Here is a 72089-nt window from a genome sequence, read left to right on the forward strand (position 1 = left end):
GATGTCTTCCTTGACTGCATACCGCAACTGTGTCTCAGCTGGAAGCTTTCTTTGAAGTCTGTCCTGTTTGTGTCCCTTGAGTTTTGCCTTAAAAAGGGTAGATTAAAATAATTATTTCAAGCTATCTTACATGAAAAAGTATAAAACTTATGCATAAAACTGCATAGTTACCCACCTACAGTAACATCACAACACACCATTGGATATAACGATATCAATGACGATAATTCAGGGAATCCTGTTTCTTTAGAGAAAAGTATTATGTTTCCTATTTTTACTCAGAATAGGGTGTTGTGAGCATTACTGAGTACATGTTTTGACTGTTTAATTCACACTGGAAACTCCACATATGTTTATCTGTGTTCTTCAATCTTGGGTATTTTTTTTATAAGGAAATTATATGTATAATGCAATGCTAATCGACATTGCCTTTATCACTGTATATAATACTATCATTCTGTAATATGAAACCATGTCTGGTCACAAAAAGAAGTTAATTCAAACACTCAACTATGTTATTAAGTTAATTTGGGCAAAAAGCATGTCAATAAATGATATCTTTGTTGGACATCAGGTTTGTAAACAGGCTCATACACATGCAAAACTGTATCACACACATGCTACTGTAGTACATTTATTCAGAACGGTTTTTTCTTGTGTGCACAGTACAGCTCTAACCAAACCAGGTCCAGACTGTAGAAGGAGCTCCTCATCAAGGTTATTATAGTTTTTATTTTTTTTATTCATTTTATTTTAATATCGTTTTCAAATTTGCTATGAAATTTAGTTTAGTTTTTATTTGTTTCATTAATATTTTTGTTAGTTTTTTTTTTGTGCGCACATTTTTATTTAGTTTTATATAGTTAGTATCAGTTTTAATTAAAGTATAGCAGAATCAACAGATCACTTCCAGAGTGAAGGCCAAAGAAAGACTTCGCATAATTTAACCTTAGTGAGGCAAACGTTTATAGCGACAAAATTATCCCATGCTGAGATTGATAGATGGTAAAAGTAGCCTATACAAATATACACCAAAGGATGCAAGCCTTTTTACTAAATAAATCTACACAAGTTGCACTTAATGTCATATCTAATGGTGTGTTGAGATATTTAATATGAAAATAAACGTAGCCTAATTTGGTTATATGTCTTTTTTCTTATTTAACCATAATCGTGATATTAACTGTCGTGCCTTGCGCACTTTTCCGTGAACATCCGCGCATAAATCATAACTGGGACTAATGAAATTCAATAATAACGGCAATCGTAGGCCTATTTAAAGGCTCACATTTGAATATGTTATTTTCTTTATTTATGAAGAATTATAAGCGTGTGATGTGATTTAGCCTTTGCATATTTATTTGTTCAAAAGTTTGGCAGTGATCACAAGATGTTCTGGCACGTTTTGTATTGTTTACAGAAAGGTGCACTCATTTTTTTCTTCTTCTGTTAATTATCATGTTGCGTATCTGTTTTTCTTCAAAACACCAACTTGCCTAATGATGGTTTGATTGCTTGTGTTATATGAGAAAATTAATAAGTTTGCCTACCTGATGTTGTAGATTAATGCGGGTGCGGTTCGGCTCGGGACTCGCGGTCTTTATGTCAAACGGTTCTGGTACAGAAATAAATTAGAGCTGGTGTCGGGTAACGGGTCGGTGTTCTGTTAAGTTCTGCTGGTGCACGTTTACCAAACCGGACCCGTGCAGGACTCTGCTGTAAACCGCTTGCGTCTCTCCGTCAGAGATGCGCCATTCACATGTATTTCCCAAACCGCACACAGCCAAGGGGTGAGAACGTAATGATTACGAAAACGATCATTTATTTTTGTTAATTATTATTTTATTTCAGTTAGTTAATCAATAACTGTTGTTAGTTTCGTTTCGTTTATTAAATATTTTGACATTTTTATTTTATTTCAGTTTATGAAATTGTTTTTTCATCAGTCGTTTTTGTTTTAGTTTTATTTTTTGTTTACGAAAATAACCTTGCTCCTCATTTAGCGATAAAATCCTCAATTTCAAGTCCACCTTCAACAACTATATGTTAACAACTAGACTTTATCGTTATTATCGCGGGAAGACAAATTTTTATCATGGGGAGAATTTTTAACGGTATATCGCAAACCATAAGATATCGCCCATCCCTAGTAGCCAGTTGAAACATCACAGGGGATTTATCATTAACACTTGTTTCTTTGGATAACGTTATATGAAGCACCATTACTTCGAACGAATTATACTTGAAACCCAACCTCTGAGAGATACTGAAAATATTGCTATAAATTGTAGCAACACCTCCCCCTTTACCTTTTGGACACGGTTCATGTTTGTAACAGTAATCTTGGGGTGTAGACTCGTTTAAAGTAATGTAATCATCTTGTTTTAGCCAGGTTTCTGTCAGACAAAGCACATCTAGTTTATGGTCAGTGAACATATCATTTACAAAAAGTGCTTTTGAAGAAAGGGATCTAATATTTAATAAGCCAAGCTATATCATGTGTTTATCTGTATTATATAGTTTTTATTTGTTGAACATCAATTAAATTGTTACTATTACTTTGGTTTGGATGTTTTCTGTATTTTCTAGTTCGGGGAACAGACACAGTCTCTATAGAGTGATATCTAGGTGAAAGAGTCTCTATGTGCTGAGAGTTAACTGACTTTGGTGACGTGAGGCGGCTAGCAGACGATCGGTTTAGCCAGTCTGTCTGCTTCCTGACCTGGGCTCCAGTTAGTCAAGTACAAACTCTAAGACTATGTGCCATATTTCTAGAGAGAAGAGCGGCACCACCCCAGGAGGGATGAACACCATCTCTTTTCAACAGGTCAGGTCTGCCCCAAAAATTCTTCCAATTGTCTATAAAGCCTATGTTATTTTGCGGGCACCACTTAGACATCCAGCCATTAAGTGACGACAGTCTGCTATGAATCTCATCACCACGGTAAGCAGGGAGCGGACCAGAGCATATTACAGTGTCTGACATCGTACTTGCAAGTTCACACACCTCTTTAACATTATTTTTGGTGATCTCCGACTGGCGAAGTCGAACATCATTAGCGCCGACGTGGATAACAATCTTACTGAATTTACGTTTAGCATTAGTCAGCACTTTTAAATTTGCCAAGATGTCAGGTTCTCTAGCTCCTGGTAAACAATGGACTATGGTGGCTGGTGTCTCTATTTTCACGTTCCGTACAAGAGAATCGCCAATAACTAGAGCACTTTCATCAGGTTTCTCAGCGGGTGCATGACTGAGTGGGGAGAACCTGTTTGATGTTCTGATCGGAACGGAAGAGTGGTGATTTGACCCGCGACTATGCCGCCTCACTGTCACCCAGTTGCCCTGCTGCACGGGCTCAACCGAAACCGAACAATGTACAGGACTCCCTGAGCTAGTCGCATCCAAAGCAGTATCTACAGCCCTCACATTCTTACTATCCTCAACTAAAGTTTGGATGCGTGTCTCTAGCTCTAAAACCTTCTCTGTCAGCCTAACTATTTCCCTGCATTTATCACATGTGAATCCCTCGCTGCTGACAGAGACAGATAAACTATACATGTGGCAAACAGCAGTAGCAGGAGAAGAAGCCATTACTCACCGTGATTGATGAATGATACCAACTTACCAACTTAACTTACCACTTACCACTGTTGTTTGATGAGCTATATGTATATTATATGTTAATATACATATATTAATATTTATATGTATATTAACATAGTCACTTCGTGCGGCTGCACTGTCTGTAGTTGCGCCACTGACCCGTGATATAGGATTTTGGCCATATTGCCCATCTAAGTCATTCATCACACACACTATCAACAGGCACGTCATGTAGGCTACACTTCTTGCACTTCGTTTGGGCACCACAAGGTGTCACTGTGGCCTCAAAGCTTACCCCTGCCTACTCTGGCTCGATTGCTATTCCTGAGGTAAAACACACCCTCCTCATTACCCTACGGACCAAGAAATGTAGAAATAAATAAATGTGGAAATTTATTTATTATTTATTTCTAATTATGGCAGGATTGGCATTCCATAGAGTTGATGGTCTTTACACTCGTCGGTCTTCACACGACGGCTGCCGTGTGCCTTTTTTATACCCATCTGACAAAGGAGCTGATTTTAAATTCCGCTGATTGACTGTTTCTCTCAAAGTGTAATTCTTTACACTGTCTTTTGCTGACACTGGAACACGCTTTACTGTTTATCACAACAAAGGGGCAAGCGCATGACACTGACAAGGTACACGATACAGTATGATACCAAACTTCAGCACTCCTCACACATTATATGAGGATTGAACCATCATCAATAAATAACCAACTTCATCTGATCAGATTTTTCTCTTGCAAGTTTTGCACTAATAAATGTGTTTTAGAAACACACAGTTACTGCAGCCAGAGAAAAACTGATGTTAAAAAGTCAAGGGTCAAGAGCCCTGCAAGAAAAGGAAACACTTTTCTCCAGTGACTTCAAACTTTATTAATTTCAATAAAACATCAACATCTAAACCTCTGTTAATTCTCAATGAGAAGTTTTGTATGAAAGAAATGAAGTCAAACTGGTTTATAATGAGTGAAGATGAGTGTTTAATGTTCTGTTTAATGTTTAATGATTTAAAGGGTTTGTGTTGTCTGTGTTTTGTGGTTTAACATTGTGCTGAAGAGTAGAGTCTGTGCTTCAGTCCAGGAGAAGACCAAGAAACATTGGTGTTATGCTGCATGTTGCTTTATTTAAAGGCAGTAACTGTGTAGTTGCTGATGCAGTGATAGCAAGCAAGCAAATGTTTATTTATAATAATGGACAATTTTCAATCTGGTTTCCGAGCGCATCACAGCACAGAGACAACGCTTATTAAGATAATAAATGATATTCGCTTCAATTCTGATTCAGGCAAAATATCAGTGCTGGTACTACTAGATCTTAGTGCTGCGTTTGACACTGTTGATCATAACATACTTCTAGAGAGACTGGAAAACTGGATCGGGCTTTCTGGGATGGTACTCAAATGGTTCAGGTCATGCTTAGAAGGGAGAGGTTATTATGTGAGTATAGGAGAGCATAAGTCTAAGTGGACGTCCATGATATGCGGAGTCCCACAAGGCTCAATTCTTGCACCGCTCTTGTTTAGCCTGTATATGCTCCCACTAAGTCAAATAATGAGAAAGAACCAAATTGCCTATCACAGCTATGCTGATGATACCCAGATTTGCCTAGCCTTATATCCAAATGACTACAGCCCCATTGACTCCCTCTGCCAATGCATTGATGAAATAAACTGTTGGATGTCCCAGAACTTTCTTCAGTTAAATAAGGAGAAAACTGAAGTCATTGCATTTGGAAACAAAGATGAAGTTCTCAAGATGAATGCATACCTTGACTCTAGGGGTCAATCAACTAAAACCAAGTCAAAAATCTTGGGGTGATTCTGGAGACAGACCTTAGTTTTAGTAGTCATGTCAAAGCAGTAATTAAATCAGCATACTATCATCTCAAAAACATTGCAAGAATTAGATGTTTTGTTTCCAGTCAAGACTTGGAGAAACTTGTTCATGCCTTTATCACCAGCAGGGTGGATTATTGTAATGGTCTCCTCACCGGCCTTCCAAAGAAGACCATTAGACAGCTGCAGCTCATCCAGAACGCTGCTGCCAGGATTCTGACTAGAACCAGAAAATTTGAGCATATTACACCAGTCCTCAGGTCCTTACACTGGCTTCCAGTTACATTTAGGATTGATTTTAAAGTACTTTTACTCGTTTATAAATCTCTAAATGGCCTAGGACCTAAATACATTGGAGATATGCTCACTGAATATAAACCTAACAGACCACTCAGATCATTAGGATCGAGTCAGTTAGAAATACCAAGGGTTCACACAAAACAAGGGGAGTCTGCTTTTAGCTATTATGCCTCCCGCAGTTGGAACCAGCTTCCAGAAGAGATCAGATGTGCTAAAACATTAGCCACTTTTAAATCCAGACTCAAAACTCATCTGTTTAGCTGTGCATTTGTTGAATGAGCACTGTGCTACGTCCCAACTGATTGCACTATTGTTTAAAAAAAAAAAAAAAATTATATCTTGTTTTTATTATTATAATTTTTTTATTCCTTGTTTTTATTGTTGTGACTTTTTTTATATGACTATTTCATTTCCTTTTATGTAAAGCACTTTGAATTACCACTGTGTATGAAATGTGCTATATAAATAAACTTGCCTTACCTTGCCTTATATAGCACTTTTCCAAACAAGTTAATGCAGTTCAAAGTAGAAGGAATCAAAATTAAAAACAATAAAATGCATCAAATACAAAATAGAAATAAACCCATTAAAACACAAGAACAGAATTTAAAATATATATAATTAAAGGGAAAAAATAAATAAACATAATATATACAATATACTAAGATTACAGGAAGGCCAGACTGAAAAAAAGTTTTTAATTTAGACTTAAAACTATTAATACTTTCAGCACTTCTTATGACGGTTGGTCCAGAGGCGGAGAGAATAACGGCTAAAAGCAGCGTCACCAAATTTTTTAGTTCTACTATGAAGAATTTTCACAATTAATGATCCAGGAAATACCTGTAGTAACAGTGTTTTTATTAGGATATAATAAAATTAGGATATAAATTAGGATATTTTACCTGAATTTTACAGTTTTTGTTTGGCAGCCACTTCTGCCAGTCATTGACTGCTTTTATATATTAGAAAGAAAAAAAAAATCTTATTTCCATTAATGGTAAATGTTAGGTACCCTATGCTGCCCTGCAGTTCACCATTTTTGGAAATTTTATTTTATTTTATTTATTTATTTATTTTTTAGGTTTTTGAGGCAAATATTGTACTTTTTACTCCAGGATATTTATTTGATAACTATGGAAGCCCGTTTCTGCCACTAAATAAAAAATTAAAACGGTAATTGTGACTTTTTAGCTCACAATTCTGACTTTATAAATCGTAATTGTGAGTTTATATCACACAATTCTGTGAAAAAAAAGTCAGGTTATTGTGTGCAATAACCTTTTTTTAATTTTGTATTCAGTGGCGGAAACGGGCTTCCATAGATAACTCGGTAGTTACTTTGCAAATTCAGAATATTAATATCCACCAGTGATTATAAGTAATTAAGATGAGCCCCACCTTTACCTACCAGAACCGGTAATAGTCTGTTCTTCAGGCTTCTGATTGGCCAACATGGCTTTACAGTTAGGGTTATATCGCCACCTGCTGGTTTGGCATGCTCTTGACAGCACTTCATTGCACGTTTTTGCGTTTTCACGTGGACAGAGATTTTTTTGTCCAAAGAAGGGAGAAGTCCCGTGTACGTGTAGACTAACTAGGACAAAGGCTGCGGCTGAAGTCAGTTGTAGTTCTTGTGTTTCACTTTTCTTCAGTGATTCTGGTTGTTAACAGCAGCTGTTCATCACTAACGTAATGCACAATCATCATTTTATTAGTCACTTAATTATCTGATTAACTTCAACTCTGCTCAGTGTTACTCTAACACTCTGTAGTGTGGGATGAAATGTACTCTGAACAGATTTGATTTATTTTGCTGTGCAGGGATGGTCTTTTAATATACAATAATATACAAATATGACAAATTAATAAATACATTATTTTTAGGGTTTTTTTAAATGATAAATTATTAAGCCCTTTACACAATCTGACATGGCTGCGGTTGGAACTGAAAGCCAGAACAGATCAGTTGCCCCCTGCTGTCTGGCTGCAGTATAGATGTAAACCCTGTAAACAAATGGGACATGGGCCAAAAAAAAAATCATTTCAGGTAGCTCTTCTCACATTGATGTATGTCCAAGTGTTCATTTTTCTAATGGGTTTGCTTTTAATTAGTTATTTGATGTGATAAACAGGGTGTGGCGTCATGATTGTGTGAGCGGGGCTTTAATCCAGTGACTCCGCCCCACGATCTCTACTGTACAGAATCAGCACAAGATGACAGCGGCCAGACCTGGACATTTTGGCTTCATTTTTCTACAGTGGAAGGAGGTGGAGACACGTCTAACATCTTTTTATTTTTATTTTTTTTACAGTCTGACACAAAGTATTTGAGCAGTGTTATAGTTTCATTTTATAGTTATGAAATAAGCTCATAATACTAAAAAAGTATAAATATTGTTTTTTATTTATTTACTTTTTTTATATTAAATTAAGGCAGTCGGTTTCCTCCGTAACTGGTTTTTACAGTGTACTGTAATAGGTAACACTTTAGGTTCGGGAACACTATTCACTAAAACCATTCACTTGCTTAGTAGCATGCATATTACTAGCATATTGGCTGTTTATTAGTACTTATAAAGCATATCAATGCGTTATTCTGCTTTCCCATGTTCTAGGTCCCATAACAACAACTACCTTATTTACTATCAATAAGCAGTTTATTGAGGGACAGCTCTTAGTACTCTTCATAATGAATATGTGTTCCCTAGTCTAAATTAGTGGGCCATTCTACAGAACTGGTGCAAACTGCTGTTCCAAAACCAAAAAACACATTTAAAAAGCATTGAAGAATTCAAATTTTAGATGTTTACTAAGATCCTTCTATTATCTATTGAAACCCACAATAACATTTCAAATATCAGTAAGCTTAACATTATTTCAAAATCATTATTTATAGGCCTACTTTTATTGGGAGGTGGCTGCAATTTTTGGCTGCATTTTATTCCATTGTTGTTAAAAAAAAATAAAAAAAATAAAAAATTATATAAGTGAAGTTCAAAAAAAAAAAAAAAGTTTATAGATTCTTTGTAAATTATGAAACTTTGTGTGAAAAAAAAAGTGTCCTGCATGACTTTCATGTCACTACCGGAACAATGCAGTTTTAGTCTATTGGCTGAGACTGACGGAGACTGATTTTAACTACACTCCTACATTCATGATCAGGAAATATTCCTGGTTCACTCTCTCTCATAGCTACATGGTGAGTAGATGTGCCCATCATATTGAGGTAAATAAGTTCAAGTCTGAAAATCTGTGTGTAACTTTAAGGAACGTCACTACCGGACACCTTCTTTTGTCCTGCCATTAAGCACACTTTTTTGGGAGTTACTCCATAAAATGTAGTTTTTATGTGACATGAACACATATAGTGACATGGAAATGCAGGCTGGCCATCACCTGCATCATTTCCACACCATACAAACAAATCATTTCATCAGCATCGGCAGCTGAGCCACCACGATGTTTAGAGCTTGATTCATGCTTTGAATATAAGAATTGAAAAACCTTTTATTATTATTACTGTCTTATACATTTCATAACTTGAGAGTGCTAAAGGTTTGCTCTCCGAGGAGGCAGTCTCTGAACTATTTCAGATAGAAATAATTCGCTGTAATTATTAATTAAATTAATAATTTAATTCGCTGCAATTTTATCCGTGGTGAATGAAAATATCCAGTTCGTTGAAAGCGCAATTTAATCGTATGATCCTGCTAAATTACAAAACAAGACCCGTCTATGTAGAGCATAACTCTGTTCACGCTTACCTATTTTAAGCATGTGCTCATTAATATTAAGCACCTGTGTGGGCGTTCTAATAAGGTCACGTAGCAGCTCGAGCACGACCAAATTAATATTCATGAGCTACGACTTCTCCATAGTGCGGTTCGCAAGTTCGCGTTCCTCGCGACGCCCGAGGTCTCGCAGAGTCTCGCGAGAGGCGCTCACTTGTACGGCCGCCATATTGTGTGACACTATTTTGATTCTTATCTGTTGGAAGTGAGAAAGGAAGAGAGAAAATAAGGGGGAGCAGAGGGGGAAACGCAGAAGAGCTGTCAGAAGAGAGCGAAGCAGCGGCGGCGGCGCGGGATTCGCGAGCGGAGTTGGGCCTGGTTCTGTCCGCAGATCCGCGGCGCGAGCGGCCCGGGAGCGGCGCTGACACGGTGAGAAAAGCGCTTCAGATCAGGCCTTCCGAGAGAGCGCCGCCGAGCAGCGCGGCTGGACTGGGCTTTTGGCGTTTCTGCTCGTTTATGATCGCCAGAGCGCGCCCGCCGTCGCCTCGCTGGCGGAGAACGCGATGAAAAAGCAGTAACGCGTCTCCAGCGCGTCGCGCTCCCGCATCCGGTGACTCCGGTCGCGTCGGTTCGCTCGCGCTGTCGCGATCTTTCTTCTGCCCAGTTTGTTGACGCTAAACGTCTAGTCGACGCGGCCGGTGCCGTTCTCGAGCTCTCCGTGAGTTTGGGGTAAAACCGCTCCGGAGGCTGAGGTTGGGGTTTTTCCAGTTCCTCTGACCGCTCTGAACGCTCGCGCGGTCGGGTCAGTCGCTGGCGTTGGGTGTTGTTTTTGATCTGACAGTTGGTTCATAAAGGAAATAAAAGTATGGTGGTTATCAGGCCTCCGAAGCTCCGCCAATCATGAATAGCTGAAGAAGAATGTCTGAACAGAGATCCCAGGATATAAAGCTGTAAGGGTCAGGCGCGTTCACGAGTCCAGAAACCTGTAACGTTATACAAATACATCTGATTTATTATTGGCAGATGAAAACAAATCTAGAGACTTTAATCAGAACCGTTGTTTCACACACCTAAGCTGCTTTTATAATAATGCAGTAATCACATGTCACGAGTGCGTCGTGGATCTGATGGAGGAGTACTTTCTGTTTCTGTGTCTGGTATGCAGTTGTTTTCAGAATTGCATGTAATAACTGGATGGCCTGCTAGATTTGCCCAAATGTGCATTCACAACAGAGCACACAGCCGTGATATCGTATCCCATAATGCAGTTTACCATACATTTCAAGCAACATAAACAATCAGACAAATCTCATTGTTTGAGCGCAGCAGACCAACACTTAAATCTCACACCCTTCAGAACCGCAGTAAGTATATACTGATCAGAAAGCTAGTATTGCAGGGTGAACGTGTGTACGGGCAACACAAACAAATCTAAATCCTGCACTCAAAATGTGGCGTTGTGTGATTTAACCTGAAAAAGCCTTCAAAATGAAACAAAACGGCAGTATTAGGAGTGAAAGCGGTCCTGTGTTTCGCACACAGGCATGAATGCAGTGTTTAGTGTTTGCTCTGTTTCAGGAAGTGTTTGCCGTTTGCTTTCTGTCTGTAATCTGCATTATAGACTAGGGATGGCTCCATACCGTAATTTTGGCTTCGTACGATACCAGAATGTAATGCCTCGGTATCGATACAGGTGACAAATAACCAGCCTCAAAAGATAAGTGAATTGAACACTCACTATAATAATAATAATAATAAAAACAGATTCTTATTTTAATACCTTTGTATCAAACTGTAACAAAATCCTCCCGGGAACATATACGTTACAGTTTGACTGAGTTTGAAGAAGCAAAAAACACAACTGAAGTAACGCAATTAATGCAAGCAGTGTTGCTTTATTGTAAAGTGTTATTCTTACAGTCAAAGTAATATTCAAAATCAGGTTATTATTTCTCGCTCTCAGATTGATTTCAGAGGACCAAAGAAAAATCATTAAATATAAATCTCTCTCTCTCGGCTGCCTCGTATTAGAAACATTCTCTTCATATTATTGATACTAAAATGAATTAATTTCACCTTTATCGCGTTGTTCTGTTGTCACATTCACCGGTTGCGCAGCTATTTGGGAAGCACTGCCACCTACAGGTGCACTTCACAACAGCAGCGTATGAAATGCAGAATTGAGCAAAATTATGATATCGTACCGTTTGAACTATAATATATACTGGTATTTTTCCAGTGTACCGCTCATGCCTATTATAGATACACACTGCTCTCTTCTTTTTATGTTGATTAGGGATGTAACGGTATGAAAATTTCTTATCAGGATTATAGTGACCAAAATTATCCCAGTTCTCAGTATTATCACGGTATTGTTCAAATGTGCTGGAGATGTTCAAAAAGAACCGACACACAAATCCCTTCAAGTTTTATATTAAAAATAAACAAACAACAAATAAACTGACTTTTTGTTTGCATAATCGCTAAAACAATAACATTACCAATGCTGTTCGTATTTTAAATGACAGCTTGACTGACAGCAGGTTACTAGCATGCGAGTGTACCGCTGCCGTTACACAGATTGGAGCAGGCAGGACGATGTGGAATATAACTCTGTGTTCGTCTGAAAGAGGAACGGCCTGTCATTGTTTATATCTTTCAGATAGCTCAAACAATAATATTTAGATAGATACACTATCAAAATTAAGTAATCAGATGTAAAATAATACTGCATAGTCTTCACTATATGAATTAACTATAGATTTATGCTTATTAAAAACACTGAAGTAATACTTCTGACATACTTTTGTGTGCATTTGTCCGTTCAGTCACGTTAAGACGCCATTCACGCTCCATTCTGTCTCGGAGGGAGTTTCGGTTCCTTGCCGCTGTCGCCTCTGGCTTGCTCAGACACTTCATTTCTAGCGATTATCGCTGATTTGATTGCACAGATACTATTTAAACTAAACTGAGCTAGACAATGACATCTCTGAATTCAATAATGAAATGCCTTTCACTGAAAATTGAGTGTTTAGTCTTATCATTATACATTACTGACACTCTGTCCTCCAATTTGATACTGTTAAGTGCTTTGACACAATCTGTATTGTTAAAGCGCTATATAAATAAAGGTGACTTGACCTGATGCAAATGGAAACTGGTGCGCTGTCTGAGAAGAGCTTCGGTGTGTGCCGACAGAACGATACGCCAGTAACGAAATCTTGCACCTCAACGATTAAAAACGGCGAGACGTGCAAACGATAAAACTTTGGTGAAAATGCAGCACTGGCCCAATGGGGACAGGTCCTTATTGACGAGCACTGAATAATACTACTACTACTAAAGTAAAATAACTTAAGAAATAAAATTACTATTGTAATATTTTTCTGTAAACGTGGAAGATTACAATGCAAATTTTTATGGGTGTCTAAATTTCTTCATTTTCATGTTTCAACATGTACCGTTTGTTGTGAGGGAGCCTCTGAAGGTTGTGTTTTGTTGACGAGTGCTTCTCGTTAGACGTTTGTGAATGTGCTTGTGTTGAAGATGCTGCTCCATCTCTGCATTCAGAGACTCTTGCTGCCAAGAAATACTTGTGACTTCCTGACATTTACAGATGAAACTGAGGAAAACGCACCTGTCAGAGCACCTGATGTTCTTATGAGTTTGTTTAAAGGTGCTGTATGTAGGATTTTGACTCTACTAAAGCATAAAAATACCGTAATATGTTTGCAGATATTTAAGAAACATGCTAAGTTAACATACTTGTTTATCTGAAAAACAATGCTACAGTCAGTTATTCTCCTTTGATAATATCTGTGTTTGTTCTGGTTTGTGAAACCCGTTCCTGTTGGTGTCGTTGGTGCCGTTCCAGCGTGTGCGTCCAGTCTGAGGAGGAGGGGCCGGGTGAAAAAAACCCTCTCCAATATTTTGAATTTGGACTGCAATACCTAGTTCAACCGCTAGGTGTCCATCCTACATACAGCACCTTTAAAGCGCTTAATGTAAAGCGTGTCTCATGTCACTCAAATGACATAGTCCTGAACAGTATTGTCTTATCCTGTGTTATTGAAAATGTTGGTATACCTTAGAAGGTCCATATACCAGCCAGCTCTAGTCTCAGCTCTAATAAAAACAGAACTGTTACAAATACACTGTACACGTGAAGTGAGCGAAACGGCATTATTAGCGTGCCAGCAGGGCTCGCAAAATCGCTGGCCCGATGTCCCGGGGCTATTGTGTTTTCCAGTCGGGCTAAATGTATCACGCCCTGCCCGACGCCTAACTTAAATACAGGGCTCCCGCGGGTCCTCCAGCTAATGTTCAGTGCATCTTACGTTCAGATCAATGCGAATATGACCCATGTTTTTATGCAGCAAACTAGGGCTGTGCAATTAATCGTATTTGATTATCATGCGCATCTCGTCAGTAAAGCCGGTTTCGTGATTGGCAGTAAATCGCCATCACCTGCTTTCAGATGGAGCAGCAGTTAATACACCGAGCCGTAGTTCAGCCCAGCTTCGTCTTCGATTACGAGCGTGATATTGCCTAGCTTGTCAGTGAGCTACGGCTCGGTGTATTAACTGCCGCTCCATAATAATCGAATACGATTAATTGCACAGCCCTACAGCAAACACAGAGTTGTAAATGTGAAAGTTAATGTGCCTTCTAAAAATCTAAACAATTAAGACAGTAATATTTATGTTTTATATTAATATAATATGTTTGACTTGTCCCTTTTCATAGAAATGGTTTAAAAGCGGAAATACCATTTTTATATATTTTTTTTTCCTGTGTGAAAACTTGTATCTAAACTGTAAATCATGTCATTTTATGGCTTAAAATGTTACCATAGACATTGTCCAACCCCACTCATACAGTGTTCATTTTACTTGTGCAGCTCTTAAAAAGGTTCATAAATTACCTTAAATGATTTTTAAAAATTCTGCAGATACCCTGTAAATAGTAAAATACAATTCTTTCATTGATGTTTGTTGATTGACATTTACACTTATCTGATGTTCTACATTTAAAAAAAAAAAGTTAAAAAATTTGTTTCTTTGGGCTAGTTAAATTAATTTCTGGGCTAGTTTCTAGCTATTTGTTTGAAAAACATAGATACTGTAGAACAGTAGATACATTTAGTAGACTATAAATGAGCAAACACTATAGCATGAGAATTATACGTGAGAATAGGGATGCACTGATATTTTTCAACTCATCTTGGCCGATACCGATATATTTCCTATTGTTTGGAAACAACACCAAGTCTCTCCTGTGCAGAAATAAGCAAAGTATTTTTAATTTTGGTTAGTTTTTAACAAGAACTTATTTGTTAGAATTAAATAAACAATAATAAAGTTATTTTATAATGTCAGTACATTGAAGATTTGAAAATAACTATAAATAAACGTACCTATTAAGCTCACCAAAATCTACATTGAGACATTTTTAATGCACAAGATATTGGTTTCAGTACAAACAGTTATGTTAAAATAAAATATTAATCTCTCACACAAAAATATTTAATTTTAAATGACAAAAGCATTTCAATTAAGATATACATCATTAAATTCAAAGAGTCTGGCTGTGCTTAATGGGTTCATTTCTGTCTTCTTTAAGCACATTAAGCTCACATCATATTTTATTAAAAAATCTTGTTTATTTCAAGGACAATTTTTTAAAGGTACAAAGTCAATCACAAAAAACAAACAAACAAAAACACAACACTAAACTCAAGCAACATTATGAAGCAACTCAATATGAAACCTCTATTTAAATGGATGTCATCTTATTTCTAGTCTCTTGAATACACTGCATGATTTTCCTCAGATTTACAGTCTGGAGAAGCCAAAGATCAGAGCCAGTCTGCAGATCTGAGTCGACACTTGAGAGAATCCATAGAAAACTGATTAACTTAAAGTGACAACCATCAGATTATATGTAAAGTCTGTTTATGAAGTATTTACAGACGTTCAGTGTGGAAGAGCTTAAAGAGAGACACTGAGCTTAATTGGAGCAGCAACAATTTAATACATTTCATGTAATATTTATTAAAATGGGATTTGTGCGAAATAAATAGTCTAAGTCATGTATTAAGTTCATACATATTGTTAATAATAGTTGTTCATATTAAAATATCTATGAAATTATACTTTTTCTTATTGATGTCGTGCTGTAGCTGTGATTTTCATAGTCGTGCACCCTTTAAGCTCCGCTTAAAATAATATGAAATCTTTCAAAATTACAGCACTGTAAAACCACAGACCAGCAATAATCTGTCAATTTATAATATTATGGATGTAAAAGTACAAGCCAGTAATGCCTGTGAAGTAGGGGTGTTCGATTTGACGATTTTTGATCTGCTTTTGAAGAAATCTCGTAGTATCGCGCTACAGCACACATTCTGTCCGCTGCAGTTCTGGCACCGCCGACTCCGAATACTGTACAACACCACATACAGCGGTAGAGTTACTCTGACGGGACACTGACCTTGTTCGCGATTGAAAAAGTACATTATTTGCATTCAAACCTTGCTGGTTAAATGTTTCATTAAAACCCCGCTCACTAAAACCCTGTCAAACAGCGCCTGATTACTGAACTAAGTTATCTTTTGCGCTAATACTGTCAAAACACACAAGGTTTGCATATAGACTCAGTTGGAAAGTAAACAGAAATGGATGCGTGTCTGTATATTAGATGCATGCAGCTCTTAAAGGGACAGCATTAAACATGCAGCGGACTGTCATTAAAGGGATAGTTCACCCTAAAATTTAATTTGTCATTATTTATTCACTCACATGTTGTCCCAAACCTGTATTAATTAATTTCTTGTGTATGTGAGAATGCAGGATGACACCGAGATTCTTTTACTCTGGTGTTTTATGGTATTGGCGGTATTTCATCTGTGCCGAAAGGATGCATGCGAATGCATTTCTTCCATCGGTTCACAAGAAAATGAGTGCATGAGAAGCATCCCTTCAGAATGCAGTCAGTGGACATGACCGAAAATCTCTGCAAAAACACATGCGCTCGCGTTACAAAAAGCTGCATTTTTGAATAACATGTCTCTAGATCTCGCGCCTCGTGTTTCTGTGTGAATGATTTATTCAAACGTCCTGCTGGCGTCAGAGTTTCTGCTTCGTTTCCTAGTTTCTTCACTGTTTTTGTGCACCTGTTGAATGTGAGAGCTGCTGCTTCATTGCAGTGTTTAACTTTTTTCTAAGCAGCAGCACAAAAGCGTGTTGTGTTAATCATACCGTAGCACAGCAAGTCTCTGAGTGATATATTGGCTGATATTTGGCATTTTTTGATTCCTGGCATCGGCCAACAAGTGCTCTAGAAAGGCAAGCGCTGTAACTGTTGGCATTTGTAAATGCTGACATAATTTTAATTTTCAGGTAAACTATTCCTTTAATCATGGCAAACTTAACTGTGATCATGATTGTTTTCTAAGTAGAGAAGAGATAGAGAGGGAAGGTCTTTGAAAGCGAACTGTAATCAGCAAAGACGCTGAAGCCTTTCGTCTTCAAACAGAGCAATTCACAACACATGCTGGAGAAGGAACCTGAAAGTGGTTTAAAGCAAAAGGAAGTGTCTTGTTCTAATGCTATAACATTTCGAGTCACTTTCTTATGTTTATGTCTTTGACGTACTTGCATAGCTTTGTCAAGCCGCGCTCGCAAGAGTTATCAGTGAAGGAGCAGCCACAGCTCGTGTTTCTTGTCCATTACCTACTAGAGCAGAAAACATCTCCAACGTTGTGATTTGATCCATTGTTTTGGCAGAAATGTTTTACCAATGGATGGGTAAAAAATACTGATTTCTCAATTTTAATCAATTCTCATTTTATGAAACAATATTGATTCTTAAATCCCAAGAATTGATTAGTCTAGCCTGTTTTCAGGTAACGAAGGAAACGTTGTAGTGCACCTCCCATCCAATCGCAGCAAGCTTTATAAAAATATAATTAAAATTATTATAAATACATAATTATTATATATTAGTGCAAATTTATTATCTAATATGGTGGGAATCGAAAATCAATTCCAATTCCAGAATTGGATACTTAAGGTTAGGAATCGGATACTTGTCAAATTAATATTTTGGTTCCGCCTATCATTTCCTATGCTTCTTCATCTACGAGGACCCAACCTAGCGATCTGCCAGGACCTTGCTCGCTAATTTAAGCTAGGACTGGTCCAAATACCATTTTTTGAGCTTCGAAGCTTCGGTAGTAATCAACACCGAATATTTGCAGCTTCGGAGGGAGCAAACACGCAGGTCTGTTAAGAGCAATACTTTTAATAAGGCAGCCTAACATTTTTCTAACAAACAAATCACTCCCAAATCAGAAATTAGCAGCACATGTAATCACTGACACCGTAAAGGGTAGGCTATTTAAATAAAAGAAGAACGAAAAAGTTCAACGAACTGTAATAAATAAAGAACATGGTAGCATACTTTCAATAACGGCAACACGCATTTTAATTAATGAACAGTTTAAATAAAATAAAATGATGACTGCCGTATTCACAAGTATTTTCCAAGCAAATTAAGTGCACGTTTTTATCATGTCTAAAATTACTGATTAACATGGCGGATAAAAGCAACTCGTATATTTAACACCAACAATATACTATAGGCGTGCTACTTACAGAATTCAGGGGATTTTTCAAACTTGATACTGTTGTGGTAGGCCAGTTTCAAATCATATTTGGCACACCAGCTTCGTCTTGTCCTCACTCAATTTAAAGTGCTTCCACACAGCTGAGGTCTTCGGCATTTTTGCCTTCTCTTCCAGATGAACTGAATCATGACATTCATGACGTTCACTCACGGGCGATTCATGTTCAAGCTTGAAAGAGAACCATTTCGTGGGGGATGCCAGGTGTTCGAGGGGGAAAAAAAGAAAGAAAAGAATATTCAAATCTAAAAATTGAAAATCGAATGCCAACCTACCGAATGAATATTAGATTAATCGAATATTCTGGTCCAGCCCTAATTTAAGCGCTCCAAAGTTTGGCTACATTTTCGATCAGAAGCCAAAAAAGCTAAGTATAATATCTGTGATAGCTAAGCATGTTGTAAGAGAGATGTCACCACCAACATGACAAAGCATTTTAATCAAAACAATGGATCAAATCACAACGTTGGAGATGTTTTCTGCTCTAGTAGGTAATGGACAAGAAACACGAGCTGTGGCTGCTCCTTCACTGATAACTCATGCAAGCTCTTGCGAGCGCGGCTAGACAAAGCTATGTAAATCTAAGTACATGTCAACAAAGATATAAACATAAGAAAGTGACGATTGTTAAAGATCGTGAACACGATTCAAACACTAACGTGATTCTATTCCTAAATTGCAGTGATTTGTTTCATTCCTCAACCTTTTAGCTGTGCGATCAATGTTGTGATCACTTGGTTCGTGCGTGCAGCGTGTGATCGCCAGTGTCGGGGGAACGCATTACAAGTAACGCGAGTTACGTAATCAGATTACTTTTTCCAAGTAACTAGTAAAGTAATGCATTACTTTTTAATTTAAAAGAAAATATCTGAGTTAGAGAAATCTGTTGGGAGAAATCGGAAGTGTGCGCTGTGTGAACATGTTACTGTAGTTCCAGACTAAATGTGATTGTGCATTAATTCATCTCATTTGCAAAAAAACAGATTTAGTATTCAACAAAATGAATTAAAACAGTGAAATGCAAACTCAGAATATGACGCAAATGTGTTAAATAACACACGTATCTAATCTCATTTTATTAACCAGTCTTTGCTGCTGATCTTTGATCCAGTTCAACCATACTAATAAGCAAACATGACTTTAGATGAACTAACAATTGTGCTTCATTGTTTTGTTATTGCTGAAGAGTGTTGAACCTTCTTCTCCTGCGCTCTACTGTACAGATGTCAATACTTTTCCTTCAGCCTGAGGTTTATTCATTACACTTTTTGGTGTGAAAGGGCTTTTACATTTGCTATAAATACAACTTCTTATATTAAAAATAAACAATCAAGCCCTGCTCAGATTTAAAAAGTTACACAAAAGTAACTCAAAAGTAATGCAACGCATTATTTCCATAAAAAGTAAGTAACGTAATTAGTTACTTTTTTAGGGAGTAACGCAATATTGCAATGCATTACTTTTAAAAGTAAGTTTCCCAACACTGATGATCACACCAGTCAGTGTGATTTGAACATTAAAAACTGCGTTTGCGCTGCCGTTGACCTGAAGAGCAGCTGTCATCTGTCACGAATGAAACCGCTTCAGTCTTTTCAACCACACAGTATCACCATTATTCTGTTACAAACATTCAAATCACAGAAGAACTTGGATAAAAGTTTATAGTTCAGATATAAACTCTGATGTGTACAGTAGCGATTCAAATAGAGTAAATCACCTTTTGAAAGTAATTTGAGACTTCAAATGAAGATTTATCCATTACATTGTTACGCCAGTAGGTGGTGAAAGCGGCTGTTAAAGTGTATTTGTCTTTGAATCATACAAGAGATTCGTTCAAGAACGCTGATTCATCCAGTAATGACACAAGTACATCTTGAGTGAGTCATTGAATCATTCATTCATAAATTACATGTGATTTTGCTTAGTTAGTGTTTTTTCTTCAGAATCATGAGAACCACAACTTCCTGAAAAATAAAAAACAAAAAAACCCCTCTATTTATCCAGAATCATGCAGTTCTATTTTGCACACAAACAGCTCTTAAAGAGTCCAGTTTTTATGTAGCCTGTTGATTTTTGTTCATGGTATTCAGCTCCAATAAATGGTTTGCAAAAAAGAGACGCAGGATAAATGTCTGATATCATTATTTAATCGCATTGGAATTGAAACTGGGAATCGGAATTGATCAAATTCAAAAGATCCCCAACCCTAGTAATCTCACTAGTGCTTAATAACACATTGTTTTAATAAACTATTGTTATTATTTGAGAAGTACATTCTACTAGGGTTGTCACGATACCATAAAAATGTCTTACGATACTATACCAGCTGAAGTATCACGATACCGTGCAGTATTGTGTTAATTTAACATTTAATTCTGCAAAATGAATCAAAATTGCATAAATAAATAGATGTAAATGAAAATAGACAAGATTTTCCTCTGATTACTTCATTAATGTGAATGAAACAAAACTCATTGTAGCACTGCACAGAAGCTGCATGAAGTGACATTTAGATGCGGCATTTATACATTTAGACTGTATTTATAATTGCATAGATACAGTAATGTTATGAGATTAATGTTTTAAATATGAAACTCTGAATATAGAAATATGTTGGAAAAGAATGTAATATGCCTACTTTTAGATGGGAAACTTAAAACCGCCAGCAGGTGGCAGTCAATCAAACGACTCTTTCAAAACGGCTGAATCCTTCAGGAGCGAATCAAATGACTGTTTTATGAATGGCTCAGTGAATCAGTGAAACGAATCAGCAGTCCTTCCTGTTGCAAAGTGGTTATGACTCTTTCCCTGTGTGAACTCCAGAGATGGAGCGACGTGTTGAAGATGAGCGGAGATGCTGTGAGTTTATTCAGCGTTTATCACCAGTGCTGCTCACTCTGATACAATCAGGAAAATCAGCAACAGTGTGTTTTATATCTTTCTAAATGCTCTGTTTTGTGGAGACTAGCGTTGTCACCGTACCAACATTTCAGTAGTTGGTACCAATACCAGTAAAGTCAGCGTTCTCTGTGCTGAATTTGGTGCCAGCTAGTTTACTTTATTTGTTTGAAAATAAAAATAAATGAAATTTTACACAAATGTTAACTATCAAAAATATATATCTGTCATAATGATGGTTGATAGCTGCACACATGCCGTTATTAGTGTACAGCCAGAATGATGTTCAAACTGATGTTTCAAGATAACGGTTGCTTTAAGTGTGTAAATTAATATTTAGTGTTTTCAGTGTCGTTTTAATTTGTGTTTGGAAAGTGCAGAGTTCTTGTGTGCGCAGCGGTGCCTAGCGTCCGAGCAGCACTAATATCAAATCAAAATAATGACCCCAAGAATCAAACTGAATCGAGTGCCGCTCCGGCTTACGCTGAACGAGAGAAGGCGACAGCTGCATTTTAAGAAACATTACTGTTTTTAGGTCTGATGTACTGAAAAACAGCTGATTTACTATTATTAGACCTTGCAGTGTTTGGCAGCATAAATGAGCTTGACATAAACAAACAAAACAGGCTAAAACAGAGCAGAAAGTTCAGCTTTGTAATACCTGCTCACAGCTGATCCTGAACAAAAAGCGGCTGGATGTGTGTGTGTGTGTAAGAGAGCAGATTACACACACACAGCGCTTCGGACTGAGAGCTGCTCATCTTCACTGCGGTGGGCTCGTGTCTCAGCAGGGGTTTGTCTAATAATGATCGCAGCACAGGTCTTGGCATTCAGCGGCTCATGAAATCGGGGTCTGACTCTGGATTGAACAGGTTTTTGATCTTAAATAGTATAAACTCTCCTGAGAGGACCTTTTCCCCTCAAAGACCACATGCACCCAAAGTTTAGGAAGACAAAGATCTCTGCGGCCACAATGAAAATATATCCTTTTTTTTTTCTTTTTTTTTTATAATAATAATAAAAAATATATATACCTATTTATCTATTAGTTATCAAATTATTTATACTTCAACCTGCTTTTAAATGGTATGACAGTGTAAAAGGTACGATCACCTAGTAGTTCTCAGCTCTAAACTCATGTTGTTGATCTTATGGCAGCTTTCTTAAAAAAACAGCCTACTCGGGCTGAACTTTAATGCCAAATTATACAAAATTTAAGGATTATAAGCAAAAAATTGTGTTTTTTAATGCATGAAATACAAGTGTAATTACTGTAGTGACTGTAGCCACACAATGTAACAAACTTGATACAATGTAACACACATGCTTTTCTGAGTGTGTGTGTGTGTGAGGTATAGAGACGGCTAGAAAAGTTGTGCGTCTCACGTTAACGTGTGTAAATATAATGTATTAAACCATTCTCTTATTCTGAAATAGTGTTCTAAAAGATGACGGACATAAAATACGCCCTTTAGGAACCATCTAAAATATATTACAATACTAACGCCATAAATGCAACATTGTCATAATTCATTGGCTTGGCATAATTGTGTGATATTTTTGATTGCGAACAGCTCGAGCCTGTAGCGCTCACGCTGATTTAAATCATAGCCGTTTGAAGTGTTCTATTCACATTAAGCTGTATCACGAGTGTAAGAGCGTCCCCGGCTCGAGCCCTGAGCAGCCTTCGGTCGCTGGTGAGCGCTCGGTCTGACCCGCGGGAGCTTCACACTTCTTTAGGGCTGCGGGTGGAGCAGAATGCCAGTGTGTGGATGGCCTCTGAAGTCTCGATGTAAATCAGCTATAACCTTAAAACCGCTCCCCTCTCATCTCTCATCTCGGACCTGTGCACATTTTGGTAGCGGATACGCATTTTGACCTCAAAGTGCACTGGTGTGATTTGTCACTCTAAAGTGCACAAGCCTGGTGAAGCCTCTTCCTCGCGCAGCAGCAAAAGAAGAAGAGTTGGAGTGATTGGAGCGCTGGGTTTATTCCCCAAATAGCAAGCGGGGAGGATTGACAAGTGCCTATCATTAAAGAGACAGCAACACAAACTCTGGCCCGATCCCCTTTCCTCTTTAAGCGAGAACAGACACTTTCAGTTTGCGTTTCTTTTTCTCTTTGCTCGTGTGTCCACGTTTTCTTTTCCCTGCTGAGTTGGGCTGCTTTTAAACTGCTGCTAAAATGTGGGTTAAAGGCTTGAAATATTGAATATAAATTAAATTTCACTGAAATGCTTGTATTGAAATATTTAGCATTCTACCATAAACCTCTGCTGGATGTTCAGTATCGAGATCATTCAAATGAAGTTCGCAATGCATTGAGCAATCAATGTTTTTATCTGTTCCTCGACCCCAGGATTTAAAATGGTAGATTTGATAAATATGCAGGAGACTGTTGCATGCCTTTGGATGTCAGAATCAGAATACGAATCATTTTTATAGAACACTGCTGTTAAAGACGCCATTTGAAGATGTTTAAACGGACAGACTATGGATGAAACCTGCTTTAATTACTATACTTTTAAAGCATAAGTTCATGGGGGACATATTGGATTAGCCCCACAGCTACAGCATGAAATACTATTTAAACCTGTTTAAACATTTCTGTCTAATTTTCTCACGAATTCAAGTTTATATCTCCTAGTTTGGATTTTATAAGTTGATTTAACTCAACAGTAGCGAGTTTGTCAATTCTGAGGGAAAAAAGCCAGAAGTGTGGGATAAAAACTCCCGATTCTGAGCCGAGGGGAAAAGAGAGAGTCGATTTTTGGTTGATTTTTCTAATCTGAACTTTGAAATATAAACTCAAAGATTTACCTTTTTTTTTTTTTAAATTCTTTAATTCCATGACTTACATAGACTGCTACTTAAAATGTTTTTAAGCCACAGGTTAATGCTGTCTTGAAGGGACATGACTTCATTTATGATACGAGCAGCTGTATTTCACAGTAGTTTTTATTTTATCTTTGTTATTAAAAATAAGAAATTTACAGTGAAGCAAAGACACTAATTACATCAACAGTTCTTTTAAGTTTTGCTGGTACAGTAGATCTATTTAACAATAGCGTTGAAGTAAGAAATACTACAGAAATTGAATGATTAAATGTAAAAAATACAACTGGGTAACACTTTATTAAAAGAACAGTTAATATAGCACTTAAATCATTTGCAAACTAGTAGGCCAGTTCATAAACACATTTTCATTAAGAAATGTTTAAACACATTTAGCATGAATATTAATTCATAGTTTATAAAATATGCTCTCTATGTTGTTAATACATGTTGTTCTTCGTTCATAAGTCACAGTTGTTAACATTATTACTGTTTAATTAGCCCATAGGCCTATGTACAGAGTTAAATAACTTAACCAAACCTAGGTCAGGGGAAATACTAAATTAAAGGCATAGTATTAAGTGTTTCTGAAATGTTTACAAATACAATAAACTCACTTCACACACAAACATTACTATGATTTAAAAACCGCCAGCTGACGCACGGCTCTGGTTAATGGACACACTTTGACGGTCATGTGACTAACTAAACTGTGTTTTGTTCACACTAGAAAACAGATTTCTTTTTCTTCTTAAATTTGCGTTTTCAAACGGCGATGTGTTTTCTGGTCATACTGCGGCTGATGTGGCTCGTTCACACTGAGTGTCACAGTAGCGCTCACATTCACGACACTTCAGCAGTAGGCTGGATGTTTCTCTGTTGGTTATATACATTTGTCACAGACAACAGTGTAAAACAGAGCGGAGCGAGAAGTGAGAGCCAGTCAAAGTGTTGATTGCGGTCTTCAGTGTTTGGATATTTAGCGTTCAGATTGAGACGCGTTACCAGAAATCTGAAGGTGACCTGTTTTTGTTTTTCCAAAAAAAGAAAATGTGCAAGTTGCGGCAGATGATCACTTTAGTGGGTGGTTTATATGTATTTAATTTCTCAGTGAACATCATGAATCACTCTTAAAGCCCTGATTAATGTCTACCTTTATTTTTAAGTCCAAACCCTTTTGTTGCGTATCAGCAGTTCGTTTGGTGAAACTCCGGCTTTGCCAGCAGGACGGATGAACTGGCCGCCTGTGTCTCAAACAACCAAACATTAGAGGCACTATATAAAAGCTGCTTTGCTTGTGTTTTGCAGTTCTTTAGCCTTGGGGTAGAAACTGTCCCTTGTCTCCTCCCTCGTTCTTTTTCCAAAACAGATTGCACAACAGATGTATACAATAACTAAGCCAGTGAAAGAGTCTCTGGGCTAATAGCTGAAATTGTTTTAACCCTTTAAGCAGTGTAAGAGTTTTTTTGTGTGTGTGTGTACGTGTTCTCACAGAAAACCCTGTCTTTCCAAAGTTACTTTTTTTACTGCATAGGAGGTTAATGATAGTTTTTCAATAGAACCTAGTATTTAGGCACACATTTACATTCACTTAGTAAGCTTATTAAAGACAAATAAACAATCAGTGACAAAATCATAACAAGGGAACTCGTTACAAGCAAGATGACAAATACATACATCAGAGTAAAGACACAAATGAAATAAAGAGTGGCTCAGGTTTTTCAGGAAGACACACGAGAGCTGATTCGATATTAGCAGACAGAAACGAGCGATCGTCACAATGCTACTACTGTATTTCACTAATAAGTGCAGTTGTTAATATTACATAATTTGTCTTGTGGAAATATCTCACAGTAAAGCACTGACTTCGAGTTGAGAGACAGATGCACATTTATATCTATTAAAAACAATAACATTGGCAGGACAAAAAAAAGCAAATGTTTTGACTGTGGTTGTTCATTACAGTTCTTCTGAAGTGTTATACATTTCATCATGCTAATCAAAGGTAAAACCATGCATGGTGCCTCCACGGTAAAAAAAAAAACCTGTGAAACTGTAGTATTAAAAAATTCTAAACGCATTTATTAGAAATATAAATGCACAAATGCCCTAGCTTCAAAGCAAGAATGACTGCTATTATATTCCATCAACTTTCATCAAAACTGGCCATTCTGACTGAAATCAGACTGAAATCAGACTGAAATCAGACTGAAAGTGGACATCCATGTTTCAAAACCGTTTTAAATGAGCAACATTTCTATCATTTCAGTTGATCTCCGCTCAGATATATATATATGTATGTATATGTGTATGTATGTTTAATAATTGTATTTCCATACTTTATTAACAATCAATGTATCATTTCTAAATTGTTATTTACAAAAAAGTTATTTAGGAGTTGTCAGTGGTTCATAAAATCATTTAGAAAGTGTTAGTAAATGATTAATTAAATATTTATATTTTTTATAAATCTTATAGACGCATGATAATAGTTGCTCAGTGTGTTGTTGAATGCTTTATTAACACATATTCCAGCTGTAATTCATGATTAAGTCAGGTAGTTATAAAACACTTAGTAGTTGCCAGCCATCTGTTTTTGAGGACTATTTATACCGTATAAAGCATTTAGAAAGCAGATTTAAAGACTCATCATCTCCCAGACACAACACAGAGGGATTCAGAACACAGACATTTATTTCAAAATACAAAAAATGAAACCATACAACTGTACACTTGATAAAAAATGAAAAATAAACCTCTGCAATTTCATAGAAAAAAATATAGAATAAAAATTCAAGTGTACAGTTTCATTTTTTGTATTTTGAAATACATTTCTGAGTTCTGTATCCCTCTGTTGTGTCTGGGAGATAACTGAGCCTTTAAATCTGCTCTGTAATAGATATGCCTAATAAATAAAGAACAAGGCATTTATAGCTGTATTTATAAACTGCTTACTAATGACTATTAATGCTGGGACAATGCTTTGTAAAAGATGAACTGACTATTTACTAATGCTTACCTAATGATTCCCAGCGTGCAGCTATTATAGTGTTACACACACTCTAATGAACGATTCCACTCAATACTTCCATTCAAAACTCTTTCAAATGAAATCCTTCACAGCTGTGAAATGAAATGTCTCTTCTGAAAACTGGAGGGAAACGGCTTAATGCCAGCGCAGCGCAGCGCAGCGACGCTAAATCTTCACGCGGCGCTCAGAATCAGCCCATGCGCGTTCACACTCAGTTTGGCAGGAGCTGTTGGGGGAGTGAATGGCCTTTTTTCTAAAAACAAAACAAAACCTTTTTTTAGTAGCTTTGAGCAGTAATCATGCTGCATTTGCGTTACGTCCTGACGATGTGGAGTTCAGACTGCAGGTATCTGACAGGAGAGGGCGATATTTCAGCACAGACACTCAGACCACTGTCTGCTTGTTTCAGTGCTGCCTAAAGCGGGCTTCGTTCAGACCCCTCGTGAACACATCCCCTTAAACCTCTTGCTCTTTGCAGTTTTAACAACATCGTGATTTTAAGGAACTCTGTGTAACTGTAATCATGTATTTGCTAGCCTTGCAGGAGAGTTTGGCAGGTTTTATTTAGACTTTACTTGCAGAAGTTCGCTGAAACAACTGGTGGAGGTCCAAAGCGAGCCGTTCTGTAGTTTCAGTGTCACTTGCGTGCTTCACAGGTGCAAAACTGGCTTTGCTTGTTCCACTAACTTTGTTTTTAAGTGAAGGTTTGTCATTCCAGTGCATTTGGATGTTGCCCCGTTACCACTACTCTGTGAAAGATCTTTTGTAATCCATTATATGTGTTGGAACATTTTTCCTGAGGTTACTATTAATTGTATAAAGCTAAAATTATTACAGCCCAGTCTTGAAATGGCCATAATTATGTGCTGAAAGCTTTATGTTGATGTATTAGGAAAATACTCAGAAATGTGCCATTATAATTTTCATTGAGCAGTAGTCTACACAATAATGCAAGACAGTTTGATTTCAGTCTTGTGGGTTTTTTAGTATTAACATTAGGCTAATAAATATATGAAGTGCACCGAGTATAACTGGTGTGCTGATGACGGAGATGTTTGAAGTGTTCCTCTGATTGCATTAGATGCTCGTCCCATGTGTTGTATAATGAGCGAGTGTCGCGCTGGCAGCGTCGATGCAGCATCGTGTTAGACAACTTCTTCTTGCTGTGCAAAATATTGACTTTTACTGTCTATTAAAATGTTGGAAATTATGTGAAGATGAAAATAGTGTAATTGGTGCACATTGCATTCCCAAATTCACATGAATCTCAAACCACACGCAGAGATAGTTTGCTGCACTTAGTGTGAACTGAACCGCTCTGAGAAGCTAAAAAAACACTTTTTTTCGATATCAATTTTATGAAATCAGTTTTAACAAGATTACATTCTCAAAAAAACTTTGGTTTTATTTTTTCAGCTTGTTGACATTTATACAGACTCAAAGCCTCATCTCCTGAGCCACTGCACAAAGGAACAAAATATATCCAACACAATAAATCAGTGCAAATAATTTTAATAAAGTTCAAATAGTTTTAGGCTACATTTACACTAGTGCATGTTAATTTTAAAACGCATAGCTCAGACAGAATCATCATTTCTATTCATTTATTCTAGGTTGTTAAAGACTTCAAGAAATTGAAAATCTTTATCCACTTTCATAAGTGGGTGTTTTATTTTCTTTCACCATATGTTTTATTGTTATTAAATTCTGGTGTAGTATGTCTAATTATTTGAATGCATAAAAACTTAGTTTATTCAAATTTATTCTTAAAATAGCCTTATGAAATGTTTTATTTTTCATCAGAAATTCTGTGTTCTGGTTTTCAAATGAAGGCATAAAACATTAATATCATTTATCTTTAAATTATTGAAAATCAAAGTTTATTTATTTATTTTGGCAAACAAAGGGGGTTTACTATAAAAATTAAAACATGGAAGAAATGTTGCGTGATCATTACTTAAAAAAAATAAAGTTTTAATAATTTTAATAGCAGCCTAGTAGTAGCAGTATGTATATTCTGCTGAACAATATTAATATATTTCTGCCGCAGTGTCTTCCAAGTTAAACCAAACTTTTATTTTGACGGGTTGCCGTTAATACCTTTACAGTTCTGTGTGTATATGATATGACGCTAGTTTTACTGAAATCAAACGGTCAAATGCTCATGAAGTGACTCTCAGAGCAGTTCTGGAGGTGTTGTTCATGTGTTTAAGTCCTCATTTAGTGAGACGGCAGACGCTGCTCTCACGCTTGCCCCGCCATACTGTGTCTGAATAATGAACTGTGTACCATTTTAAAACTTTTTTTTGTGAATATGCATTTGTGTATACAACTTTGAGTAGCCTAATTTTTAATTGTCAATTCGTGAGAAAGCACAAAGTCCCGTGAACAGCAATATAAATTAAAAACATGTTTAATGTACGTTAGGGCTGCACGATATTGGAAAAAACTCACATTGCGATATTTTGTATTTCTGCGATATATATTGCGATATGAAAAAAAAAAAAAAAAAACTCCAGATGACTTGAAAAGCTCTATTTGGAAAAAAAATATTGTAGTTGAGTAAATCAGCATAGAAAAATGAACAAATTACAAACATAGATAAATATAATAGAACAAAGATATAAAATAAATAAACAGTGCTTTATATTTTGAATGAGAGAGACCGCGATCTAACAAACTGCTCCATATAACAAAGCACTGTAAGCAATAACGATTAAAACATCTAATTGCCAGATTCCCAGTGTCCTACCTATAATTATTTTTTTCTGTACAAATACAAATCTTTAAAGCCAGTTTTCTAAGTTTCGCACTAGTGAGTTTCACACTCTGGAGCAGCAGAGCTCGCGGCAGTCCACCTGTCACTCAAGTGGCCACGCCCTTAATTATGCAGAACTTTAAGGCTTAATATAATTTAAACGGATGAGTTATAAAAAAAAATTCACCCCCCTCACAGTTGTCACGAAGGGCAAAATTAGCTATATAGACCAAAATAATTTTTTGTACCAGGCTGTAAACATGTTTTTTTCTGCTGTAAAGTTGGGCATTTTAACATGGGGAGTCTATGTGATTGACTCCCTTTTGGAGCCAGCCTCCAGCGGCCAGTCGATGAACTGCAGTTTTAGTCACTTCCGTGTTGGTTTCACTAGAGGCAGCGGGAGGTTGCCGCTTGGGCGCGACACGGCAAATCCGTGCGAGTAAATCCCTCATTCTTTTTATGACTTGCTGACACAAAGTTCAAAGGATTTGCAACGGTCGCTTTTTCGCGTGATGCGATAGCTGTCGCGAAAACGATCAGTATAAATATAACGGTCAGTATACTAAAAATCGCACATCCTGCGATGTGACTATCGCGGATGTGCATATCGCGATATCGATGCTGAAACGATATATCGTGCAGCCCTAATGTACGTTCTTAGAGACATATGTAATATGTAAAATGTGGCTGTTTTTAAGTAGAGTTGGTGGTAAGAGTTGGCAAACACATTAGTAGCTCTTGTTAATCCAACTTTTCTTTTCTCCTCTTCTCTCTTGATTGCAGAAGATGCTAAGATAGTGCGTGTGAGCGAGTGCTGTGGTCAAGTCCGTTCTGTTTTGGCAGTAGACGAATGGCACAGGGAAACCAGCAGATTGACAACCAGGTTCTGCACCACCTGCGGCAAAAGTTTCCAGAGGTTCCCGAGGACGTGGTGTCCGAGTGTGTCCTGCAGGTGAGGTACACACGCTGCACTTGGGAATTTGTTAAAGGGGTCATCGGATGCCCATTTTCCACAAGTTGATATGATTCTTTAGGGTCTTAATGAAAAGTCTATAACACACTTTGGTTTCTACCAAAATTTCTCAATGGTAGTGTAAAACAACACCCTTTTTACCCTGTCAAAATCAGCTCTGTTCACAGCGAGCCATTCTAGTCATGTTGCTTTAAATGCTAATGAGCTCTGCTGACCCGCCCCTCTCTTCTGTGGGATGAGGAGCCGTTCTCATGAGACTAAACTTCAGCCACAAAACTGGCTAACTAGCACATTATTAGGAAAAGGCGGTTTACAACGATTCATAAAAAAACCCTTATACTCACTTCTTCTGTAGATGAAGCTAGATCACGAATGATTCGCGCGAACATAGACGCATTTAGGTAGATCGGGATCGGCGCATGCCCTTCAAAACGAAAGTAACGTTAACACAAACTAAAATAACATGAATCTCAGCGAATACTCGCCTCAAATACATGAGAAATATATGTATAGAAAGCTTGAAATGTCTACTTTTGAAATGAAGTAAGTCACATCCAAACAAATATTCTCTGTTAAAGTAATCCGTATGAAACAACGTGATGTCCGGTTTTCCCGTCTAAACTCATTTTATCTGATGCGGTCACGCCACTCGCGCCGATCATGCTTTTCAGATTCAAACATCCACGTGAGGCATGCGCACATGTAAACGCCCACATCGCCTCCACGTAAATTCTTCTCAGCTCTTTTCAACGTAGTGATAATAATAATAGTAATAAATGTTTTTTGAGCAGCAAATATTAGAATGATTTCTGAAGGATCATGTGACTGGAGTAATGATGCTAAACAGTCAGCTTTGATTGTTCCTAATAAACTGTTTAACTGCACTCGCAAGTGAATCTCAAGTTAGCTAAATATATTCTTAATAAACTACAAACAAAAAATATATAAATGTATTTTGTCCTCAAATTCTTTCTTGTAACTCTTCCCTCTCAGTCACACACCTGACTAAATGGCTCATTAAGCGGGCCTTTGTCTTCTCCGGTGCGAGTCACAGCATTATCCAGGATAGCTCTCGCCCTCTCGCATAGACACTTTTTACTGAAAAATTTAAATCAATATATTGTTTTCTGTGAGCAAGTAAACAAGATGATTTTCACATCATTTTGAAGCAAAAACTCTAGACTACAAGATGCAGTTCTCAAAAGTCTTGTGAACAAATCTTCTTATTTCAGTGACTTCAGAATTTTACTGTACATAAATGCTGCTAACACATTATTGTAGCCCAGTTTGTGCTGAATACAGTGTTATTAGACTTCAGCCATTTATATGTTTATAAGCAACTGAAAAAGCACAAATGTCAGGGCATGTCAAAACTTCTCCAGGCCCCCAAAACATCCTCAGACCCCAGAGGGTTAAAATAGGGATTTTAAAAAACCACTGGGTGGATTTTTATCATTATCGAATGGATGTGTACACACACTTCCAACGCACATTTGTTCAAACAACTTGTAAAGTGAATTTTGCATCCGATGACCCCTTTAGAAATTCTATTCAGCTATTAAGTTAATTGATATCAAAAGTGACATACAGTTAGGTCCATATATATTTGGACACTGACACAATTTTCATAATTTCGGCTCTGTATGCCACCAGAATAGAATTAAAACAAAACAATCAAGATGAAATTGAAGTGCAGACTTTAAGCTTTTAATTCAAGGGCTTGAACAAAAATATTACATAAAATGCGTAGGAATTACAACCATTTTATACACAGTGTAAATGTAAAGTAATTCGACAAATAAATGTAATCATAGATAAAATATTCATTTTTTTATATTTTGTTGAGAATCCTTTGCAGGCAATGACTGCCTTAAGTCTGGAACTCATGGACATCACCAAATCTCTCTAGATGGATTTGTTTTGTTTTTGAAGCCTAACAATTGTCTGTTTCACTTGTATGGAGAGATTCCTGCATGATGTGGTTCACAGCAACAGCTTCCAAATGCAAATGGAACACTTAGAATCAACTCCAGGACTTTTACCTGCTTTATTTATGTAGAAATAATGAAGGAACAACCTGTCTGTCCATGAAACAGCATTTGAGTCCAATTGTCCAATTATGGACTTATGGTCCCTTGAAAAAGGGGGGAGGTACATATTAAAGAACTGTAATTCCTTATCCTTTCCTCCAATTTTGATGTGAATACCCTCAAATTAAAGCTCAGAGTGTGCACTTTAAGTCCATATTCATTATATAACTGTAACTTGAAAATATTTTGGTCGGCAGCTAAAATAAAAAATTGGGCCTGTGTCCAAATATATATGAACCTAACTGTATATAAAAGTGGTACAAACATACAGTATTTATCTCGATCTGAAGCTGACAGACTTATCTCTCTCTACTCTCCCCAGAATAAGAACAATTTTGCTGCGTGTTTTGAGTACCTGACCAAGGTGAGTCCTGGTTTCTTGTATAGCGAAGGCAGCCAGAGTTCGACAGATCTTCGCAATCACATGACCCAGCTCAACCTTGGCGTCTCTCAGAATACCCATGGTGCCGTGCAGCGAGATGTAGTGAGGATGAATGGCAGCAGGACTGTCACCCCCAGTGTGAGCGATGGGCCATTGACTGTGCCATCCTCCCTTTCCGAGTTCTACCAGCCCGAAACGCCGTCTGTGCCGACACACACGCCCACGAGCCTCGGCGCCTTCGCCACCATGGAGTCCACGCGTAAGCCACAGCCTCCTCAGCACCTGGGCCTTTACCAGGTCGGGGGCAAAGGTCACGGACCGCCTCCCACCCCACGCTTCAACCCAATTACGGTGACGCTTGCGCCCAACACCGGCCGCAACACGCCGACCTCCCTGCACATCCACGGAGGGCCTCAGTCGGGCCTGAACAGCCCGAACTCCATCTACATCCGGCCGTACGTGACTCAGCCGGGCTCCACGCGACAGGTGCAGGGCCGGGCTCAGTACAGCCCCACCTCGCAGCCCGCGCAGCAGATCTATCAGATCAGCCACCCCGCAGCCTCCCAGAGCTGGAGTGGTGGCCAGCATCAGACCTCGCACGTGTACATGCCCATCAGCTCGCCCACCAACACCCAGGCGCCCTCCATTCCCTCGGCTGTGGCCTCACAGGCCGCCTCCTCGCCTCGCCGTCCTCCAGCTCGTCCACCTTTAGCCAGTACAACATCCAGAACATCTCGACCGGGCCGCGGAAGAATCAGATCGAGATAAAGCTGGAGTCTCCGCAGAGGGTGTCCGGAGGTTCGACAGCGACGCTCCTGCGCTCTGGCTCTGCGCCGCGAGCCGTCTGTAGCTCCACGTCTTCGTCCTGTCCGGCGTCGTCTTCGCTGGCTGCGTCCGCGGGTCCCTCCACTCCCATCTCGATCGGCGGCGCCGGGCTGAGTCGCAGCCAGCCCACGGTGTACATCTCCCCGTCCCCGCCCGCTGCGGACGATTGTGCCCTCGTTCCCAACGCCCCTCGCTCGCAGCCCAAGTTCTACATCTCTGCGAATGCGTCGGCCGACGACGGAGGGGCGAGGAACCCGCCGACAGTCTATATCTCGGCCAATCCCGCACTGCAGGGCCCCGCAGGTCTGCGAGCTTTGGGGAGCCAGGTGAGCATGGGCCCTGCGTACATACACCACCACCCGCCCAAATCCCGGCCCTCTGTGGGAGCCGGAGGCACGGCCACATCTCCTCGCGTGGTGGTGACGCAGCCCAACACCAAATACACCTTCAAAATCACTGTCTCCCCCAACAAACCTCCGGCTGTGTCTCCTGGGGTGGTGTCGCCCACGTTCGAGCCGACTAACCTGCTCAGTCTGCCAGGGGATCACCATTATGCAGAACCGGAACCGCTGTACCAGTCCGACCCGCTCTCACCTCAACGAGACAAAAGCTCGGAGCCGCGCAGACTCAGCATGGGTGCAGACGACGCTGCTTACACGCAAGGTATGTTCATCAGTGAGGGCGAGCAGTTTCTCCAGCTCTGGTGCTTTGTTGATTGTGTTTTACAATGCCTTCTGTTCGGATTTAAAGGAGTAGTTCACTCCAGAATGAAAATTTCCTGATAATTTATTCACCCCCATGTCAAGATGTTAATGTCTGTCTTTCATCAGTCGCGAAGAAATTGAGGTTTCAGGAAATTGAGGAAAACATTCCAGGATTTTTCTCCATATAGTGGACTTCAATGGTGGCCAATGGGTTGAAGGTCCAAACTGCAGCTTCAAAGGGCACTAAACGATCCCAGCTGAGGAATAAGAGTCTTATCTAGCCAAACGATCACTAATTTTCCCCTCAAAAAATTACAATTTATTTGTTTTTAACCACAAATGCTCGTCTTGCACTAGCTTGACCTCATGTGTTACGTTGTCACGTTGGAAAGGTCATGCGTGACGTAGGCAGAAGTACTGACCCATTGTTTACAAAGCAAACGTGCAAAGTCAAACACCCTTTACAAAAAAAGGTAAAACAACGATGTCGGGTGATGAGATGGAGTTTTTCGCCCCAAACCCTACCGTTTTGACTTTTCCAATGTGATTTCGTAATGTGCATCACAGAGCTAGTGCAAGATGATCATTTGTGGTAAAGTACTTTTTTAGAAAATGAGTAATTGTTTGGCTGCATTAGACCCATATTCCTCGACTGGGATCCTGTAGAGCCCTGAAGCTGCAGTTTGGACCTTCAACCCATTGGCAACCTTTGGAGTCCACTATATGGAGAAAAATCCTGGAATGTTTTCCTCAAAAAACTTAATTTCTTTGTGACTGAAGAAAGAAAGACATGAACATCATGGACAATGTGGGAGCGAATAAACTATTGGGAAACTTTCATTCTGGAAGTGAACTAATCCTTTAATACATTATTTGATGATCCTTTTGTAGGGTATTTTTACATTTTAAGATTTATATTTAAGATTTCAAAACTAGAACTGTCCTCACCACCACCCTAGCTACTTCAGATATTTACCTTTGATTGATCAGACATTAAAGCTATATTTACCTTCGGTTGCTAGACATTAAAGGTAATAAATACCTAAAATAGACGCATGGTCCATCTGATCTGCTCATAGTGTTAATTAGAAAAAAAATGTAATTGTATTAAATTCTGGTACTGCAAATAATCTTTCTTCTGCTTTCACCTCTTTCTCTGTAGCCTATATTAGCCAATATTGAGACTAATGCCAGAGATGTTCACAACCACTTGTGTCCTGTATAGAAAGCATCCTACCTAGTGTGAGGCATGCTATATGTTTTATGTGTGTTGTAAAACCGAGAACCCAGACATGCTCAGAAAAACTGCAGTCGTAAACGGAGTGCTGTGTTGTTAACTTGCAGCTGGAGATGAAAGTCAAGCTCCTAATATGTGCGTGTGTGAGAAATGTAATGAACAGTGTTGTGTTTGCCTTATATAGCCCATATATAAGGCAAACACCTAAAGACCGTTTCACACTTAGCGCGATACGAAAAAGCGAGGCGAAGGAACGCTAGGTGGCGCCCACCAGCAATGCATTTCCCTCACACTGTAAAAAAAAAAATTTTGGAGTTTGCTCAACTTATTTTTGTGGGAGATTTCTCAAATTTTTGTTGCATAAACTTAGAACGACAAGTTGAGAAAACTCAAAAATATGCTGAAGCTGGTTGCCTTAATTTTAGTTGGCTCAACTTTTTTTTTTTTACAGTGCAGATATGTATCTCATATATGGATTTAATAAGGCTGCATGATAAATCGAAATCGCGATTAGACAGAAGCTGCGATTGTCATGTGTATCTCTCAGTGAAGCAGGGTTCTGTGATCAGTAGTAAATCTCCATCTGAAGGCCAGAGAAACTCCAAATACGCCCCGCAGAAGAAACCCAGGGGATGCCTATAGCGCCAGCTGAATAAACAGATTTAACTGCTTTCATTGATTCAACGTGACTAACACACAACTACCACAATATATAGTTTATCTGAGTTCTTATTATTAATTTTCATTATAATAAAGTATTTAATAATGCAATACCTTTATCACTGCTTAGAATACTATGAAATATGTTGCGTGCCTTATTCTGTGTAAGAAGCCACATCATCTCACAGAAGGATTTATTTCAAACAATGAAGTGAGTTTGGAGTAAAAACATGTTATTAAATGTGGTATTTTCACGTGCTTTCAGATGGAGCAGCATTTACTACACAGAGCAGTTCACTGAGAAGCTACGCAAACAGCTGTCATTATCGCGAACAATATGTTCGGTTTCATAATTGCGCAATAATATCGTCAGCGTTTTTTTTTGCGTAACCTGTCAGTGACCTCCGGCTCTGTGTAGTAAATGCTGCTCCATCTGAAAGCACCTGATGGAGATTTACTACTAATCACAGAACCGGCTTCACTGACGAGATGCGCATGACAAAATTAAGATGAATAAAGTTTGGTTTGTGGTTTTGGTTTAGATCTATGGAGTGAATGCGCTCTGACTCGTATAACACACTCGCACACGTGGAAGAAAACCGATTCTCCAGATCACATAATTAATAGAAAGCTAAACGGAAATCCTCACTTTTTCACGCTGCGAATGATCGTGCCTGGTGTGAATAGCCCCACAGGGATCTGTTGTTTTGATTCAAAAGTGTCATTGCACCGAATTTTCAGTGTGAAAAGGCCTTAACTTTAACAGTTGCCCAGTTACACTTCATTTTCATTTATTTCTTAAGCTCCTAGCAGACACTTCAGATGACATTTAGCTTCCAGTTTTCATATCGGTCTGTTGAATAACCGAGTTTAGAGTTGTTAGTCATATTTTTAGGCTCATAATTCCTGCGTGAGCAGAGAAACTCTGTGTTTACTACTTTAAAGACCCCTCAATGCTTATATATGTTCTGGCATCACTAGATCATTACACACTGTTGAAGCTGTTAACGGTCGGTGTGTGTGTGTGTGTGAATGTGTGTACAGTCCTCTTCTGATGAGATTAGTGTTATAGGGAGGTGGGGTAATGCAATCATTGCCAGAACTTCTAGGTCATTTTAGTAGTTTCTCTCTTTCTGGACTGCATGTGAATTTTACAGCGTATTTACCTCCTGTAAAACTAGCCCCAGGTAATAATAGTCCCATGCTAGTAAAAAAAGAGTCCGAGCGCTTTATTAGAAAGATTATATAATTATGAGGTTTGCGTGTTTCTGAACAAATTTATTTTCTGTTATGATTACATACTCGCTTATGTCAGTAGTGCTGCTGAAATGCAAACATGTTTAATATTTCCTGTGTAATTATTTAGCACCTAAATACATTTGCATTGCATACTTTGCTTATCAAATATGAGTGTATTGTTTATGCCATTTGGAATGCAGTATATATTGCGTCTCAGACGACTGAATGCTCGCTGAAGAGTCTTCATGCATGCGGATGTCCTTACAAAATACTTGTTTTATGAAAAATAGGTAAAAAGTTGTTTTGATTGTAAACAGATGGGACAGAACATCAGATATGTCAAAATAGATCAGTGCATTAGTGTGAATGCAGCCTGTAGTCGTTTGACACGTTTTCTTTGAAGTCAGAAATCCTGTTGGAAACCCACTCAGGAACTGCAAGTGGCTCATGGTAACCAGCATTGTTTTAATTTGTTACTGTAGGTACAGTAATGCAGCTAATGGCAAACAGTGATTTAGTGCTAGTTAATGTTATGGCAGCGCTAGCAGGTAAAAGCAGTCCTCCACAGTCCATCTCTCATTCACCACCTCATTATACAGGCCAGTCCGGTTCTGACCGGTGAATTCAAGTCCTGCCTAATGTTTCTGTCAAATATCTTGTTTACTTCACATCATGCAGGTTGTGAAATGGGTTCATTCTCTACTTTGCAGCGTTGCTGGTGCATCAGAGAGCACGCATGGAGCGACTGTGGCACGAGTTAGAGCAGAAGAAGAGAAAGCTGGAGAAGCTGAAAGAGGAAGTCAACGAGATGGAGAATGACCTCACGAGGAGACGGCTGCAGCGCTCCAACTCCGTCTGTCAGATACCATCTGTACGTTAATGCTTTTAGCAAAACATCTCTATATTAGTGCAGATTTGCTTGAGTTGGATTCTTTACAAAATTGGTGCAATTTGTGATTTTTATTTTATTTTTCTCTCTTCTCACGATATGCTTAAATCCATGTAAGTTGCCTCAGAGCATGTTTTTAACATCAAAAAACTAACACTAGCTTCTCCGTTCTTTTTATTCTATTTGTTTTCTTTTTATTATACAATTAACAAAAAGCAGAAAAGGCCTCTAACACTAGCTTGCTCTATTCTTTTTCTATTCTATCTGTTTTCTTTTTATTATATAATTAAATTAAAAAACTAGCTACGTGTACTGCGTTAAGCTAACTGAGACTTGTCATAGCACTTGCATATCTTTGCTCTTTTGTTGGTTTTGATTGCTTCTATTGTCCTCATTTGTAAGTCGCTTTGGATAAAAGCATCTGCTCAATGACTACATGTAAATGTTTTTTCTAGATGTCAGTAATCTTGAGCATACTGATGCATTTAGGGAGTATATCTGCCCCGCATTGATCAAGCCTCGAGAACACTGCTAAGAATTGACTTGAGTGTAAAAAAATTCTTGGCTCAAAGCTAAGCATAAAAGTTAGTTATCAAGCATCTCAGTCGTAATTTAAGCAAAGTGCAGGACTAAACCTTACGTGCCAGTCTTAGAGATGATTCACGACGCTTTGCTGTGCCACAAACGGGATTTTGGATGACATGCGCATGGACCAATCACTGAATAGATTTCCTTATGTAAGAATATTCTCAGATGAATTCACATGGAATGGTTCAATTCCTAACAGAGTTTACATTCAACACATCTGACAATAAAGAATTCTTAAGAGATGGCAAGGAAACGAAGCGTCATCACAACCTTCAATTTAGGGTGCCGATAGAGTTAGTCAGAGATATCACCTGTTGCTGATGCCTTTGACGATTGTTATTATTATTATTATCCGTCAGAAATATATGCGCCTATCTTGTCCAGCGCAGAGTCGCTTCAGACACTGCTGTCAGAGCCGCAGACGTGTGCGGTGTAAATAAGGGCAAGAGATGCATTCATCATACGCGTAACACTCGCGCTACACTGAAGTCATTGTTCTTTGGTAATGTAAATGTTCTTTGCTCGTTTTGAATAACTGAGGAAATGTAATCGTTTGATTAACTGCTCGTCGTCAAACATTTCGAGAGTATTCTTCCTCTCGTGAAGGATTCGCACACGTCGCATCACAAGCCCCTGCCGGCAGCTCCGAACCACCTGAGAGACCCCTCCAGCCGTCTTAAATAACCGGCCGCGTAAGAGGGATTCTCAGCTTTAAGACATTTGACAACTTGCTTTTATACTTAAGTTTGAAAGTAGAAGTAATCTTCATGAATTCTCAGCACTTAAGACTAAAATGGCAGTTTGAGACGCTTGATGAATACGGGCCCTGGTCTGTGTGTCTGACTTTTATGATGGACGTGATGCAAAGTAACAGACACATGGCAGACTGTTAAATATAGAACAACACAATTCACTTTTACACACTCGACATGTTTATCTATATTTATTTTCAGATTGAGGAGATGCAGCAATTGAGGTGTAAGAATAGGCTTCTACAGATCGATATTGATTGTTTAACCAAAGAGATTGACCTCCTTCAGACACGAGGTGAGTGTATAGAGAGCTTACGCTTGCTTTCTCTGGGTTTGTGTTTCCAGCACCGAGCTGCTTGTCTTGCGGCAGCTGTTCAGGACACATGTGGCATTACAGCTCAAACAAATGGGCTGCCAAAAGTTTTCCAAAATTAAAACAAACGGCAAATTATGCTTCGCTGATAAATGCCTGGACGGTCAGAGTAGTTTCAGTTTGAGTGCAGTCGCCTCTCGAGTCTTTAACGGCAGACACTGAGACTAATGTTTGTTTGTTTTTCATATGTAATATATCAAATATTATCAGTGTTGTGGAGTAAGTAGTTATATGTAATGCAATTATATAATTTAATTACAAAATAAATATAACTGAAAAAATGTGTAATTTACAGTTACTTATGAAATTTATAACGATTACAAAGGGGTTACATCTGAATATTTCCACACACAAACAGATTGACTTCTTTCATAAATTGCTCTAAAATATGAGACACCAACGTTTCAGGAGTTTAGCACACTTGCTTATTCCATAACGCTTTTATTTCTTATTTGAGTTCATGTGAAGGCTTCATTTTTTTAATGTTTTTTTCCCAAGGCATTGTTAGATGCCAGTGTTTCCTGATTCCTATGCAAGGATTTGACTGTATCGTAACTTAAAATCGTTTATGATTTTAAATCAGTATTTAACCTCAGAATGATCTCAAAGTAAAATGTGCTAAAGGCTGATGTTGTGGGGGCTTTAAAATGAAATGATTATAAGCTTATGATGGCTTCTGACAGTAATCAGTGTAAGGTTAACCCTGCCTGCTTTACATGTTTCAAAATCATTGAATTTGTTTAGACAAATTTAGAAATTTGCATTCAGAAAAGTAATCAAATGTAATCGGTCACATTACTTTAATAAAGTAATTGAAATAGCTACACTACTCAGAGAACCATTCTAAATGAAGCCGTTCATAAGAGTGTGTGTGAGGAAACTCACCAGTATTTATCAGTTATTAATTATGAAGAGCCCTTTCTTTCCCACACGTTTGTGACTTGCGAGCCTTTAAAATGCTAACAGCTCATCTGTTTTGACCGCTTGTTCTTCTTTTAGGACCAGACTTCAATCCCATTGCAATTCACAATTTTTATGACAACCTTGGATTCTTGGGTCCTGTACCTCCTAAACCTCCCAAAGGTCCTACGAAACCAGGTCAGTTTTAATCTTTCGATGCGATCTTGGCACATTGCTTCCTCTTTTCCATTTCATTTTCTGTCCCTGAAAGCTTCTGCTTTTTTCATGAAACAGCATTATTTAGGGCCCTATGATTTCTGCGATGCGGAAAACACGGACGTAATCGCGGAATCCAGTCATAAAAGCGTAATTTACAGTTTAATGCTGAATGTCAAGGAATTTGTCAAACTAAACAAATGAATCAAAAGTAGGTCATTACACTTGAATTAAATTATGGACTAGTATCTGTAATTATTAAGCTGCAACAGTACTATTTAAATATGAGTCCAGCATGTTGTGCGTGTCTCTGTGAATGAATGGCGCAGACTCATACTGAAGCGTCTGTCTTCTCACTAAATGAGATAATATATAAACCTATTCTCTAGAACACTTCATCAGCATTTTATCGTTTCATTTGAGTAAATCTAATGTCATCTCATATACACACAGAAATTTAAAGGTATTCACAGCAACCCGTCAAAATAAAAGTTTGGTTTCACTAAAGATATTGTGCCAGAAATATATTACTATTGTTCACTAGAATGCATGTAGCCTACTACTTCTACTGTCATTACTACTACTAAAATTATTCAAACTTTATATTTAAGGAATAATCACAACATTTCTTCCATGTTTTAACTTTAATAACAAAATCCCCTTTGTTTGTCAAAGAATACATTTGTTTTAAGAATACATTTGAATAAAGTAAGTTGGTTTTATGCATTAAAATAATTAGACATGCTGTAACAGAATTTGGTAAAAATAAAACAAATGGTGAGAAAACAACAAAACATTTTAGAGGTCCTTAAACGTAGTTTTTGTAAAACTTTTAATATATCGATGCGAAATTGTATGTTTCAGGATTTTAATTGATTAGACATACTTTTTGATGAATGTAATTTAATTTAACCATTAAAAAGGAGTCCAAAAAATTTATGCGAAAAACGGAATTAAAAATAACAATTTGGGAAAAAACAGAACGGATTTCATAGGGCCCTAGTTATTCGACTAGTACCTCTGCATTTGGTTGTGATGGTCAGTTTGTTCTTCTGTTGGGTCTGTGCGCTGGTCAGCAGTGGATCTCGACAGGAGAGGGCGCAGGATCAATGTCAGCTCCAAGCTGAAGAGAGACCCGTCTCTCCCTCCTGTCCCTCCCGCCGGTGGGTCTCTGCACTCTTCCCTCTCTCTCGCCCCGGCTCCGCTCTGACCGCCTCTCGTGTGTGTGTTTCAGAGGGCAGCCGCAGCGCCAGGCTCGTGTCGGAGCCCGAGGAGGACGACGGTGTCCAGTGGAGCTGCACCGCCTGCACCTTCCTCAACCACCCCGCCCTCAACCGCTGTGAAGAGTGTGAATTCCCCCGGCATTTCTGAGCCTCGCCTGCCCTCTCGGCCCAGTGTCATCGTGTGTGTGTGTGTGTGTGTCCTGTGATGTCCACTGAAGACTGGATGATGTTTACAGCTCTTTGTCTCTGTACAGTGTGTGTGTGTGTGTGTGTGTCGCGTGGGAGATCAAGGGAAATTTCCCCCGCTTGATCCGTGAAGAGGCTCGGTGTTGCCGGTGATATTAACACGTTTATTACATCCACACTCGGTTTACAGGTGTGGCTTTGGATGCCAGTGTGCCTTTTTTCATGGGAACCGATCGTGACTGCTATATCCATGCTGTTCCCAAAGGATCGTGGGCGGAATCTGCTAAACTCGCAGTTCTTTTGTTTGATCAATGAAATGCGAAAAAGGAAAAAAAAAAAAAAACATGCATGTTTTAGATGTACAGTTTACAGAGGAGTCTCCGCCACACAGAATTTACTGTACATAGTTTTAGAACGAGCTTTTCTTTCTCAAGAATTCACATGTATTTCCTGTAAGTATAGCTTTATAGACTTCATTTATTTCTGTGTTGTTGTTTTCGTTTGTTTCTCTCAGATGTGTATGGAGCTTTTGTGAGAACCTAAAGGGATGCTAAAACGGCGCAACCGCGAACGACAAAATAAAAAGCTCTGTCAAGCACTCTATTCAGCGTACGAGCTGCAGACGCAGCAAAACTGAACTGAAAAAGATCTAGATTTTATTAACAAGGTACTTGACCTCGGAGCAGTTCACAGGAAATCCACGAAGCCCTCAGATAACAAACGCTTTCCTATGTGACAACTGGAATGTAGGTTTACTATTAGAGGAACTGATACCTTTGTGCCACGAAAGGAATGTTTCTTTGCTATGCATTGATGAAGCTTTTTCCCATTATTTGCAGTAAGGTGGGTTTGTGTCAGCGGACGAGTGTTCACAAGGGCTTTAACACACAGAGTACTCGCCGCTGGCTTTCATGCTTCAGGTGTTGTAAATTGCCAAAGCACAGGAGTCGTCGCGTCGCGGAGTGCAGCGAAATATTTCACGATGTGCCCTCGGTCTTCATGTGGTTCTCTGTTACGGATCATGGTATGTGGCGATATGCACAGTGCCTTAACTTACAGATGTTACAGAATTTAAACTTTATTATTATTAAAATGTAATGAAGTTACAGTTTTGTGACTTTATTAGTTGATTAAAACAAACGTTTTGTCAACCATTCTTATGAGAGTGCTAATGCATAAATTGTGCATTGAAAAGCTGAATGAGATTGTTATTTATAAAACCAATAAATACACAATTTCCAAATGCTGGTTTCTGGTATCCAGGCTAAAAATAACTTGGCTGTGGAGAACGTTTATTCGCTCTGCTCTCTGTTTCCGAGATGAGGCTATTTTTGGCTCCAAAGACATTACTCTGTGCTAACGTTTGAGAAAACCAAAGAAATAATCAGATCTGTCTGTCATGTGTTTATGGATTTTAAAAGAAAAGGGGGAGAAAATCATTGTTTTTGATCTTAGCTGGGAAAACTGTCTTTGTAATAGATAAGTTATTTGTAAAAAAAATAAATAAAAAAATAATAAAAATAAAAATGAAACGAGAAATAATCAGTCTCCTTTGCTGGAGTTCTTCTATCTTTAGATTTTATTTAAAGAGGGTTGTTCTTCTGGCTCCAGGTTGAAATTAAACTGGAAAATATGGCACCTCCCATGGAAATACATCACACACGTCTTATCACTTCAATTTCAGATGATTCAAAGCTGTATCCCAATAACTGCATTAGGATGGGAAGTGTTTGCTCTCACGAACAATGAAAAAACAAATACAGGCCCTAAAGCAGGAACTCGGGCAACAACAGTGAATATACCTGTGATCACTGACAAAAACTAGTGAACCTGAGATCCAATACATGTGTGATTCACGGTGAATAAAGATGAACACAAGAATCCTCTCAGCTTTGGAGGCTGTGTCTGTCTGTCACCTGGCATGAATCCAAAGGAAAAGCTGTGTGGTATTTCACAGTTTAAAAAAAAAAAAAATGCTTAACTAAAAGTTGTAGTTGAGCCTCGCTCAGTGAAAACATTTAGACATGTTCACTTAGAAATCAAAACTCGCTGGATATCGCTGGAAAATAAGTGTCCCCAACTAAGCAAGCCAAAGGAACCAAAACTCCCATCGGTGACAGAATGGAGAAGAAACCTTGGGAGAAACCAGGCTCAGTCGGGGGTCAGTTCTCCTCTGCTACAGTTGGAATTGAACTGCTGGTTCATCTGGTCAAAGTCAGATTGTGTAAAGGACTCGTCTGGTTCCCGTGGTCTTGTCTAGATGGCTGTCTAGGAGACGAGGTCTTCAATGGGGATCTGTCTCTGGGCTCATCTAGGTGTCCTGGTCTCCGCTGACGTTCAGGGCTGTAGAGGTCATCTCTAGGTGCTGATCCACCATCTGATCTGGATACGGACTGGATCAGGTGGCAACAGTGATCTCAGAATAAGAAAGAAACAGACAAATATTAGCGTAGATGCCATTCTTCTTACGATGTAACGAGTACATCGTGTGTTATGGGGAGTGTTCCCGGTTCCGGTTCATCTAATTAATGCAGCCTAACAATCCTTTAACGGATTTGAATAATAGAAGCGTATTAGTGTGTTATGTGTAAGCCAGGCTAAAGAGATGGGTCTTTAATCTAGATTTAAACTGACAGAGTGTGTCTGCCTCCCGAACAGTGTTAGGTAGATTGTTCCAGAGTTTGGGTGCTAAATAGGAAAAGGATCTGCCGCCCGCAGTCGATTTTGATATTCTACACTGTAAAAAATGACCGTGATTTTAACGGTAAAAAACTGAAAAAGCTGCGGTAAAAACCTGTTAAATGGTTAACGGTAAGTTCCCCTAATATATACGGTGAAAAACTGTAATAGACATTTCAGACAATTTTAAGGTAGAATACCGCTTTTGGAAGTGAAAAAGAATGTCAAATTTACAGGGAAGCGTCGTAAATTGATGTAAATTGACGTTCCCAGAATTCCCTGCGTTGCATTTCAAATTTTGTTTGAATTTGATGTTTTTTCTTTGAAATAACTAGGTTTCTTCTTAGTTTTTTCTTATCTGTTATATTTATTAGGGTTGTATGTTACATCTAATGTTGTTAAATTAATGCTTATTGCATATTTCAGTTTAATGAGTCTCACCATGGTGTTTTGTGTTTGTGTGAATGACACTGTGCACCTTCTATATATGTTATTTAAAAGCTGCTTGTGATGGACTTTGGTTCATCATGTGACTTTCTCATCACCACCTGTATTTGGTGGTTATCATCAGTGTATTTCAAAGGTACAAAAACAGATTTCAGTACTTCAATAGGTTGTTATATTAACATTTATATCAGTTGTAAACTGTAAATTTAAGTTAAAACCGTAAAACCTAAAATGTTGCTACCGTATATTTTACGGTAGAATTCTGGCAACCACAGCTGCCGGTTTTTTACCGTAAATTCTACAGCATTTTTTTTTTACAGTGTAGGTATTGTTGACCAGAGTTTTGAGAACGCATTGGACATGGAGGACTATAGTGTGATAAGAGCTCGCTCAAGTACTGAGGAGCTAAACCATTCAGGGCTTTATAAGTAATTAACAAGATTTTAAAATCTATCTGATGTTTGATAGGGAGCCAGTGCAGTGTTGACAGAACCGGGCTAATATGGTCCTGGTTCTAGTAAGGACTCTAGCTGCTGCATTTTGGACTAACTGTAGTTTGTTTATTAAGCATGCAGAACAACCACCCAATAAAGCATTACAATAGTCTAACCTTGAGGTCATAATACGCATGAATTAACATGGGTATGGGAATGGGTAACACAACCAATCAGCCGGTTAGCCGGTTTCGTGATTAGCAGTAAATCGCCATCACCTGCTTTCAGATGGAGCAGCAGTTAATACACAGAGCCGTAGTTCACTGACATAATACTGACATAATACTGACACTGACATAAGTAGTTCACTACATAATACTACTATTGTTAGAAATTGCAACAAATTAAAATAGAAATATAAACTTTTGAACTGCTGGTTTCGTCTGGTCAGAGGAGAACTGACCCCCCGAGTCTGGTTTCTCCCAAGGTTTTTTTCTCCATTCTGTCACAGAGGGAGTTTTGGTTCCTTGCCGCTGTCGCCTCTGGCTTGCTCAGTTGGGGACACTTAATTTCTAGCGATTATCGCCGATTTGATTGCACAGATACTATTTAAACTAAACTGAGCTAGACAATGACATCTCTGAATTCAATAATGAAATGCCTTTAACTGAAAATTGAAAATTGAGTGTTTAATCTTATCATTATACATTACTGACACTCTATCCTCCAATTTGATACTGTTAAGTGCTTTGACACAATCTGTATTGTAAAAGCGCTATATAAATAAAGGTGACTTGACTTGACTGACAAGCTAGGCAATATCGCGTTCATAATCGAAGACGAATCGCCTTCGATTATGAACGCGGTTTAGCGTAGCTTGTCAGTGACATGGACCGCAGATCGGCCGAACAGAGCAGCTCAAAGGGAGGGCCTCGCAGGGGCCTCAGGACTATGGACAAGGACTAGCGACAAGTCCCAGGATGACACAGTCTGAGAACGAGGAGGGTTCAGCCTCTGGGTGCCCTTCAAGAAGTTAACGATCAGATCGTTCCTGCCGATCGACTGGCCAGCTTTGAGGGAATGGTTCGCTGCGATAGCTGCCACATAAACTTTGAGCATGGAAGGGGCGCACCCATTATCCAACAACTCTTGTTAAAAAAAAAAAAGTTGTCACCTGATCCAAACTTCATGCAGAACACCAGTTATGGAAGAATGACCATTTGAGGGTATAAAGACACCTTGTAGATGGCGCTGTAGCCTCTAAAATGGTATTACTCACTCTCGCTGGGAGCTGGCTAAGCTCCCGTTCAGGCTCCATACATGAAGGCTCCACAGCTCTGGCTGGGGATGCCAAATCATGCCTTTCACCTGTGAGAGAAGGTTCTTCTTCATTGACCATGGGGCTGCTGCTGAGTGCTGCACTAACTCGGGTAATCAGGCCTGATTCCTCCAGAAATTTGCTCTCGAGTATGTGGGTCCGCTATCACAGCGGTAAAACATTCAGGTACGTCTGAACCGGCAGGATGTGCCCCATTAGAGACTAGTCTCCATTGCTCAGAAGTGTTTGGAGGAGTGGAAAGTGAACGTAAGCTTTCTTCGAGGGGGTTCCGACTGACCCTCTTCCTCTTTCTCTCTGCACACGAATCAGGATGGCTTCTGAGGCTCAGGGTCCAGCACTACTCGAGAGCGGTGACCTTGATGCTGCGGGTAAGGAAATCGCTTCGCCATCCGATGGCAATGCTGAAGCCAAGGCTTGGACTTCCGCTGGGGCAGAGGCGGCACCAGCTTTGCAGGCTGAGTGGAAACTGGCTTTCTTTTGGAAACTGGCAGTTATGGAACCGGAGCGATTGGGGAGGAAATGACACAGCGCCTGCGAGGTCTTCTGAGCCTCCGAAAAATGCTCTACGAACCTGTCCACGGCAGGGCCAAACAAGCCCTTTGGTGAGACTGGCGAGTCAAGGAAGGCCATCTTCTCAGCATCCCTGATCTTGGTGAGGTTTAGCCAGAGGTGGCGCTCCAGCACCACCAAGTTGGCCATGGTCTTGCCGATCGCCTGTGCTGTAGCTTTTGTTGTGTGCAGAGTCAGGTCTGTCGTTGTGCGCAGCTCCTTGAAAGCTTCCTCTTGCTGTTGGCCAGATTCATCTATGCTGCGGAGAAGTTTGACCTGGAACACCAGAAGTATCACCATCTTATGCAGCACCGATCCATCCTGCCCTGTTGGCGGGCACAAGTGAGCAGTGGCCGCCTTTTCCAGAGGGGGGGGGGCTTGTTTTATCCTCTGTCATCAGCATTGTCAACGGTGGTAAGTGTCCCTGTAATGGAGGAACTAACCCGGGCCAAGTAGGGAACACGCCACGTCTTGGTGAGGGGCAGGCCGTTGGCGAGAGGACTGTTGATGGCTCTTTCGGAGCTGACCACTCCAAGCCTAGGTCCTCTTAGACAGGACGCGGATGGGTTCACCGTTCGGTCTCAGCCGAGTTGGTTGAGAAGGGGGAAAGGCTTTGGGCTCCTCGCTGGAAACTCCCCAGTCTTCTGCGCTGAAAATTTGCTCTATCAAAAGGCACCGGATGGCTGCAGGGAACTTCTCTGCCAAGGCTCTTTGACGGCAGTGAGCAGAGCTGGAGCTTCTTTCCTTCTTCGGCTTCTTGCAGAGTCAGTGAAGAGATGATCCTTGTCGCTGAAGGAGAAGATTCTGATGAAATGGTGCTCAGAGCCGACTTACATAGAGGTTGGCTCCGTCCTTTCTTGCAGGCTAAAGCACCATTGGTTTGTGCAGCTACACAAACGTGAACAAATCAGTCTTCAGTACAGAGTAAAACAGAAGTTTTCCCCATAAGGCATTAAATGCAATGGTAGAGACCATTCAATAGGGAAACCCTTCTGTTCAACTTAGAAGTAATGCAATTACTGCTGTTACAATTTTGAATCATTCGACATTTAAATTATTATAATTCACAAGTGTGTACTCAATTCTGCTGTACACTGTACATGGGTAGCTGACAAATAAAAATTGGACTGTGTCCTACGGTGTGACAGCAAAAATGTAGAAAAAAAATAATAATTATACAAATAACATGAGAAAAATGTATCTTCATTCTAAGAGTTACAAATAGCATGAGAGATGTTTATCTTCAATGTTAGTTTTTAAATTAGTTTTACATTTTTCTGTCACACCATCGGACACATTGATACGTCAACTACCCACATATCATTTACAGCAGAAATTAAAGAGTCTTGTTTGTGTACAGTAAGATGCATGACAAGAATTTTATGAATTCCAAAATATTAATGAGCATAAAAGTGTCTGCTTTGCCCTTATTCAGTACAGTCCCTCATATAGTCCCACATAGCTGCTGTTCCAATCAAGCAAAAATGATGTTCAACCCAAGCAAAAGAATGATAATGTGCATTTGATCAGATATAACTGAAGTACAAGGTTATGAGATATATTATGTGAATGCTTGGCTAAAAAGATGTGTCTTTTAATGTAGATTTAAACAGTGAGAGTGTGTCTGAACCCTGAACGTTATCAAGAAGACTACTCCAGAGTTTGGGAGCCAAATGCAAAAAAAATCTCTGCCTCCTTTAGTGGACTTTGCTATCCTAAGTATTACCAAGAGTCCGGAGTTTTGCGACCTTAGTGAGCATGATGGATTGTACCACGATAGAAGACTAGTTAGGTACGCAGGAGCTAAACCATTTAGGGCCTTATACTGTAGGTAAGTCGTAATATTTTGTAAATATGGAGCTTAATAGGTAGCCAGTGCAGAGATTGTAAAATTGGGGTAATGTGATCATATTTTATTGACCTGGTAAGGACTCTAGCTGCTGCATTTTCGACTACCTGTAGCTTGTTTATTGAAGATGCAGGACAACCAGCTATCAGTGCATTACAATAGTCCAGTCTAGAGGTCATGAATGCATGAACTAGCTTTTCTGCATCGGAAACAGGTAACATGTTTCAAAGCTTGGCAATGATTCTAAGATGGAAGAATGCTCTTTTTGTAACATGGGAAACATGTTGCTGTCTAATATAACACCCAATTTTTGACTGTAGAGGATGTAACAGTACATCCGTCTAGTTGCAAATTGTAATCCAAGAGATTCTGTGTACTGTTTTTTGGTCCAATAAGTAATATCTCTGTCTTATCCGAATTTAATAGGAGAAAATTATTGGTCATCCAGTCTTTTACATTTTTAACACATTTAGTTGGAGTTAGTGTAGCTTAGATAATTTAGAAGTTTCATCTGGTCTTGTTGAGATATATAGTTTAGTATCATCAGCATAACAATGAAACTAATCCCGTATTTTCTAATAATATCACCAAGGGGCAACATGTATATTGAAAATAGCAGAGGACCTAGGACAGATCCTTGTGGCACTCCATACTTTACTGGTGATAATTGAGATTATTCCCCTTTTAAATAAACAAAGTGGTAGCGATCGGATAGGTAGGATCTAAACCATCTTAAAGCCTGCCCTTGAATACCCGTATAGTTTTGCATTCGATCTGAGTTTTTCATTATCTATATAGTGTCAAATGAAGCACTAAGATCAAGTAAAACTAGCAATGAGATGCAGCCTTGGTCTGACGCAAGAAGCAAGTCATTTGTAATTTTAACAAGTGCAGTTTCTGTGCTATGATGAGGCCTGAAACATGAAATTCTTCATAGATATCTTTTTTCTTTTTTTTTTTTACAGGAAGGAGCACAATTGAGCAGACACAACTTAGTTTTTCTAAGATTTTAGACATAAATGGAAGATTTGAAATGGGTCTGTAATTTGTCAGTTCACTAGGATCTAGGGTAACACTTTATTTTGATGGTCCCTTTTGAACATTCTGTTGACACGAAGTAATGTTGCAACTACATGTCAACAAACTCTCATAAGAGTATTAGTAGACTGTCTGCTTCATATCTGCTAACTCTTTATTGTGATGGTCTCCCAACAGACACTCTACTGACTGTAAGTAACTTTGCAACTACATGTCAACTTATTCTAACCCTAACCCTACCAGTTTACTAATACTCTACTAACACTCTAATGAGAGTTAATAGATATGTAGGTGCAATGTTACTTATAGTCAACAGAATGTGTTAAAGGGACCAAAATAAAGTGAAACCGGATCTAGTTGTGGTTTCTTAATAAGAGGCTTAAAGGGGTCATTGGATGCAAAATTCACTTTTCAAGTTGTTTGAACATAAATGTGTTTTGGAAGTGTGTACACATCCATCCTATAATGATAAAAATCCACCCAGTGTTTTTTTTTTAATCCCTATTTTAAAATCCTCTTTCTCAAATCAGGCTGTTCTGAGATTCCTGTCAGAATGACATAGTTCTGCACAGGCCGCTCCCACGATAGTTGATTGACACGGCCACCTTAGACCCGCCCTGAGTGAGCTGAGAGCTGTCTGCCATTGTGTTGACTCCGGTGCAGGGAAGACGAGATGTCTCCGATTAAGCGATTGAGGTGTTCTGTTGCTGGATGTAATAATGAATATAGCAGTCGTCAGTTACTCCAGAGGAGGATTAACGTTACTTTTGCTTTGAAGGGAATGCGCCAATCCCCGATCTGCCCAATCGCAAAACCTTTACAAACTTTTTGGACAATGCATATATGGAAATGGAGACAGACCTAAAGAAAACTTTTTCCGACCTGGAATATGTTTCCACCACTGCAGATCTATGGACGGTCAGAATAAAAGTTTTCTGGGCATTATTGTACACTGGATCGACCCTGCTAGCCTGCAGACGATTTCGCGAGAGACACGCGTACGATGCCATCGCAGCGGAGATGGAGCAAATTCACAGCTCATTTGTTCTTTGTGGTAAGATAACTGCCACTGTCACGGACAATGGCGCAAACTTTGTAAAAGCATTCAGAATGTTTCAAGCTGATGATGATGATGAAGCAGAAAATAATGAAGACGAGGTCATCTTTACGGACTTGCACGAAGTCTTAGGGGACAGTGAGACCAGTGAAAGGTATATTCTCCCTCCACATGACCGTTGTGCATCCCACACCCTTAACCTTATATGCACGAACGACACAGTTAAAGTTTTGATGGCGAAGGCAGATTGCAAAGCAGTGTACAGGAGTGCAACTGGAAAGTGTTCAGCCTTGTGGTCAAAAGTTAGTAGATCAACTGTGGCATCAGAGATCCTGGTGGAATTCAGCAAACGAAAGTTGCTGGTCCCTGCAACTACAAGGTTGATCTCGTTTCATGATGCGCTTAGCAGAGTCACAGACATCCCCTTAGTGGACCTCGATCAACTTTGCACTCGCCTGGACATCAGATGCATTACGGAGAGAGAATATCAGTTCCTAAAAGAATACTGCAAGGTTCTGAAACCTGTCTGTATGGCATTGGATATACTACAAGGTGAAGATGACTGTTTCTACGGCACCCTTCAACCTACCCTTGAAATCCTGATGGCCAAAATCTTGACCTCATAGTTCAGGTAAGTCTGTTCAGTTGGCTATTGTATTATTATTATTATTATTATCATTATCATCATCATTACTGTAGTTTTATTTTGTCAAGTCACTTTCAATAGCGCTTTATACAATACAGATTGTTTCGAAGCAGCTTTACAGTGACAACAGGGAAATAATGATTCAGTGATGCAAACAGAAAAATTTAGCTGTAAAGCAGCTCTAAAAAAAATAGTAAACAGTCATTATTGAGTTGAAATCAGTTCAGTGTTTATTTAGTTTCGTTCAGTAACTGAAGTTCATCAATTATGAAATGAGTTCAATATAGTTATAAGGCAGCTCTGGAGAAAACAGTGATGTCCTCATCCAGCTCAGTTTAGTTCTCATACAATAGTGTCAGTGCATTCAAGTCAATATGTGTATGTATATGTTAAGTTTAATTCTACTTACTTTTTTTCCTGACATAATTTTAATTAATCTGGTATGAATGCATGTCTATTAGTTTATAAACTGTGTAACTTATCTAAATTTCTCTTGCAGGCTATCAAGACGCGGTTTAGCACCATCCTGGAGAGTGATGAAGCTTTGCTTGCTGCGGTAACCCTACCAAAATTCAAGCTGCGCTGGCTGAGGGATGAAACCAGAAAAGACACCATCAAGATGACTCTGGCAGCACAGTGTCGTGCTCTCACCATTGAGATACCACAGAAAGAGCCACTGCAGTCTCCAAAAATCAGAGACCATGAAAATGACTTCTTCGCATTTCCTAAAGAGGAGAATCAACATGACAAACAAGCAAATACTGTGGACATGAAGATATGTGAATACCTTAAATCAGCTGATATGGGAAATTGACATGATTTCCCCAGGATTTTGAAGATCTTCTTAAAAGCCAACACAGCAACACCTTCCAGTGCGCCAGTTGAGAGACTGTTTAGCATTGGAAGTCTCATCCTCACCCCAAAAAGAAACCGTCTCTCAGACCAGCGTTTTGAGAGACTTCTGCTGCGCTACAATCGTTACTTTGAAAATAAAACCTAGATGAAATAGTGAACTTAAAGTATTAAGATAAGAATACTGTTGTTTTTTGTTTTCTCAATGCATTGCAGAAGTGATCTGGAATTTTTGTTTGTTTGTTTTTTGCATTAAAAAAAAATAATATATATAGTTTGAGGACACTCAAGAGTTTTGGTCTATTGGAATCAACTCATACAGGCCATGTCAAGCAATTTTTTTCAAATTTTAAAGCTGAAAGAATTGTTTAATTGGGGATATTGTTTGTTCTCTAGTATCATCTTATTGTTCTCTAATAAGTTATTAAACCTTTTAAATGTTTATGATCTGTCTTTTGCCTTAATATAACTTATTTCATTATGGCAATTATCTAGCCTATATTACACTCTTTATTATCTCAATGGACAGTGAATTTACTTTATGTAGGCCATAGCCTACCAACACAAAAATACAAAAGTAACAAACATTAATTTTAACTTTCAATAATCTGTAATCTTAAGAGATTTTTATATGGCATGCATAGCTCTGGGGTCAGAAAGTTTTCAGAATATAATATTATTCTATATTATTATTCTATATATGTTTTTAATAGAAAGGTGTAGGTTATAAAGGTTAAAAAATGTTGTTGAATGCAGAACTTCTCAGTCAAAAAAACACTTGCAAGGCCTGAAAGAGATCAAGCCTCAGCCAGGTACGAAAAAAGTAACTCAAAAGTAACGTAACATTACTTTCCATAAAGTAACTAAGTAACACAATTAGTTACTTTTTTGGGGGGAGTAACTCAATATTCATTTCATTTCAACTTTATTTCCAGACTCAAGGTCCATTAGCAAGAAACACGCAATACAACCCAAAACAATACAATTATATATTATATTATATATATATTGTTGTTATATTTTCCCAAATCCTGTTTAGATAAAAAGGTTTCTTGCAAGCACAGGATATCACAATTTTGCAACAAATGATCAACTACTGTGCGTCGGGCCCTATCCCCAACGCTGTCACCGACTCGCAGTCCACGGCAGTTATATGATATGATCTGCATATTCAGATCAAGTGCGCACTGCTGCAGCAGCCCCATCAGTCACAGAAATAATGACATTTTATGAAATCAACTTTTTGATGATATTCTAATTATATGACCAGCACCTGTGTGTGTGTGTATATATATATATATATATATATGTAATATTGTAATGCATTACTTTTAAAAGTAACTTTCCCCAACACTGTTAATAACCTTGAATGGTTTTGGGACGTATCCTAGAGATAGTGCTGACTCTGAGTTAATAATATTGAGAAGCGGTTCTTCTGCTACAGGTAACAACTCTTTCAGTAGTTTAGTGGGCACAGGATCTAATAAACATGTTGTTGGTTTAGATGCAGTGATGGGTTTATTTAGCTCTTCTTGTCCTATAGTTGTAAAGCACTACAATTTTTCTTTGGGTGCGACGAATGAAACTGAATTACAAGACGCTGTAGATTCTACATTTGTTATTGTATTTCTGATGTTATCCATTTTATCAGTGAAGAAATTCATAAAGTCATTACTATTAAACTGTGAGGGAATATTTATTTCAGGTGACGCCTGGTTATTTGTTAATCTAGACACTTTGTTAAATAAAAACCTTGGATTGTTCTTGCTGTCTTCTATTAGTTTTATAGTTCTATTAGTGCTCGGCCCTGGCAGCTTTTAAGGCCTGTCTATAGCTGGACATACTGTTTTTCCACACAATTTAAAAAACTTCCAAGTTAGTTTTTCTCCATTTGCGCTCAAGATTACGAGTTTCTTTATTGAGAGAATGGGTATTCCTGTTGTACCATGGTGCAGTATGTTTTTCTCTGACCTTTTTTAATTTGACTGTGACAACAGTTTGCAATGTATTAGAGCCCATATTGCTAGTCCTGCGGCTAATTTTACATGATTACACAATTGGTCTCATTTTTAAAAAGGTTTCTATTTAATGAAAAATTAGCCTTATTAAATGAACTATTATTTATGTTTTTTTTTTTTTTCCTTCTGGGGCCTGATATAGAGGAATTTTGGTCAATATTGATAATTAATGCTGAATGTATTTTTGTGCTGGCACCTTGGCTGGTTTAGCTCTGTCATAAATAAATATGACAATAAAACCGCCAGTAGGTGGCAGCAAGTCCCTGTTTTAATAAATGACTTACTGAATTATTCATATCAAACAATTCGTTCAATACGGCTGATTCAATAGAAACGAAACAAGTGAGTCCATCTGAATGGACCGTTGAATCACTGGCTCCCTCGATTCGTTAAAAACTGATTCATTCACGGAATGAAACACGTGTTGCTATGTACTGTTGTATAAAACTAATAGCACATTTGTGCTCGCGGCCTCACGCACATGTGTTGATATACAGAAAAGTGCATTGCTTGTGCAATGAATATAAAAATGTAAAAACTCATACATGGGTATTTTTTGTTTCATTGCTGGAATTATAAGGGCATTCTAACGGGCTTCATCGCGCAGTGAATGCTTTTGGACTCTCAAGAGGTTTTTTTGTTTTTTCTCGCAAAGTTGGATTTTGTCAGCTCTCCTATTGTCTCTCAGTCCCTCACAGTCACACATACATAGGGATGTAACGGTATGAAAATTTCTTATCACGATTATAGTGACCAAAATGATCACGGTTATCAGTATTATCACGGTATTATTAAAATGTGCTGGAGATGTTCAAAAAGTACAGACACATAAATCCCTTCACCAAGTTTTATGTTTAAAAATCAACAAACAACAAATAAAATGTCTTTTTGTTTGCATAATCACTAAAACAATAACATTACCAATGATTTCGGATTTAAATGACAACTTGACTGAAAACAGTTTAATAGCATGTTCAAATATCTAATGTAAATGTTCAAATAAAGCTTTGAAAAAGTTTCATATAAAGGTAAACCTCACATTTCAGCCTTTAAATAAAGAAATCAAAATGATAATTGATTAATAAATGGTTATATGTATTTTATCTGCTCCATAAATAATTCTACATAACTTATCTGAATTGTTTAAATGTGTACAATAAGCTTGTTTTTCCTCAACCGGTCAATATTTACAGCAGGGCATGCCAATTCGGTCCGTTTTTGTACAGACAGAAACTGCACACAGACTGAATGTGAATATAAGTCTCTGTAAATCCACTCTCTGACAGCAGGTGGTGCTTTATATGGAAAAGCTGAATACAGCTCTTTCCCGTGAACTCCGTAGACAAAGCAGTGTTTGGAACTACTTGAGGGTGAGTAAATGATGACAGAATTTTCATTTTTGGGTGAACTATCCCTTTAAGATAAACATTTTGCACAATTTATTATCTGTAATATCATTGTGTTGCCACTAGATGCCTGTATAGCCCTATGTAACAATCCCTAGTAGCTAAGACATTGCACATAATTTACACATAAATCACACATAAATTAATTTGATTACTTTTGGATTTGGATACATGTTTATATTCTATCAATGGCTACTTTTTGTCTTTATCTGTGTTTAAATCAATGTTTCAAGCAACAACAACAAAACAATTGAACAAACATTTTTTTGTTGTTGCTTTAAACGTTGATTTAAAGTGTCAGTTATTGCATTATTATTTCAGTCAAACCTATAAAACCCTTTGTTGCCCCAAACTACATATAAAAGCCTGATCAGTGGCATAAAAGTAATCAATACAGCTACTTAATCCTTTGCTACTCATTAACACGTGAACTTCCCCTTTAAATAACGTGACGCTCTGCCCTCTATGTGTATGACGCTTCTCTCATTAAGTGCTGTGTTAGAAGTGAATGAATTGATCAGCATTTCGACACCTCCATAAGGATGTATTAAACTCGACAAAGCAGTTTAATAAAGGATGTATTGATCTCATGAATTAGCGAATTTTACTATACCAATATTTTTTAATTGGCTGTTAAAGTTTATATGGGAATATTACATGATCCTTTAACAATGCATTGGCGCAAAAACGCACACCTTTTGGACAAATCTCGCAACACGATTTATCAACTGCCAGAAATAGCCTACTGCCTAAACAAAATACTGAATTTGTGCACTTTATTTACTGTACCAATATTTTAAATTGGCCTTTGAACGTAGCTTTATTGCATGGCAGCAAAAAAAAAAAAGCGTTACCTTGCCAAAGCACTGACAGAGCCCATTGATCTAATGGCGTTGATGAGCGCTTCAAATGCAAGCATGCAACGATCAGGCAGCAATTGGCAGCGCTCAGATCCAATGGCATACAGGCATCATCAGATTGACAGTACTCTAGCCCAATCATGTTGGGGATCCAGTGGGGGCGGCAGTCATATTTCAGGGTGACCGTGCCACTCTTTATCACAACCCTGCTAAAATGTAGTGCCAGTACATGCGCTCATTGGCACCCCTTCAGCTGGTGGCGCCCTAGGTGACCGCCTAGCTCGCCTATGCCTAGAAACGGTGCTGCGCGCACACACCATCAAACTCTCTCTCATACACTACTATGCCGTCTCTCACACACTACCAAACTCACTCGCACGCACTATCAAACTCTATAACGCGTTGACAGTCTGACTTTGAAAATTATTTAAGAATTTTGGCATGAATTAATGACATACGGTGAAATGTCTCAAGCACTTCCGGGAATCAATTCCGCTGTGATAAGGGTCCATTAGCGGGCTCTGATTGGCTACGTGTTTGACACTCCCTACACAAACGTTGCCGGTCCGTGTACATTTTGATTTTTCAATTTGAAATTAAATAAGCAGAAACCAAAAAATGGTCGTTTTTTGATTTGTTCAAAAAAACGAGATTTTGGCTCGATTTTCGTTTTTTTTTTTGGTCCACGGGTAGAAAACGGATAAACAACTTCAAAATTCGTGTTCCCCTTGTAATAGTCCTCTGCTGCTGTAGGGGTCCTAGATCGGGCTTTCTTCTGTGCAACCTAACATGTTTCGCAGAAATATTTATTTCAGAAATTTTAATCAGCACCCAGCCTGTTTTATTTAGCTGTGCGTGTTGTTAAATCTGTATGGTGACGCTGTGCTACCCATAGACTGCAGAACAGATGAGAAGCACAGATTAAAAAAAAAGAAATGGAGGTAGGGGGGTCCCCCAGATATTTTGGTAAAAATAATAAGTCTGATTAAGCTCACGCAGTTAGGATACAGTACATTTTGTTAATTAATTGTTTACAGTCATGTGACTAAAGTCTGTTTTTAGGATATCAAAATGTGAATTCCTCAACAATTAGGGTCGGTGCCAGAGCACACAAAGTGAGGGGGCATGCACAATTTATTTATTTTGGTATTTTGAAAAGAAAATAACCTGTTTCTAAATATTAATTAACACCAGTGTTATGGTAGCACATTTAACAAGAAAAGATGTTGATGACGTTCAGCATGTGTAGCTCTTATTTATCGTTAATGTTTTATCGTTTAAACTGTTCTTGTATGGTCTTGAAGTTCTCCACGGAACCTTTCCAACGCCATGCCGTTTGATCCCGGTCCAGAACCCATCTCATTTTGAATGTTTTGCACGCAACTTAAAGCCAAATTAAAAAAATCCACAACATCATCGCTTCCGAGAGAGTTTGATGGTGTGTGCGCGAGTAAAGTTTGAATAATGTCTTGAACGCCCTCTCATAGAAAAATGTGCTTTATGCTGGACAGTATTATTTATCGTGAGATGTTCAAATCGCAGTAATCGAATACGGTTTGAATAATAATTAAAAAATGAAACGGTAATACTAACAGTGGTGAATTTTATCATGATTTATCGTCAAACCGGTAATCGTTACATCCCTACACATACATTATGTCAGGAGAATGTCTTTAAATTCTAATCAAGGAAAAAAATCATACCTTCTGTTGTCTTCTTTTTAAAGAACATTCTTAAAAATAAAGGTGCTTCACGATGCCATAGAAGACCCTTTTTGTCTGAATGGTTCCATAAAGAACCTTTAACATCTGAAGAACCTTTCTGTTTCACAAAAGGTTCTTTGTGGCGAAAGAAGGTTCTTCAGATTATAAAAACGTAAGCAAGAGATGGTTCTTTAAAGAACCTTTGACTGAATGGTTCTTTGTGGAACCAAAAATGGTTCTTCTATGGCATCGCTTGAAGCACCTTTATTTTTAAGAGTGAACTTCAAAAGTTGCGCTTGAACCATTTTGCGCTAAAAATGACGAAATTGCTTCTGCTTGTGCGATGCTTGTTACAGTACCAAGTTCTGATTGACCAATAGCCGTTATTTAGTTCGTAAATGATCATAAGTAGAGAATTTTAACATTTCATGTGCATGTAATAAACAAAATTAATAATCCAAAGGGGATGGTGGTTTTACAGAGGGGAGGCTTATTGTCATTTTTTACGACCGGGGGATGCCATCCCCCCTCAATTCGAGCCCTGTATATCAGTAAGATCAATTCCATGTGGTATAATTAAATATAGCATATGATTAAAGCTATGAATGGGCCCGGTGACGTTTTGCTTGACTCCGAAAGAGTTTATTAAAGCTGTGGTCACACTAAACTTTGAGCATGTAGAATTGTTTCGGATATGATATGACATCATGCTGTGCAGTGTCTTTTTGAAAACCTAAATTCAACACGTAACAAATTATAATACATCTAAAATGTAAAAACGTACAATCTACTCCACATTCCTGCAGCGCTGCAGTTTTAAATTTGTTCTTTTAATTCAGATAGGAGGTCATGCTGTGATGTATCGATCTGCCGTTGGTCACACAATATCATGTGACGTGAATTCGCAGGCCAGAGTTCACCAAGCTTGAACTTTCAATGCAAATGCGTGTGCGTATGAATGGAAGTCAATGGAACGAAAAGCGCAGTGTGACCGCCGCTTAAATCTGTAAATACAAGTCCTAACGCATCATTTGTATTATCATCATTTGTATTATCTAAATGAGTCTACTCCACCAAGCTACTTTAAATGTTAAAGTCTCTGACAATTAGCGCTTTATCAACATTAACCATTAGGTCTGAGAGGAAATCTGGAAATTCTTTCAGGAAATCTGTATACGGCCCTAAGGGTCTACACACAGTAGCCAGAGCGAGAGATAGGAGAGATTTCTTTCTCATGCTTATAACAGTAGCTTGGTGGAGTAGACTCATTTAGACCAATATAATCAATTGGTTTGAGCCAGGTTTCAGTCAAACAGAGTACATCAAAACTGTTATCTGTGACCATTTCATTTACAGTAACTGCTTTGTGTGCGAGTGATCTAATGTTCAGGAGCCCAAGCTTTAAAATTTGTTTTTAATTTTGTTACTAGCCAGATGGAGCGTAGCGTCCTGGAGATGTTGTCCGACAGGAGTTCGGCTCCGACTCTGCTGGGGTGCAGGCCCTAGAAAAAGCCTAGAACGCTCCCAGAAAATATTCCAATTATTAACAAAGAGCAGTTTCTGTTCTTTACACCATGACAATAACCTTTCATTTAGAGCAAAAAGTCTACTGAACCTTTCGTGTCTTCGTTACGTGGGAAGCGGTCCTGACACGATGATCGTCATCGCGGGCGATGTGCTGCGTACCGTCTCCTGAAGTCCCTCTTCAGTGTCTCCGTCTGCCGCAGCTTGGTGTCGTTAACCCCCGCGTGCAGCTAACGTAGCACGGACGTGCCGGACGATGGAGTCTCCGACGATCACAGCGTCGCGTTCCGTCTCGCGGAGGGGAGCGAAGCGTTTCCGGGTGGAGATCTCGAAGACCGGAGGGGGAGAGGTCCTCGCAGGGGGCTTGGCTTGTGTCTTCCACTGCTGGTGCACCCAGGGTCCAGAGTGAAGGACACCTGGGAAGATCGCGTCCTGGGTTGTGCAGAGAAACACACAGAGTACAGGTGGTGGGAGTGTTAGCAGTGCGCTGTATACTTACCCCGGACTTGTGAGCGTCAGCCCGGGATGTTTCCAGCGCGGCTCTCCGCTCTCTCAGCTGGGCCTGCTTCTCCACCAGGTCCCGGATCTGCTTCTCCACGGCCTCAAGCCGCACCGGATGCAGCTCGAACGAGTCCTCACCTGCACTCAAAGGTAGACACACATCCGCCATTAGAGCAAGTTACAGTGAGTAAAACAATGGTAATGTGTGTGAATAGAGTGTAAACAATGTAAGCAAGATTAGCGGCAACCATGCTGGTGATGCTAACGGGCTAGAAGCGGACTCGGGAAATCAAAATAAAACTAGTGATAACAAGGTGCTCCGATTGTTTTTGTTGTAGAATAAAATAGGAGATGTATTCATGCGTTATAGAAACAAAAATGATGGTGTATAAGATTGATTTTAGATTAAATAATAGACTATTAATAATGAACTTGACAGAGCTCCAACTCGAAGCACAATGCAGCAACAAACAGGAAGTGACGTATGTCATCATCAGACGGGAAGTTCTGCTCACACATTAACTAGCTTTGTGTATCAAACATGACAAAGGTCTTTTTAAAGAAACCCCTCAAAACATTTCAAAAATCATGCTAAAGTCATGAATAACGCAGGTTTGGACATCATACTCATGTAATGCTCTGCTTTTTGTGTACATTTTATTTGGTTTCATATCTGTCATAGGAATGAGCAATCAATCAGTAATTTAATTGATTTAAGTTGAAAAATGGCACTTTTGATTGAAAAGGAACACACAAACACAATTGTCATTCAATGCTTCTTAATCTCAACAGCGGAAGTGTAGAGCAGTTCAGAGTCAATTCAGATCAAGAGTATTTAGCCTTATTTGTGAATCATTTGACCAGTCATTAAGAAAGAACCATTTAGACATCGATAGCGAAACTTAAAAGCAGGGAATGTGTGTGTTTACACACATAAGAGCAGAGTAACTAGTGAATGTGAGAGTGTGTGTGCATTTTTGTGTATGTGCATTTTTTTTATGGCAATGGCAAATTTATTTATATAGCACTATTAATTACAACCCATGGTTGTCCAATGTGCTTTACAACAAAGGAAAAATAGAAAAATAATAAAGTACACAACGTACATTAAAACAATAAAGTGTAAGACAGGAAAGTATTAATACACATTATAAGCCTTATCAAACAGATATGTTTTTAAGTTAAACTCAAAAGCAGATACAGAGGGAGCAAGTCTGATTGTGACAGGTAATTCATTCCAGAGTCTGCGGGCAACTACTGAGAATGAGACTCACCTCTACACTTATACTTAGACCTAGGCATGAACAACAGTCTCTGGTTAGAAGACCGAAGTGATCTACTGGAAAAATGTTCAATCAATAGGTCAGAGAGGTAAAATGGGGCCATAACATTTAGAGATTTGTACACTATGAGTAATATTTTAAATCAATTCTGTAGCGCACAGGCAACCAGTGAAGAGAGCGTAGAATTGGAGTGATGTGGTCCCGTTTTCGAGTACCTGTGAGCAGTCTGGCTGCTGCATTTTGAACTAACTGTAGTCGGGAAAGAGCTGATTGGCTAATCCCAACATATAGAGAATTACAGTAATCCAGCCTGGAGGATATAAAGGCATGGATTACTTTTTCAAAATTTTTGAAGGAGAGAAATGACTTTACTTTTGATAGCATTCGCAACTGAAAAAAGCATGATTTCACGACCAAGTTTATCTGCTTATCAAATTTCAAAGACAACACCCAGGTGTTTCACCGATGTCTTCACACAAGAAGACAGCCCACCAAGATTTGTTTTGGGATTATGAATTGAATCTGAAGAACCAAAAACTATTATTTCTGTTTTGCTTTCCTTTCAAAGTACTTTTTATTGGATATTTGAGTCCTTGCTAATCATGACTCACGAGTTGGTGATTGGTTCACATGTAGTGTTGATTACATTCATTGGTGGTGACTGTTTTTAAATGTCTTGTCTGTAATAGTATACACAAGCTTGATGAAGGTCAGTGGACCGAAACGCCGCTGGTTTTTGTAATAAATGTCTATATTTAGCATGGACCGATAGTGTGCGGGATCATCATTTTTATTGTTTTGCTTTCATTAAAATTCAGAAAGTTTAGAGACAACCAGGATTTTACATCTGACAAGCAAGCCATGAGAGTGGCTTTATGTGTATATATGCAATTTTACAGTAGGTGTGTTCATTAGACAGGTAAAGTTACAGCCTAAACGTCCCCGTATAAATTATTTCTATTTAGTTCTATATTTTTTGATTCACAATAATGCCATCTAGTGGACTTTATAGGTACCATTATCCCTAGGCAATTGATCGCATCCAATTAACAGTAAATATTATATTCAGTAATTAGTTTTAACATAAAATATATATATATAAAATAAAAACATTGCATGGGCCTTCTAGTGCAGCTAACAAAATAAATGACCTTCCTGCTATAAATTTATATATGCCATATGAATATATAATTTAGGCTTTCATTGCAATATGAAATGTTCACATGCAAGTCTTGCACAATTAAATAGCACAATAGCTTCTGGAACAATTATTTAAATTAATATGTTCAGTTTTAACATTAATTTCACAAAAATGCTTTTCAGTTTTGATCGTTTTAAATCACAAAATTTTAAATAAAAAATGTACCTAATTTCAGATAAAGTAACAGAAATTGATAGTGCATATTGGTACACATTTTCTGAACAGTACTTATTATAGGATTGTTCATGCTCTTAATTCCTCTGGTATCTATGCATCTGCATTTCACTCCTTATAATTGATAGGACATACAGGTGCAAGGTACATATACAGTGAATGAACAGAAGGCCAACAATTTTATTGGTCTTATGAAGTATTCTGATTTGTTGAGAGTGAATTGGTGGGTTTTTGTTAAATGTGAGCCAAAATCATCACAATTAAAAGAACCAAAGACTTAAACTACTTCAGTCTGTGTGCATTGAATTTATTTAATACACGAGTTTCACAATTTGAGTTGAATTACTGAAATAAATGAACTTTTCCACGACATTATAATTTATTGAGATGCACCTGTGTGTGTATAGTTGGATTTATGTATGTGTATGTATTTAATGTATGTTATCATTGTTAATCAGCTCACCAAGCAAATTCCAAACAACTAGGGTGTTTGGCAATAAATAAATAAATAAAAAAATATATATGAAATATAACGAATGCTAAAATAGAGCCCTTGAATGTAAACATTTTAAAGTGCAGTAACACAATATTTACACTGTTAACACTACTGATAGTTACAGCATTCAGATATCTGGAGTCAGTGCGTTTTTGTTTGTTTTTTTCTTACGAAATTCATACTTTTATTTATCAAGTACATATGAAATTCATCAAATGTCTATGAAATGATTTTAACTTTGTCACAAACAAATTCTATTTTCATTTACCCAAGCAAGGTCTCTGAGAACCTGACACATTGCTCTTCTGGAGACTCAGGAAGGTTGCAGTTCTGGAAAATGATGGTGCTGGAGACTAAATGGTTCCTGATGGTTTCTCACCTAATTCTTGACATTAATTCCTAATTCTTTTGCAGTTAACATGTGTCTTTTCTTCTCCACCTGTTTTTTTCTGACCTTGCTGACCCAATGAGCATTTCGCTGCCCAATGGTCATGCCTTAACTTTGCTAATTCTATTATTGCATTAGTATTGCATCCTTCTCATGGGCATTTAATAATTGTTTTACTTTTATTCTTGAGTTCAATCTCATTTTTGGCTCATTTTATCTGTAAAAGAAAACCTGCCTAATAATTCTGCACACCTGAAATAAGAAGTTTCTGACTATCAGCCTTCATGGGCAATTATATATCACTTATAAATGATTAAATACAAAATTGATAGTAGTTACTAAGATTGATGTGGTTTGGAATTGGTCAAATGTTCTTGGAAAAAAAATATGACCAGAATATCAACTTGCCTAATAATTCTGCACACACTGTAATTGTCATACCATTCAAATTTCATATTCAGAAATTCTTTTAACCCAAAAAGCAAATTATTCTCCCTTTGAACTGGTTTTCTTTAAAATACAAATCCTGTGTAATCCCAGGCTATCTGGAATCAGACGTACCTTTAAAACTGAAATATAATTTAATTTCTTTCACATGTGTTTCATAAACACATAATCCTCTCTGGATTACAATCCGCCATCAAAATGATAAATTTAATTATTCCAGCTGCTGTGAGAAAAGGCTATAAACGATCACCTGCAGGATCCTCAGATGCGATAGCATACTAGCCGGGAAAACTTCTGTTTACAGATGTGACGTAATGACGCAGTGCCATGCTCGAATTTCCCACGAAATCCTACCCGTACCACTCAAATTACAAAACATTATTATAAGCTAACCGCTGTGAATCGGGATAAAGTAAGGTGATAGTTTTGAACACTGGCTGGTTATGTACTTACTCAAATACTGATTTCAGATCATTTTTAACCAAAAAGTTATGGACCGCAGCTTTGAATAATGTAGTTTTAATTAATTTAATGCATTTTGATACTTATTGCGTGCATAATAGAAAAAGGAGAATGATATTTAATAGCTTCTGATTGACCTAGTTTGCCAAGCCCTGTCTAATAACACACAAAACCTGCACCACACATTAATAAAAGACAGCCAGGTTTACCGAACCTTCACATTTAATGGTATTTCATTATTTGTAATAGTCATTCATAACAACATTTGCAATTGGTTTGTAAAAGGTGTAATTGTACATGTTTGAGGTGAGTTTTTGCTGCGTTCACACCGTTTGGTCAGCAGGTGGCGCCAGCCTGTGGGGTTTTCAGCACTTTGAAACTGTGAATTACTTTGCAAAGCAATGGGTGCGAGTCGACTAAGCCTGGTTTCTCCCATCACTAATTTCACCAGTTTTGAGGGGGTTTGGGGAAGGGAATCATGTTGACTGCTGAAATAACAGCGACATGAATTATTTTGTTGTTTTGCCATCAGTGTTTGAAATTCTGCAATATATTATTTAGCGTTAGTGTTTAAACAGATATATAACTTGATTTTTAGGTGGCCTCTGGTTTGGCCCCGGTGGTTGGCAGTCTTTGCTGAATGGTCAAATCTGTCTCCGCTGGAATCACCCCTATAATGCAAAGGCTGTCCAGCTGTTTGATCTCCTCCATAACGCTTCACAAACAATATTCTGCGTTTGATCTGCTCTGTGCTATCCTGTCTCTAGACAGATCATATAGCAGGAACTCCAAACGTCTTTGAGCATCTTACACAGCGTGATAGCAACATCTTGAAATGAACGGGTTTTTAACTAGGTAAAGAGCCAACCTGTTGTTTTCAGATTCTAAATGGATGTTACAGGCATTAGATACACCTAAAACAATACTAAAACAATTCCCCCTCAATAAGCATTTAGAGAAACGTGCCGTAGCCTTTCTGATTGATGAACAACAATCACTTCTATATCATGACTTTCTCTGAATTATGACTGAAATTTACACGCCGCTTTCCATGACAGACGGCCGTGGCCATAAAGTTCTGTTTTCAGACAGAGAAGAGAGAGAGATTGAAAAATCAAAGAACCATTGATAGCATTCTTTTTATAATAAGAGTATAAGGCTTATAAGAATAGCATAAGTACTCAATAGGCCTAAATACACGCATATAAAATGTTATCTTAGAATAACATTAATGTAGTATTTTTATTCAGTTCAAACGTTTATTTAGAATGTTAGTAGTTGTGGAGGAATTTGAGAAAAAAAAGAAAAAAAAATGCTTCCCAGAAAAAAATTAAATAAATACATAAAAATTTAAAAGGGGGTCAGGTTCATAATAAGGTCAGGTTAGTCAGCATTATATATAATACATAAATAAGCAATATATTTGTTACAGTATTTATTCATCTTTGTTAACAGTTTATTAGCTGGTGGTGACTGCATTAAAAATTGAAATCTATCACAAACCTAACTCTGTGAAACATTAGTATTATAAGAATCTTAAACGTTAAAAGTATCTTTAAAAGATCCCTGATCACGAGATCAAGAATGCTGAATTCTAAGAGAAGTCACTGATGAGATCAAAAATCAAATACTGCTACAACTTCATGATTTTATTCTTACTCTGCTTCTACTCTGGAGTCCTACTCTCTCTCTCTCTTTCTCTCTCTCTCTCAATTCAATTCAAATGAGCTTTATTGGCATGACTTGCGCAGTATTTCCAAAGCATTGTCCATTACATGAATAAGGAACAAACGATTATATAATAAATAAAACAAGAATAGATCTGTAAAATAATTAAGTACATGTATACTTTGTTTGTTTGTTTTTGTTTGTTTTTTCCCACAAACAAGAAAAATATTTAAGACATTGTTAAAAAAAATTTAAAAAATAAAATAAAAAAATTTACAGTACAAGAAATGATCTTGCTTCAGTCTTAGTTTGTGACAGGCTGATACATATCTTGCTGCTGTTGTGATCATTTTGGAATTCTCCCCTAAAATGTGACTTAATTTTTCTGCATTTGGTAATGCCATAAAACTTGGCTTAACTTGTTAGAATTTGGGGAAATATTCTCTCTCTCTCTCTACACACACACACCCTGTAAGGGCTGTTACCTGTAATTTCATAGTCTTTTCTCAACATTATTAACAAATTAACTATATGGCATAAGTCAGAGTTTAAGTCTCAAATCTTCTGTTTATGTCTAAAATTATAAAAAGTAATGTCCCCCCAACAAACTGTATTTCTGTTTTTTTATTTTTTTATTTAGGCCTTCTCATAGTACAGAGACTGCACTTATCAGAGTTACAATTGATTTACTTGTGTCGTGTCGGGGGTCCTCATTTATAAAGTATGTGTACTCACAGATTTGATTGTAGAGTGTGCGTAAGCTTAAATCCACTCCAACGCTCATATTTGTAAAAACTGTCTTTGACGTTGAAAAGTGCTTGGCGTCACGTCAGGGTCTGAGCAGACGTACACACTTTTTCTTGTCGAAGTACTGCAGACTTTTGAAAATGTAAGCTGTTCTTGCAGCTCGCTGTTCTAAATTATGATGATTGGTGATCTTTTACATGTTAATGAAATTAATTAAGAATCGTTTACAAGGCAGAGAGCTGAAACTACTCAGTTGTGTGCAAGTTCAAGATCATTTGCGATTCATAGATTTCACATCTGAAAGAGACGTGTACGTGTGTTTTCTGTTCGTACGTTTATTTTATGAATCACACGTATGCATATTCGAGAGATGATCATAAGATCAAATTTAGGATGGTTTCTGCGCAACATTTTATAAATGAGGCCCCAGGACTGGATTTGTCTTCTATTGCTATTATAGCTTAGTGCTGCATTTGACACGATAGAACATAAGCTTGAGAATGTTGTTGCAATTACATTACCAGTTTGTTTGTGTCAATGATGAAGTATCAGACTAATCACAATTTAGGTGTGAAGTACCACAGGGCTCAGTATTAGGTCCCATAATCTTCACTTTCTATATTTCTCCCCTTATGGTATATTATCAGGAACAATGGCAGTAGTTTTCACTTTTATGCAGATATAATAAAATATAATAAAATACTTAACTACATAATACTATTATTGTTAGAAATTGCAACAAAATAAAAATAGAAATATAAACTTTTGAACTGCGGGTTTCGTCTGGTCAGAGGAGAACTGGCCCCCGACTGAGTCTGGTTTCTCCCAAGGTTTTTTTCTCCATTCTGTCTCGGAGGGAGTTTTGGTTCCTTGCCGCTGTCGCCTCTGGCTTGCTTAGTTGGGGACGCTTAATTTCTAGCGATTATCGCCGATTTGATTGCACAGATACTATTTAAACTAAACTGAGCTAGACAATGACATCTCTGAATTCAATAATGAAATGCCTTTAACTGAAAATTGAGTTATACATTACATATACATTACTGACACTCTATCCTCCAATTTGATACTGTTAAGTGCTTTGACACAATCTGTATTGTTAAAAGCGCTATATAAATAAAAGTGAAAAAAAAAAAATGATACTCAGCTTTATATTCCTCCAGTTTTGGCGAAAGCTGTCAGTTTGACAAGTTAGGACGGTGTGTTTGTGATATTAGAGATTGGATGGCTAGTAATTTCCTTCTTCAAAATTCTGACAAAACAGAGATATTTGTTATTGTACCAAAAACTCAGAACTAAAGATAATTGAATATAATCTGTCCATTAATGGATTTACTGTTACGTCATCTTCTACAGTCAAGAATCTGTGCTTTATATTTCATAGCAATCTGCCTTTGATCTGACCATATTTTCAGTGTTTGTCAGTCTTTTTCCACCTTTGAAATGTTGCCAAACAAATACATTTACTGTCTGTCTCTAATGTAGAAAATCGTATTCATGTATTTATGAAATCATGATTAGATTACAGTAAAGTCTTATTGGGTGGATATCCTGCATGCTTAATAAATAAGCTTCAGCTGTTCCAAAACGAAGCAGCTAGAGTGCATGCTAACTCTTTTCCCACCATTGATGGAATTTACTATTGCTATTTTTTTTTCAAGAAATAAGGTTGCTAGTACAGCAAGAATTTATTCCATCTACGCCACAGCAAAAACTATGGAAGCCCTTTTCCACAGCTGAATAAAATATAAAAATACACGGAGCAGAGCAAAGCTACAAACCACCACTCAAAACAAGAGCACAGAAGCAGATAACATGACAAAGCCCCCCACTTAAGGAGCAGATTTCAGGTGCTGGCAGATGTCAGATGAAGCTGGAGATGACCACTGTGGAAAAGGGGACCATGGTGAAGAAGGCTGATCATTGCAATGGTGGAGCAATCAATCAGCACGGGACCTTGTGGAACCGATGGAGCTAGAGACCAGGGTGGAGCTGGCGACTAAGCAGAGATGGAGATCACCACTCCTGGCCATGACAGTTCAGGCAGGGAACACAGTTACTCAGATTACTCCGGTGTCTGTGCGACAATCTGTGATGTGATTGTTCCAGCTGCTACTATCTTGGGCCATTCTGAATGGAGGTCCGTAGATGACCACCCAAATGTGCTGATAATTAGAAACTCCATGGCCATGAATTTCCCTACACATGTGTAGCTGAAGGTGTTCCCAAGGTGTTTTGTTAGGGCTGGTAGTCCAGTCTTCCCACTGACTGCACAGATCATGGTCCTGGACCGGTCCCTCAATGTCACAGTCGATGCTTGGCCACCAAACCAGGTCCTGGCATCTTTGCTTGAACTTTACAATGCGCAGCTGACCCTTGTGTGTGTCATTGAGAGACATGTGCATGCATGCTGCCCGACACTACTGTATAGAGACCGCTGGAGACACAAACATCACTCCAACACCTCTCTCTGTACAGCACTAGACTAAACCACAATACATCAGGGGAGTGGCCTGCACTAGTCAGAAAGCATGATAATCAGACACTCTCTGCCTGTGAATTCTTTTGCATATTTCAGATTTCTGACATCAGGTAGGCTGACAATACTGTATTTTTGGAGGGCGGCGCATTAAAGAAAGCATACATGGCCGACATCTGAAATTGCTTACAGCACTTTTAACATGAAAATGAACCGTTGGACAAAAAAATGTTTTGAGAAAACATAGCTTGTCCACATCTCATTCCATTCACTAATTTGACTTTGATCACTAGAAAATCCAAAGTGGGCAAATCAAGCCCATAGTCATCCATAGGTTTGATAAAATATTCAAATTGATTTTGTACATATTGCATGTTGCAATTAATCACTCTTTGATAACTGATGTTTAGAATATATATTTTATTGTATCATTTGCATTATTCACATTGGATAATGCTATTCAACACTAAATTGGATGAACCAAAACTGATATTTTACTGTTATAATGAAGCTACTGAACAATTAATACTGACTGTAATTGGTACTCACCATTAACTGAGGTATACAATTGCTGACCATGTCATGACATGTCTGTTGTGGTCAATGTTTTAGTTAGGCACATTTGCAACTACATAATCATTTTAAATCCTTATGAGTTAAAAGTTATAAAAATATACTAATGTGTGTCCATAAATCTCTTTGGAAAGTTAAATGCATCTATATATACACAACGTAAACTGCAACTGGGTTTTTGTTTAAAGAAAAAAAATACTTCTTGCAAAAAAGCAGCAGCATAGCACACACACACACACACACATACGCACGCGTGCGCAGACACACATACACACGCACGCGTGCGCACACACACGCACACACAGAGAGATTTCTACTACATGTGGGATATTCTTCCCCCA

The 72089-nt window shown here is 38.3% G+C and overlaps 2 protein-coding genes across 3 annotated transcripts in view; one reads left to right on the plus strand and one right to left on the minus strand.

The window, feature by feature from the left end:
- Window positions 1-9593: 9593 nt before the first annotated feature.
- tab2 (TGF-beta activated kinase 1 (MAP3K7) binding protein 2) lies at window positions 9594-44460 on the plus strand. The gene is given in 9 exon segments (XM_058755126.1): window positions 9594-9913; window positions 30475-30643; window positions 33077-33815; window positions 33818-34624; window positions 38512-38672; window positions 40232-40325; window positions 41403-41501; window positions 42596-42682; window positions 42754-44460. Coding segments are annotated over 8 exon segments (2226 nt in total). The 5' UTR covers window positions 9594-9913; window positions 30475-30541; the 3' UTR covers window positions 42891-44460.
- Window positions 44461-70827: 26367 nt separating this feature from the next.
- Window positions 70828-72089, minus strand: part of scara5 (scavenger receptor class A, member 5 (putative)) — a 67647-nt gene continuing 66385 nt past the window's right edge. For both annotated transcript variants that reach the window (XM_058756581.1, XM_058756582.1), the window contains one exon: window positions 70828-72089. This exon is cut by the window's right edge and continues 355 nt beyond it. The gene's annotated coding sequence lies outside the window, so the exon portion shown is untranslated.

This window comes from Onychostoma macrolepis, chromosome 20 (assembly GCF_012432095.1).
Source record: "Onychostoma macrolepis isolate SWU-2019 chromosome 20, ASM1243209v1, whole genome shotgun sequence".
Classification (NCBI taxonomy): Eukaryota; Metazoa; Chordata; class Actinopteri; order Cypriniformes; family Cyprinidae; genus Onychostoma; species Onychostoma macrolepis.